Below are 72,089 nucleotides of genomic sequence, written 5' to 3' on the forward strand. Positions count from 1 at the left end.
GACATCTTGGACTCTGTGTGAGAAGGCGAGGGTGGGATGATTTGGGAGAATGGCATTGAAACATGTATAATATCATATAAGAAATGAATCGCCAGTCCAGGTTCGATGCAGGATACAGGATGCTTGGGGCTGGTGCACTGGGATGACCCAGAGCGATGGTATGGGGAGGGAGGTGGGAGGGGGGTTCAGGATGGGGAACACGTGTACACCCGTGGCGGATTCATGTTGATGTATGGCAAAACCAATACGATATTGTAAAGTAAGTAGCCTCCAATTAAAATAAATTTAAAAAAAGAAAACTCCAGGAGACAGTGGAGGACAGAGGAGCCCGGCATGCTGCAGTCCATGGGGTTGCAAAGAGTTAGACACGACTTAGTGACTGAACAACAACAACCAGCTGTAGAGGTTGACCCCATCTACCTCATACTTTCACAGCAACACTTCGATGGTATTTGATTAAATCCCTGGGTGCTCTGTCTCAACTAGACTGACCCATAAGACACCATCCAAGCCCCTTATGCAGGAGGCAGACTGGTCCTGTCTCCTCTGCTCTCACCCCCCAGTGACGGCCTGTCGCCCCCCAAGAGAAGCACCGCCCGGACCCTAGCGTCTCTCCCTGCCGCCCCCTTTCTGCTGTGGTGTCGCCCTCAATGTGCCCGTTCTCAAGATGGCACCATGAGCAGTATTGGCTGTACATCCGCTGCACCCTGAAGCCCCACAGCCTTCTGCCCCCAGGGCCTTTGCACATGCCCTCCTGCTGTCTAGAAGCCCCCCAGACATGGGTATGATTCCTCCGCTTCCTTAGGGCATCTCTCCAGCATGTTAGGAGGCAGGGCTCCCCTCACCAGCTATGAAATGGCCTCCTCCTCACCACCCTACACACCCTCTCCTTCCCCGGCTTTACTTTCACTCATAGCAGTAAGTGCCATCTGACATAGTCACCAATTTGCTGGTTGGTTTGTCTGCCCCCTCCACAATGCAAGCTCCAGGACCCCAGGGACCTGGCACGTGGTGTCTACAGCTGTGTCTCCACCACTGAGGACAACGCTCAGCAAGCAATATGTCTTCAACAAACGTGAGTAATGCCTGAGTCAGCAATAATAACTCCAGTGATGGGCTAGTTACGAAGAGGTGGAATGGGTGTCCTTGTCTATGGCTGACGAGAGTTTAATTTGTTACAACCACAGCACAGTTTCACAATCTGGACATTTTGACAAATCTAGAAGAAAATTAATGCATGCACCATTTTCCACAGAAACCTACTTACACAGAAACTGACTTTGAATAGTTTCAGAAATTACAGTCTCCAATAAAGTTTGTTCATTGAAGTTGCAAATGTCCATTTCATTGAAAAGAAAAATTTGAGAACAAGCTAAATAGTCAATAATCCACAAGGAAATAGTTATATTAATTAAGATATAGCCACACCATAGAATATGATGTAGCTATTCAAAAATAAAGCAGATTGCCATTTTCTTACTTAAAATGATGATTCTAATATAACGTCAAATAATGACAAGTCTCAAAGCTATTATAAGTTGATCTAATTTAGTTAAACTATATGCTGCTGCGGCTGCTAAGTTGCTTCAGTCGTGTCCAACTCTGTGTGACCCTATAGACGGCAGCCCACCAGGCTCCCCAGTCCCTGGGATTCTCCAGGCAAGAACACTGGAGTGAGGTGCCATTTCCTTCTCCAAGTTAAACTATATAGGCACCTATTAACTTATAATTTATCGTTATTAGTAATACAAGAGCACAAACGTTGTTGTTGTTTACTCGCTAGGTCATGGCCCACACTTGGCAACCCCAGGGGCTGCAGCCCTCCCTCCAGGCTTCTCTGTCCGTGGGATTTCCCAGGTAAGAATACTGGAGTGGGCAGCCGTTTCCTTCTCCAAGGGATCTTCCTGACCCAGGGATCCAACCTGGGTCTCCTGCATCGGCAAGTGGATTCTCTATCACAGAGCCACCAGGGAGGCCTGTACCCAAGCTTGCTATATGGATGGATGTGTGCATCAAATACAAGATACACAGAAAGAGCTCCAGAAGGCCATCCCTTGAGTCAGCATCATGAGTATCTTTGGGAGATAGATTTTCTTGGGGATGATACCACGTTCCGTATAAATATTTATAGTCAAGACAAAGGTTTAAAACTACACAGACAAAACCAAGATTCTGGTCACTTCCAACAGGCAAGGTAGACCCATGCGCAGACAGTGGTCTAGAACATTGCCTTTCATGACAGTATAGTGAATATGCTCTGCCTACAAGGTTTTACCACTTCGCGTGGTGAAACCACGGAAGCCACCCAGCGTGGACGCGTCTGCTGCACAGGGTTTGAAGTGTTGTGGAGATGTGCCTCCCAGCTGCCCCTGGCCACGCAAGCACACATTCCTGAGGACCGCGGCAGGCGGGCTGCGGAGGATGGGAGAGCTCGGGAGGCACGCGCCTGGCAAAGCGCCTGCCAGGAGGGAACCCACTCAGGGACACGTGTGAGATGCCGTCTCCTGCTCCCAGGAACAGGTGGGGCATATGACAGGCTGAGATGCTGTTTCTATAGCAACGCACAGGAACTTGCAGCTTAAATGTCGGGTGATCTGTAGGCGAAAGGGGCCCGGGGACCATGGTTTACGTGCATCAAAAGCAGAGTGCGACCACTGTCTCTCTTCACAAACACCAGCTTACCTGGCTCACCCTGGCGCGACCCCGCCATCCACTTCTGGACCCCAGTGGCCACTTTCAGGAGACAATTGCTTCACCTGCTCCTCCCTCACCGCAGACTTATGCTGAGTGCATCCTCCGTGTTAGGACTCCAGCTTCTCTCGGAGTCTCATTCTCTTTCAAAGCCCAGCATTCCCGAAGCATCTCTGATGGACCCTCCTGGCGTCACCTGGGCCCTGGAGACCTTGAACTTGGGGCAACCGCTGTGCTTCCTCTAGCCTAACATGTGGGACTTGGACATTGACGCTTTATGTAAACAAATCTATGTCACCCGATGCGTCTAAGTTAAGATTAAAATCTTCGTGTTCATACCTTCACAACAGCCAAGGATCAAAGAAACTGGACTTGCATTAACTCTAAGTGCTCAGACCGTATTACAGGCAAAGCAAGGATAAAAACAAGCCCCACCTCACGCAGTTGTCCTGAAGGTCAAAATCAGGTAAGAGGTGCCGTGTAAAGAACAAGGCCAGTTTTGTAACACTGGTGAAACACTGTATCATTCACAATCAGTAAAGACGATTTAATTAAAAGGAGATTTATTACACAACTATTGCATTTTGTTAAATGTTTATACTTAAACTTGCATTGGCAAGTAAGAAATAAGTTTAATCTATGTTGTAGCAGTACTGAATTTCCTACTCCTATCAAACAATTGAAAGTATTTTTCTTCCTGAAGAAAGTTATTGAATGAAAGCAGAACTTACTTGAGGAGCTACTATTGTTATGAACATGTATACAAAGTAAAATGAATCACATGAATACATATATTTAATTCAATATCTTGAGAAGAATACAAAGACCACATTCACATTATTGGAGATAAAAACTGACAAGGTGAAATGTATCTTCTTTAACGTATACCTTTAAAAACACCCACATTGCGTGTCCATGGTGGTTGTGGATTTTCATAGGCCATTCTTCCAGTCACTTGAGATATCGGTCTCTTTCAATTTTGCAAATTCTTTAATAAATTCCCAGAGGTTCCTTAAAATATAAAACAGATGAGTACAATGCGTTAGAGAAAAAGTACATGAATCATAAAAGAAAACTTCAAAACAAACATCTATTAAAACACATTTACTCAAACACGCATAGTAAGACTTGCAACCCTCCACTTCCATTTTAAAGGGTATTTGTCGTAGATGTTTGGCCTTGGATGTGGCAAAGCTTCTCTGCATATGGGCCTGGGCCTCTGCAACACTTTCCAGGCCAAGTAGTTTATGCCGCAGAGGTGGGTTTACCTTAATGACGCTGCTGCTCTTAGTCGCTCAGTCATGGGATTCTCCAGGCCAGAATACGTGGGTAGCTGTTCCCTTCTCCAGGGGATCCTCCCAACCCAGAGATCAAACCCAGGTCTCTCGCATCACAGGTGGATTCTTTACCATCTGAGCCACCAGGGAAGCCCAAGAATACTGGAGCGGGCAGCCTATCCCTTCTCCAGGGGATCTTCCTGACCCAGGAATGAAACCGGGGTCTCCTTCACTGCAGGCGGCGTCTTTACCAGTTGAGCTACCCGGGAAGCCCTTACCTTAATGATGTTTGTGTGTGTGCTTAGCCACTCAGTGACGTCTGACCCTGTGGACTGTAGCCCTCCAGGTTCCTCTGTCCATGGGGATTCTCCAGGCAAGAATATTGGAGGGGGTTGCCATGCCCTCCTCCATGGGAACTTCCCAACCCAGTGATCGAACCCAGGTCTCCCGCATTGCAGGTGGATTCTTTACCATCTGAGTCATGGTATCAGGTGAGTTCATTCTCACTCACAAAGCTCTGGGGACCCTTCCAAATGTTGTGTTTGCATTTCCGTGTTCTTTTCCATTGAGAACACGTGACGTAATGCAAGGCCTCCCAGGACCTGATCTCCCTGCGTGGTTCACCCAGCACCCAGCCTGACGCCGTTTCTCCTTTCTTTAACATGTAAGCTGGCAAGTCTGATGGCCCATTTTCTGACTCTTTTGCAGCTAAGAGTCACCTTGGTGCCCAGTGAGATACAGTGGAAGTCCCTGGGGTGGGCTTTCCTACCTAAATCCAACGGAACAGACTCACCGTGGGATGCCAGCTGTCCTGTGGTTCCCCGCTTCCTTCCCCCTGGGACAGGGACCCAGTGCCTAACGACAGCCAGGCGGCCACCCTGAGGCCACCACCCAAGGGCAGCAGGGAAGGAAAAGAGCCCCGGCTCCTCGATTCCACTGAACATGTACCACCACCAACTAAATGTCTTTTTACTTGTTGATGCAATAAGCTTTTCCCATATTTAAACTATCAGTGGTTTTTCCAGCCGTCTCAAATCCCAAGGGCTGAACGATGGTATCAACTCAAAGCAAGTTAACTCTGTAAAATCTAAACTTATATAAGAGATAATAATAGCATTTGATTTTTAAATTAAATCTTTCAGACTAATATATGTATAGGTTTTTTCACGTATCACTACCAGCTACATGAAAATTTATCATGTATTTAGTATCACTAAAGGGATGCAATTTGAGAAAAGAAAGCCACCCACAGCCACACACCTCCCCCCTTTCCTGATCCTTCCCCTTGAGGAACCACCTTCAACTCTTCAGCTTTTTCCAAAAAAAACCCTGTATTTCTATATTGCTAAATAATATACATGATGGAAATTTAAACCTTGGATCAAGCATTCTTAAGCAAAGGAGAAGATGTAGCATATATAATGTTTGTGACGTTGACACTCAGGAACCCACAGACTTCAGAAGTATTGCCCAGGTCATCTACTTGTAATGGACAAAAAGTCCTGGACAGACAGCATGGTCTAGGTCATCGACTTGTCAGGGCTCCCGCATCAGGTTATGACGGCTGCTCCATCAGAGCTTCAATACTCACAGCTGCTCCCCCTCTCTCAGCTTGTTCTTCCACATGACCTGCTTCACGTAGTTGACAATAAACTGCCAAGAATCAAAAATCACCTGGTCACATACAACAGCATGGGACTGGTCGTGGGTAATATCAGTAATGTTGCCAATTGCATCCAAATACATTACCGCATCTAGAGTTAGGCATAGCATGCTAATTAATGCCAAATATAATGCAGAGAGGTGCACATAGGTAGTCAAGGTAGCACTGCAACCTATTAAGCTGCAAATTGTTACCATGCCTGTTGGAGGGCTACCGTGAGAAGGCGGAAGGGAGCCATGGCATTCATAAACTCATGATAATTCTTTATTGTGAGCGGTGGGTGAGAGAAATGGTCAATTCTGAAGGACACATTCAACTATCAAAGGGAGAATATTTTCACTAATGTATTTGCTTACACCTGTCCAGTTTTAAGCTAAGGTCAGCATAGTGAGATATTCCTGCCATGACAGAACGTCACCGTTTACAAAGATTATGCATACACTTCCATACTTGATTTATCACATAGCACAAGAAGGCACTAGCAGAAATATTGCTATTGAAAAGCAGACTCTAAAAACTTACTTGAATTTTCTTCACTAAAATTTTATTTGCTGTTTCCAACTTTATAGTTTCAGTCTGAAGGAAAAATGGTTTTAAAAGAAAGACAAGTGGTTAACAATATTTGTTAAGTATTTTTCACCATTAATGGAACAAAAAGTATTCTGTGCATGCTATTATTTTAATTTCAAAAGTATTCAGTAGCACACCACTTAGAAACAATGGATGACTTGAAGGCTGTGCAGTGAGAGAGGAAAATCCTGGCCCCCGTCAGAGAGCAGAGGAGGTGGAGGTTGATGTTACAAACACTGGGGAATTTTAGGGGGTGCCAAAGTAGGCGCATTCCAAATAGTTTTGGAACTAATACTGGAATTTTTTAAGATGGCTGGATACAATATAAAAATACAAATATCAATAAGTCATGTATATATGGACATCACTGATTATAAACTGTAAAGTTAAGAAAAAAAATTTGGGGGGGTTTCCATTCATGATAGCAACAGATACCAAAAAGTCACAAAACAAAAGTCACAAAAAATCTTTAAGACCAATGCATTAAAATAAATATAAAATGATCCTAGATGGAGTGTTAATATTGTAAAGCTGTCATTTCTCCCCAAAGGAATCTATAAATTCATTAGAAGCACAATAGAAAGACTAAGAGTATTTACTACTGAAACTGAAAAATTAGTTAATATTGTAAATGAGAATATTCAAGATAATTGTGAACAAAATGATGATGAAGAAGGGATGAAAAGTTTTGCTCCTCCAGAGATACACCATAATGGAAATCATTTGCGATTATCAGTATAACATGAGGCTTAGGGAGTTGGGCTGACTTTACATCCTAATCCTACCACTTGCTCACTGTAACCTTGATCAAGTTACTGAGCATATGTGTGCCTTGGTTTCCCCATATGAAAAAGGGGGTTAATAAAGGCATCTATCTTTTCGGGTTGTTTGGAATTAAATGAAATAGTATTTTTGTACTATTTACAGCAATATCTGTGCCTCATAAACCTGTGATACATTTAATTATTTTTTCTTCTGGTTAGAAATAACATTTCAAATCCAGACCCAGAAATCAGTTATCTAACAGGATAATAAATGCAGTTCTATTATATCTTCCAGTATTTGAATTAAGGAGCCAAATATAAATAACAAATATTTAGAGTAATATAAATTATTGATATGGAATCATTATATAGAATCTTCTATTTCCCAGGTTTAAAAGAGGTTTCCATTTTGAAAGCAAAGTTTACATGCTTTTGCATTATAGCGTGCTCAGAACACATAAAGTTGTAACTGGTTTTTGCTGTTTAAACATTCAATTATAAAATAGTGTTTCTTTTTAGGACAATATTAAGTTTAAAAAATGGGGGCAGACTCTCAGTGAAAACACAGAAAGAAATCTGACCAGATTATTTTCAAAGAGAGACAAGAGAATCCAAAGCAAGTTTGGACCACCACCACCTTCCTATAATTAGGCTTTAAAAATAAAGTAGGGTTGGGAAAATATATGAAACTCTATAACCAGGAGAAAAAAGGATAATCACATATGACTTACAAACTCTATAAGTAGAAGTTATATTGAGTAAGATTTTGCACAATTAAAAATAGGTTATAACCTAAGAAGTAGGCCATCATAGCATTTCAAAACATTAGATCATAATACACATAATAATTTATGTATATCATAACAAGATCATAATTTTATTGTTATCAAGAAAATGGTTAGCAACAGTTGTTCAAGCCTAATACGGTAGGTCCTCAATGGCAGTGACGAATCCTATCTTCCAGCATAATGTGCAACTAATTGTACATGTAACCATGGGGTCAGTGTGGCTCAATAGAAATTATAAGGACTTTGGACCCCAGAAGATTTAAGCTGAATCCCAGCTTTGCCACCTCTGACTTGTGTCACATTGGGTGGGTCACTTAGCTTCTCTAGGCTTCAGATTAGACTACTTAGCAAACACTGGACACTAAACCATGCCGGTCGTTATCATTATGACAAGCATTTTCCATATAAAATTGCTAATTTCTAAGAGATGTCAATTGGGCTGAAAGAGATCCAGTCTGACCCTTAATAGGGTCACCTTCACTTTTGTTGTTTCAGTTATGCACACATACAGGCTAAGTCACTCAGTCGTGTCTGACTCTTTGTGACCCCATGGACTGTAGCCCTCCAGGCTCCTCTGTCCATGGGATTCTCCAGGCAAGAATCCTGGAGGGGGTTGCCATGCCCTCTTCCAGGGGATCTTGTCGACCCAGGGATCGAACCTATGTCTCCTGTACTGGCAGACAGGTTCTCTACAGCCTGCGCCACCTGGGAAGACCTAGTTTAGCTACATCTCTTAATTATTCTAATCATTTGCTACAAAGTGGTTGAAATGAAAATATGTTTAGACCAAATGTTATATTTTGCCTCCATTGAAAGTCAAATCACTTCATATTTTTGCCAAGGTCTTCCAGCAAAATAACAATGTAGACACTGAAAAAAACAAGTTGCATACCTCTAAGCTCTTGATCTTGCTTTCAGTTATTTGCAATATTCCAGTATGAACAAAGCCTGTTTTAATTAGTCTTTCAAGAGCTTGAATCTCATCCCATTTATGAAGTATTTCACACCTCTTTTTTTCAACCTTCTCAATAAGAGTAAGGTTCTCCTCCTTCATGACCTTTTTCTCAGGTGATTCTGGAATATTTTTTTAAAAAACAACATATTCTGTGTTTAATGCCTTAATTCTTATTAGTAACATTATGTATTAACAATATGAAGCATGTTGTATATAGTTATAAAATATAATGTAATTCAAACTTCAAGCATGTCAATAAAGATTATGAGAGCCAAATTAAGTATATATGTTTCACTGCCTTAGTGTACATATATATTTTTCTATCTTTTCCTATTAAAAACATAAACAGTAAAAGCAAGGATAGCAACTGAAATAAAAGGGAAATAAATGATCAGACCCAAGAATGGGGTGTCCCTCTTTTAACTCATTTATATACTTCATGAGTCTTTATCGAGTACCTAGCCAGAATGGGCAAGGCACAAGGATGACTTTGCTGCAGGCGTGGGACTAAGGCGAGAGCAGGGCGCACAGGAGTCAGGTGAGCGGGAGGTCGTGGGGCAGGCAGAGGGGCAGAGCTGACGCCTTCCGGAAGAGGGAATTTACACGGTACAGTAGGGGCACTGAGGGCCAGGGGGGCAGCAGGAAATCAGAACACTAGCGAGAAGCAGGCGGCAGATCAGAAAAGGTTTCCTAGCTCACGGGAAGAAACCAGTCAAAGCTGGTTGAACAGGTCTGAAGCCAGCCTGGCCACTTAGGACAAGCCGTGTTGTGGCTGAGGGGCAGAGAGTGAAGACGCTGCCGCTGGTACCCCGACTTAAGCCTCCATGTGTCTGGAGATGCCATTCATTGAAACTTCCAAGGACAGGTAGATTCAGGGAGGAAAGCGTCACCTTGGACTTGCTCAGTTGACACTCAGGTGCCATGAGCAGTAGGCAGTGGCATATACAGACCATAAGCCTGAAAAAGCTGTTTTAGCAGGAAAGCGATCTAGAATCAAAGATGTGTGCACTGAGCCAAAAACACGCTGAGCTCCAACAAAGATCGGCATTTAAGGAGCCGAGAGATGGAGACAGAATATAACTCAGGGGTAAGAATGCTCTGTTCTCAGCCAGCACAGGTAGGCTCTGAAGAATCGGAACACTTAATTCTTTGAGAGAGAACAGCTGCTTTTTTTTTTTTTAATGGAAAAATGCCATTAGCAAGAGTGATCTTACCTGCTGATACATACCAAGTCACTACTGTCATTCAAACTTGCCAAATTTGGAAGCAGGGAAAAGTGTGAAGGTGTGTTTTGAAACTTGGGTGAATTAGTCCAGCAGATGCAGGAGAAGCAAGCTTGCTGGAGCAGAGGCAGCCGTGCTTAAGCTTCTGCACGAGCTCTGAGAGAGCCAGCGAAAATGTCTCTGATTCCCATCTCGAGCCAAGCCGAAGTTCTCACCCGAAATAAGTATCTGGCAGCAAGGAACACAAAAGGCGCAGAAAGCCGCTCACCATGGCCCGACTGTGCCTCATCTGTCTACCTAAAGAGGAAGACTGTGGCATCAAAACAGGGGGGGTCCACAGAAAACGTGTTTGGCTGGAGAAGGCTCAGAAATGAGAAATCTTCCGAAAGAGAATCCAGGAGGATGCAGGCAGGATACCGAGTTTCTTTAACAGTGTTTGAACGCGTGTCAGAAACAGCTAGGACCAAATATTAAGAAAAGATTACTACAGGCTTAGAAAGTTGGTAACTTCTTTCTGCTGATTATTTTTATGAGCCTTTGCCATGTTATTCTGCTACCGTTTAGCAATAAAGTGTTACATTTTTTAAAATGGTGGCCAGTTTTAAGAAATAGCAGGAGACAGAAGACCAGGGAGTTCCAGTCTCATCTTGCAACTCGTCTGGAGAGGAGCCAACACACGTCCCTTGCAGCACTGTTCACAACAGAAGGCACGCAGCACCCCCAGTGTGCATCAGCAGAGATAGAGGAGATGCATACGATATCGCATGGGCGTGTGCAAGTCAGTTCAGTCGTGTCCCGCTCTTTGCGACCCCATGGACTGTAGCCCGCCAGGCTCCTCTGTCCACGGGACTCTCCAGGCAAGAATGCTGGCGTGGGTTGCCATGCCCTCCTCCAGGGGGTCTCCCCAACCCAGGGATCAAAGCTGCATCTCCTGCACTGCAGGTGGATTCTTATTTTCAATACATTTTTTAAAAACATTAAACAAGAGTGAGCAGGCCTGCAGATAGAGAAGGAATCCACCAACCTCTGAGCTGTGGAAGAATCACAAGACCAGGCCGCCCGGAGACTCAGGCCACAAGAAACCCTTGAAAGATACCCATCAGGCAAACCACACAGGCCTGGCTCATGGGAGGGCAGAAAGAACCAGAGGAAGGAAAACGAAATCCTCTGGGGTCAGAACATTTGAGGCCAAGTTTGCCCAAGAACCCAAGACCGTTAGACTTGTGAGAACATCCTGAAGATGCTGAGATGAAAGCGCGATTCCACGTGAGTTAAGTCGTAACAAGCCTGGAGCGGAGCGGCGCCCGCCTGAGCCACAGGGTGAACAGCAGAGGTCAGTGAGAGGGACAGGCACCCGAGCCTGGGTGGGCCATTGAAGCCAGCTGTGAATGGTGTGCCCAGTTCTGAGATCATTTCTATTATTTCACTGATGCATAAATATTCACAAAATGTCATCAATTTCCCACAAACCGTGTGTCCCGCTTCATGAGTAATGATGGCATGAGGAGGAAGCCACGGGCAGAGTGACCCCGCTGCACCAGGCCCTGTGTTCCTGCGTCGTATCGGATCTTCTTAATGACGAGGGAAGTGCTGTCCATGAAAGCGGTTCACGTAACAGCCGTGTGAGTGGGGTGCTGAGATGCACAGGTTGAAGCCCATTTGCAACAGAGGGTGCCCCCTACCTGGACAGAACCTCGTTGTCCAGAAAAGCTGACTCCTCTGATCCAAGAATCCACAGAGTGTCTGAAAACCAGACTGGACCATCCGCTTTGCTGTTACCCTGGAAACCACAGGTCACGGCAACACTTCCTCTATTTCCATCCCCCAGGGATGCCCTGGAGTATTCACAGCTCCCCCCTAAAATCCACTATGTATTTCAAGACACTTTCTCTAAAATAAACACATTTAGTTCTTCAACACTGCCTCAGCAGAGTTGATTCTCATATTTACACCATTGGGTCAAGGTTGTTAAAATCTATTTCAAGTATCTTGGTCATTCTCTAGACATAAGGTCCTGAAATCATTCAAAGTTTCACTAAAACCCACGAAGATCTTACAGGAAAACAACACGCACATGAGCTGTCTCTGATTACAGCAACTCAACAAGCAAACATGCCCGAAGCAACAGAACCTGCGATGAACACCTTCACCCAGACAAGTCTCTCCAAGAGATCAACTACTTCCTTGAGTCTTTAAAGTACTTGAAACCATTTCAGATAAAAATGGAAACTCACTGAATTTCTAAAGAACTTGATGGGGGCAGGGGGCAGATAATGACCACTCTGAAAAGCCTTATGAACGGGGAACCAGTCTTGAAGGTTCCTCACGCAGAGGTCACAGCAAACCTCACTTCGGAAGACCGATCACAGGGTTACTTGCCTGCCCAGCTCCTCGCGGCCTCCAGCAGTACACGCTCCTGCTCCAGCTCACTTCTGAGCCTACAGTTTGGTAAAAATATATCATGATCTGTTAGCACCCTGTTCATACCTTCCTCATTTTATCTCTCTTATATCACAGACTTAAAAACTGAGAAATAAGAACTGATCCTCTTAGTTTCTAACAATAAAAAGATGACTTGAAGATGTACATAGAATGAGGCTGAATTAGTCAAGTTCAATAAACTAAAGTATACTTCCTTATCAAGAGCGCCTAAGCCACGAGTTAAAGGAGCTGGTCTTTTAGTGTCTATGGATGTTCCTTTGTGACTTGAATTTTTAAGAAGTAAGGACGAAAAGAAACTAGCCATTTTACACTCTTCAGTTCAGTTCAGTTCAGTTCAGTCGCTCAGTGTGTCCAACTCTTTGAGACCCCATGGACTGCAGCACACCAGGCCTCCCTGTCCGTCACCAACTCCCGGAGTTTACTCAAACTCATGCCCATTGAGTTGGTGATGCCTTCCAACCATCTCATCCTCTGTCATCCCCTTCTCCTCCCCACTTCAATCTTTCCCAGCATCAGGGACTTTTCAAAAGTGTCAGTTCTTCACGTCAGGTGGCCAAAGTATAGGAGTTTGAGCTTCAGCATCAGTCCTTCCAGTGAATATCCAGGACTGATCTCCTTTAGGATGGACAGATTGGATCTCCTTGCAGTCCAAGGGACTCTCAAGAGTCGTCTCCAACACCACAGTTCAAAAGCATCAATTCTTTGGTGATCAGCTTTCGTTATAGTCCAACTCTCACATCCATACCCAACTACTGGAAAAACCATAGCTTTGATTAGATGGACCTTTGCTGGCAAAGTACTATCTCTGCTTTTGAATATGCTGTCTATGTTGGTCATAACTTTTCTTCCAAGGAGCACTTTGCACTCTGAGACCAGTAATGAAATAATGCAGCCAATAATAGTAGTAATGTAACCGCAGCACAGACCAGCCCCGGCCGCCCTCCCCACCTGTCGCTGTGGTCCAGGGCCGCTCTGACAGCAGTCACGAGTGCTCTCAGCTCCTCCCTGGCCCGCTCGACATCCGCCGTCTTCACCTTCCCCTTCTGCAGGCTCTGGACCTGAGTCAGCAAAGACTGGGCAGGACACGGCCAGAATGGGTGAGAAAAACACAGAACAAGGGTGAGAATTTTCTCTGTTAATATGGTGTGTTCAAGATGCCCGGGGTCAGATGCTAAGTAAAACAGGTAAACGGTGAGGATGGACGTGATGGAGGAATATTGGAGAAGGGATAAGTTGTCAGGTAAAGGTCTGGATAAGGTGTTATATATATACATAATTTTGAGTCTTTATTTTCCTAAGAAATTAAAAAGTGCTGGGGGATTTCATTGCTGCTTTGTGTGGGGAAAGAAAACGCTGAATAAGACCCTTCCTGAGTATATTATCAGCTCCATGATTATTTCTCTAAATGTATTGAAAACAAGATTAGCTCAATGGCTATTTATGGCTGCAAAGTAATGATTCTCAAATGTGGTGAAACAAAACTCTCTGGCTCATTGGGTGACAGGCTGCCAAGTTTCCAGGAAGAAGGATCTAGAGCCCCACCGGCCTGCAGATGTTTTCATTCTGGTGCTTGATGGGGATGCGGGTAGATGTGGTCCTTAGTGACTCAGCCTGAGAAAGCAAAGAGCAAGGTAGACCCCCAACTGGAGCCTTTGCTTACACTTGCCAGACAGAAGCTTTTTCTGAAGCATGAATAGCTCAAGGCAAGGAAAACAATGAAAGCATGTGATTCCCGACTGAGTCAGAACTGCCCTCCTTGTCAGGCCGTGATCTTTGTTTCATAGACGAAGTGAGACACTCTCCTTCCCAAGAGACAGGATTTTTAAACTCTATTGAAACTGTCAGCAGTCACCTTAGCGACAGCGCCGTAGTCTCTGAGCTGTGTGTGTGACAATGTTATTGCTGTAGCCCGTTTTCCTTCCCGAGCATCCACACGTGTGACCTGAGCCCGGAGAGAAGCCCTGGAAGGTGTCACAGAGAACCCAAGGTCACCCCCCCCCTTTTAAGCAGTAACCTTCCTGCTCAGACACCGAAGTGTCAGCCTCCAGAGGGACGCTGGCTGGATACGCTGTAATCTGGAACTCGCTAGAAAGACCTGGGTGCTACCTACAAAGTGGGGCACCATCAGTGGTGGGGGGACCTCAACCAGCAGAGAGGCAGAGCCACGTGTGAGCAAAGCAAGCACACGAGAGCGGGCCACAGAGGACAAGCCTGCGCAGGCCACCAAGAACCGGCGGCCAGAGGTGGCCGCCAAATCAAGAGACGTGCGCGCCTCCCCGGCGGCCCCTCGCTGCTGCCAGGGCAGAGGGCCAGTCCATTACGATGTCCTCATGGACATAAGGCCCACGCCTGTTAAAAGTACCTGCTGATCTAAATCATGGGGGCACAAACGGGGCTTCCGAGATTCAGGCTGTTTTCCCGAGCTCAGGAAAGATGAAGAAACAGGCTCTATTTAAGACATGCACAATTGATTGTTACCTTATACTGATCTGTGGGATGGTTCTTCAGAAGTAATAGCATGTAGAGTTCATATTCTTCCTATAGAAAAAAAAAAGAAAGAAGAAAAAAGAAAGAAAGGAAGGAAATGAGAAGAAAGGAAGGTGGGAGGGAGGGAGAAAGAAAAAAAAGATCCATTGGAAATGTGTTGTGAGATTACTGTACAATGTAACTTTCTCTGTAACTGACACTCGGCTAAGGAGTGTCAGTTCAAAATATAACAACGCTCCTGCAATATATTAAATAACATACACACGGAAATGTGCAAAATCTCACCATTTTTAAAGCACAATTGAGTATTGACTATTGCTGCTAACTGCTGCTAAATCACTTCAGTCGTGTCCGACTCTATGCGACTCCATAGACGGCAGCCCACCAGGCTCCCCCGTCCCTGGGATTCTCCAGGCAAGAACACTGGAGTGGGTTGCCATTTCCTTCTGCAAGGCAGGAAAGTGAAAAGTGAAAGTGAAGTCGCTCAGTCGTGTCCAGGCTACTCCATCCATGGGATTTTCCGGGCAGGAGTACTGGAGTGCGTTGCCATTGCCTTCTCCGGTATTGACTATTAGGACTCACAAAACACCTGGACACAAGTGTAACACGTGACTTTCTGCCACTAGCGGGAGACGTGGATTTGGGCTTCCCTGATAGCTCAGTTGGTAAAGAAACCGCCTGCAGTGCAGGAGATTCTGGTTCGATTCCTGGGTTGGGACGATCCCCTGGAGAAGGGAAAGGCTACCCACTCCAGTATTCTGGCCTGGAGATTTCCATGGACAGTATAGTCCATGGGGTCGCAAAGAGTCAGACGTGACTAAGCCACTTTCACTTCACTTCAACCTGCAGAAAGCTTGAGCGCCAAAGAACAGATGCTTTTGAACTGTGGTGTTGGAGAAGACTCTTGAGAGTCCCTGGGACTGCAAGGAGATCCAACCTGTCCATCCTAAAGGAAATCAGTCCTGAATGTTCATTGGAAGGACTGATGCTGAAGCTGAAACTCCAATCCTTTGACCACTTGATGCGAAAAACCCACTCATTGGAAAAGACCCTGATGTTGAGAAAGATTGAAGGCAGGAGGAGAAGGGGACGACAGAGGATGAGATGGTTGGATGGCATCACTGACTCAATTAACATGAGTTTGAGCAAGCTCCAGGAGATGGTGAAGGATGGGAAGCCTAGCGTGCTGCAGTTCATGGGGTCGCAAAGAGTCGGACATGACTGAGTGACTAAACTGAACTGAACTGAACCTGCGAGCAGCAGAAGATATTAAGAAGATGGCAAGAATACACAGAAGAACTGTACAAAAAAGATCTTCATGACCCGGATAACCACGATGGTGTGATCACCCACCTAGAGCCAGACATCTTGGAATGTGAAGTCAAGTGGACCTTAGGAAGCATTACTAAGAACAAAGCTAGTGGAGGTGATGAAATTCCAGCTGAGCTATTTCAAATCCTAAAAGATGATGCTGTGAAAGTGCTGCACTCAACAGGCCAGCAAATTTGGAAAACTCAGCAGTGGCCACAGGACTGGAAAAGGTCAATTTTCATTCCAATCCCAAAGAAAGGCAATGCCAAATAATGCTCAAACTACCACACAATTACACTCTTCCCACATGCTAGCAAAGTAATGCTCAAAATTCTCCAAGCCAAGCTTCAACAGTATGTGAACAGAGAACTTTCAGATGTTCAAGCTGGACTTAGAAAAGGCAGAGGAACCAGAGATCAACTTGCTAACATTTGTTGGATCACAGAAAAAGTAAAGGAATTCCAGAAAAACATCTACTTCTGCTTTATCGAATATGCTAAAGCCTTTGACTGTGTGGATCACAACAAACTGTAGAAAATTCTTAAAGAAATGGGCACGCCAGACCACCTTACCTGCCTTCTGAGAAACCTGTATGCAGGTCAAGAAGCAACAGTTAGAACCATACATGGAATAATGGACTTTTTCCAAGTTGGAAAAGGAGTACATCAAGGCTGTATATTGTCACCCTGCTTGTTTAACTTATATGCAGGGTACATCATGTGAAACGCCACAATGGATGAAGCACAAACTGAAATCAGGTTTGCTGCAAGAAATATCAATAACCTCAGATATGCAGATGACACTACCCTTACGGCAGAAAACGAAGAGGAACTAAAGAGCGTCTTGATGAAGGTGAAAGAGGAGAGCAAAAAAGCTGGCTTAGAACTGAACATTCAGAGAAACAAAGATCAGGGCATCTGGTCCCATCACTTCATGGCAAATAGATGGGGAAACAATGGAAACAGTGACAGACTTTATTTTCTTGGGCTCCCAGATCACTGCAAATGGTGACTGCAGCCATGAAGTTTAAAGACACTTGCTCCTTGGAAGAAAAGCTTCAACAAACCAAGACAGTGTATTAAAAAGCAGAGACATTACTTTGCTGACAAAGATCCATATAATCAAAGCTATGGTTTTACCAGTAACCATGTATGCATGTGAGAGTTGGTCCATAAAGAAAGCTGAGCACCAAAGAACTGATGCTTTTAAACTGTGATGCTGGTGAAGATTCTTGAGCTACCCTTGGACAACAAGGAGATTAAACCAGTCCATCCTAAAGGAGATCAGTCCTGAGTATTCATTGGAAGGGCTGATGCTGGAACTGAAGCTTCAATACTTTGGCCACCTGATGGGAAGAGCTGACTCATTGGAAAAGCCCCTGATGATGGGAAAGATTGAAAGCAGGAGGAGAAGGGGACGACAGAGGATGAGATGGTTGGATGGAATCACCAACTCAGTGGACATAAGTTTGAGCAAGCTCCAGGAGCTGGTGAAGGACGGGAAGCCTGGCATGGGGTCCATGGGGTCACAAAGAGTTGGACACGACTGAGCAACGGAACAAGACCAACAAACTTCCTAGAGACGCACGCTCCAGGGATGGACTCGTCACCATATCCTGCCTTTAAGCCTTCAAGCAACCTGATTCCAACTCAGCTCTGATATGATGGTCACTTTCAGCAGGAAATGACACCAAACTTAAAACTCCATCAAGATGCATTTAAAATTACATATGGATAGCTTTAGAAGTTTCTGTGTACATTTATGTGCAGTTGATAAGAGTTTATATTATAATTAAGAAGCTTTAGTAGAAAAATATGGGCTTCAGAAGTGAGCTAGCTGGGTGTTTTTCTCACGTGGTCCACTTAAGACTCATGTGGCTGTATGCATGTTCCTTTGACTCTCCATGAATGATTCTCCTCCTTTGTAGAGTGGACACCATGAAACTCAGCAGAATTTCTGCATGGCCCTGAGCTCATGTGTACAAAACTCATGCACAGCTCTCAACTGTTACCTGTGAGATGCGTGTTTCTATTACCTTAATTTCTTTCAGGATATCACCAAATATCAAAGAACTTTTGCAAATATCTTCAAAGACTTCTCCAAAGACCTGGAGTCTGTTGAACTCTTCAGGGTCACAGACACATATTTTCTGGAGCTCCTGGAGGAAAAGAGAACCACCGTGCTTCAGGATGACTTCATTTTCCTTTCTGATTAGTTTCTCAGGCGGGGCATTCTGTCAGCTGGGTAGCCAGCCACTTGGTGCTGAGGCTCTACGATCGCCTGACTTCATTTATTCCCTTGCATCCTGTGAGTCAAGGGAACAAACAGTGCCTCTCTGCCTCCACAGTGTTTCCAAGGTCCTTCTCTTTCCACCAGTCCTCTCACCCAAAGCTCTCATCAAGGTTTGGTTATTTCATATGTTGACTCTTTGCTGCATCTTCACCCTTCCAACACCAAGTCCCCCACTAAGTACCACTCTCAGCTCTCCGTAGCGCATCCCATGGTGCCTAACCTCCTTCTACAGATGGAGAGACTGCTATGCAGACTTTGCCTGCATCCTCAGCTCTCTGCTCGCCCTCCCTTTGCATTCTTTCGTGGTGACTCAGGCAAACCTTGTCTCAGCTGCTTCTGCTGCGCCAGGGGCATTTCCCTCAGCATAGCAGCCACTGCTTTCCATTATGAAAGCACCTCCAAGGCACCAGTGTCCAGACTTCTGCTCTTGCCCCCTAAGCGTTACCATCTGGGTTCCCAGGTGGCTCAGCATTTCCACCTGCAATTCAGGAGACTGAGGTTCGATCCCTGAGCTGGGAAGACCCCCGTGGAGAAAGAAATGGCAACCCACTCCAGTCTTCCGGCCTGGAGAATCCCATGGACAGAGGAGCCGGGTGGGCCATCCCTAGGCTCGCAAGAGTCAGGCGGGACTCAGTGACTAAACAACTGTCTCATCTACAGCAGGTGGGATATTCTCAGCCACTGGCAGCCCTGTGCTGCTCCACCTGCAAGCGTCAGCACGGCCTCGGAGGCTGAGTCTCTGCCCACAGTCTTGGGACTCCTGCACCTGGCGGGGGTCCCCAAAGCATCACAGAACTGCCCTCCTTACCTGCTCCAGCTTCTTCTCATGGCACCTCGCTGCCTGGCTCCCAGTGAAGTCCCTCATCAAGAGGTCCTGCTTGGCCAGCACTTGCTTCTGGAAGCTCAAGAACTTCCTGTAGCTGTCTGCTTTCGTTACGGCGGCCAAGTGCGAGCTGACGTACTGGAACTCGTCCCTGCCCGGCAGGGACGTCGCACACTCACGGCTGGACCTCACCTCCTTGTACTTCAGAACCTTCATGTCCAGCAATCTCAGCTCCTCTCGCTTTGGCCGTTCAGGAGAACCCGCCTCTCTCAACCCTGCCTTAGGACTCACGTCCTCCTGGGAAGCGTGGGAGGCCTGTGTGGGAGGGTTCAGATACCTGAAGAGTGGTGTGTTCTCAGCATCACTCGGGCTCACCGCTGTGTTGATGGTAAAATGAGCCAAAGCGTCTTTCATCTTCTTGACCTTATCAGATAGCCTTTCCGCTCCAAAGACTTTTGCCTCCCGGGGCCTGTTGGCATTGGGCCAGTGATACAGGATGGTCTCCGGGGGCCTGTAGAGCTTGCTGGGGTTCAGGTGTCCGGACGTGTACATGTAGACGTCATCTCTGTGGTCTTTCTGCAGTTGGTTCAGAAGTGTCCGCAAATTGCACAGGGTCTTAACATCTGGCGTCTCACAGTGCTTCCACCGCAGGTAAACTGGTCAGAAAAGACAAGAAGACCAGTAGGTACCACTCTAGTTCCCCACTGAGGCCATAACAAGGCCTGTGCACCTGCTGAGCTGGAGACTACCATTCCCAGAGCAGGAGCCCACGGAGAGGAAAGAGGGCAGGCCAGCCCGGCTGCAGAGGAGGGCTAGGGTAAGGGCACGTGACGGCCAGTTCCCATCAGCAAGCCGGGACGCGCAGAGCCGAGAAGGAGGAAGCAGGGACTTGGCTCCAACAGGGAGTCTATTTTTAATTTTAATTTATTTATTTTTAAATTGAAGGATAATGGCATGGCAGAATTCTGTGGTTTTCTGTCAAGATCCTGGATAAGGAAGGCATTCCCGCAGCCAGCAGACGCTCATCATTGCCGGCAAGCTGCCGGAAGACGGCCGCACTCTTCTGATTACAGCATCCAGGGGGAGTCGACCGGCAGCTCGTCCTCCGTCTGAGGGGCGGCTGTTCATTCTTCAGTCTTCATTCACAACGCCCAATGACGGCATCGTTATGCACTCTGGTCGTTTACCCCAACTGAAGTTTAGAAATTACCATTTTCAGTAACAGCTGAACCTGTCCAAAATGTTGATAAAGGTTTTGTTACATGGTTTAAAAAAAAAAAAAAAATGAGTCGGTCACTTGGCTCCCTCCCTTTCCCACTCAGACGAAGACGATGACCCACAGAGTGAAATCTGGGGGCGTGTTGATGGGGACCCCAGCTCCCTCCACAAAGGGTCCCAGAAGTAAGGGTCCATTTGGACATTTGGCCCAGGACAGAAGATGATAGGAAAAGTGAGCTTTTTGAGTCAGTTTCCTACTACGTGAGTTCAGAGATCTTACATCATCTCTCTGAAGCCGTTTCTTCAGCAAAATTAGGAGACTTGTCCTACTCAGTAAGGCTAATTGACAACCAGATAGAATCGCTTTTGGCAGAGAGGCACCTGGCAAGGAGGGGACATTCCCTAAATGCTGCCTGCGTCATCAAAGGACTGCAGGGCAGGGAACACCGCCTAAGGGCTCCCGGGAGGACGTGAGTGCCCAGACGCCACAGAGGAGCCGGAGGGGCTTCCTCCCGGCCGGTGCTGACCCGAGGCACAGCCTGGCAGACGTCCCCCAAGCTGGAGGGGCCCCACCACAGAGTATCGGACCAGGCCCATCTGGACCCTCGAGGGTCCATCGTGAGCTCCCGGAGGCCGAGGCTTTGCCCATGTCCACCCCCGCTGCCGTCCTCGGTCCGCACGGCCGACCCGTCTGGAAGGAGGTCCCTTCTGTTCCATGGAGGCCGAGGGCAGTGGGGTGACCGTAGCGGGTCCCCCCACCCGACGCGTGCCAGTATGACTTCTGAATTCGGCTTTTCCACCCCACCTGTTGCTCTTCCCTTGTCCCGAGCCAAGGGGACCAGGCAGGGACCCCTGGGACCCACGGCCCCTGCTCTGGCCGAGACCGAGTTCAGGACGCGTCCCCGACTCCCGCATTGTCACCTTAGAGGAAAGAGCTGAGAGCACAAGGGGGTGAGGGGTGACCGCGACTCTTGCTGAGAAGCCCTGCGTCCAGAGGCCTCACACCCGCGTGGGCCCCCTGCCCCGTGGTGGCACCGCAGGCTGCGGGCCGGCTCTCCACACTGGGATCACAACTGGCACGTCAGGGTCGGGCCTGGCTGGCTCCTGGACTCCTTGGGGAAATCTGTCCTGGGCCCTGTCCTGTGGGACAGGATCCACCTCCTTGCAGCTGTAGGATAGAGGTCCCCAGCCCCCCTTGGTGGCTGCTGGTGGGGATCCTTCCTGGCTCCTGCGGCTGCCTACCTTCCCGGTCACACGGCCTCCATCCCTGAGCCAGTCAGCAAGGGCACTCCACAGATTTCCCGTGCACTTGACCTCTGACCCTGCCCAGTCCCTGCCTTCGGGTGATTAGGTCAGGCCCACCTGACACGCTCCCTGCCATGAGGTCACCAGTGCCAGGGGACACGTTCAAACAGGGAGCGCTCTCTTCGAGTTCAGTCCCGGGGTCCGTGCTGGGCAGGGGGCAGCAGGGGCAGCAGGGGGCAGCAGGGGGCAGCAGGCGGCAGGGCCCGGGGTGGAAAGGAATCAGCCTGTCCCTCCTGTGTAGTTGGATCTTGGAGCAATGGGATCGTTGAGAATTTCCCTATTAAATAAATTAGTACTTCAAAGAAAGCAGTTAAGAAATTTTAAAATATTAATTAAACAGATTTTCAAAACAAGTTTTCAATTAAGAGATATCTTAATTGATAATCATTCTACTTCATCAAAGGCACCAACACATAAAGAAAGCACTAAGAAAACATCACATTAGTTGGGTTTCTCCAGGGAAACACCCAGAAGAATGAATATGTTGCCGCTCAGTCACTTGGTTGTGCCCAACTCATTGCAATCTCATGGACTGCAGGCTTCCACAGCCTTCAGTGTCTCTCACAGTCTGCTCAAACTGTTGTCCAATGAGTCGGTGATGCCATCCAACCATCTCATCCTCTGCTGTCCCCTTCTCCTATCTTCAATCTCCCCCAGCATCAGGGCCTTTTCCAATGAGTCAGTTCTTCTCATCAGGTGGCCAAAGTCTTGGGGCTCCAACTTCAGCATCAGTCCTTCCAGTGAATATTCAGGGTTGACTTAATTTAGGATTGACTGGTTGGATCTCCTTGCAGTCCAAGGGGCTCTCAAGAGTCTGCTCCAACATCACAGTTCAAAGCATCAATTTTTCTTTATGGTCCAACTCTCACATCCATACATGACTATGGAAAAACCATCACTTTGATTGTACAGACCTTTTTCAGCAAAATGATGTCTCTGCTTTTTAATATGCAGTCTAGGTTTGTAATAGGTTTCCTTCCAAGGAGCAAGCATCTTTTAATTTCATGGATGCAGTCACCATCTGCAGTGATTCTGGAGCCTAAGAAATAAAGTCTATCCCGGTTTCCACTTTTTTCCCCATCTATTTTCCATGAAGTGATTGGACCACATGCCATGATCTTTGTTCTTTGAATGTTTCAAGCCAGCTTTTCACTCTCTTCTTTCACCTTTATCAAGAGACTCTAGTTCCTCTTCACTTTCTCTCATTAGAGTGGTATCATCTGTATATCTGAGGTTGTTGATATTTTTCCCAGCAGTCTTGATTCCAGCCTGTCATTCATCCAGCCCGGCAATTCACATGATGTACTTTGCGTATAACTTAAACAAACAAGGTGACAATATGCAGCCTTAATATACTCCTTTCCTAGTTTGGAACCAGTCAGTTGTCCCATGTCCAGTTCTAACTGTTGCTTCTGGACCTGAATGCAGATTTCTAAGAAGGCAGGTAAGGTAGTCTAGGATAGAGGTTTATTATAAGGAATTGACTCACACAATTACGCAAAAAAAAAAAAAAAAAAAAAGGAGAGTCCAAAATCTGCAGGATGGACAGCAGGCTGAAGACAGAGCTTACCCAAATGCCTTCTACTGGAGGGTTTTCTCTTGCTAGTGGGAAGTCAGTCTTTTTCCTTTAAGATCTTCAATTATTAGATGTGACCCACCCACACTATGGAGGGGAATCTATCTTACTCAAGGCTTCTTATTTAAATGTTCATCTCATCCAAAAACACCTCAACAGGAACATCCAGAAAGCTTGGCCAAATATACAACACAGTACCCACATAAATTGACACATAAAATTCACCATCACATGTATTAGACCAACTCTCTTTGGAAAATGAGAGGAGGTGACTTAATTATTGTGTTTTTCTTTGTTGATTCTATTCCAAAAAAGGATTTGGAGTCACCAGCAAATTAGTTAGCAAGTCATTCCAGACTTACAATTTGTTTTCCTTAGTTTGCAGAAAGACTTGCTTCACTAGACCTGAAGAATCCAGATTCCATTTCTCTCTGCCAAGATCCTATGATAAGGACCAGGGCTCCCAAGTCAGCTATGAAAAACTTTGAAGAATTTTAAACTGTAAACACTGTGATTTTCATATCCTGCCATGTCAACCTGACAAGCATGAAAAAAAAAATCTGAAAGGATTCATGGAATATTTGCTTCTTTACAAAATGATCAGAGAATAAATTTGCTTTAAGTAAAACCAAATCAACTTCTGAATAGATGCTGATAAGACACAGCAATAGGTTTTTTTGGACTAGATTTAAACTAACAAATATTTCAGCCAGAGTTTTCTCTCTGCCCCAGTTCATCTGACTCACCAATGCTTTCAGGCACTCTGTGTGGTGAGAAAGCAAGAGCTTCAGAGTTCAAAGACCCAGGTGAGACCCTCCTGCCCCATTTGCAAAATCACAATAACCCAGCCTCCAAAGATATGAAACTAAATCAGAGACAGGGAAGCACTTTGTACTCAGTGGTGAACACGCTCTGTGGTGTGTGGTTGTTTACTGAGGACTATAGAAGGACCATGTGCCAAAGAAAATGTCTCTAAATGTGTCATCTTTAAAAAAAAAAAAAAACACAGAAACAGTGTCTAGAAATTTCCTCCTATTTCTCCTCCTCCCAGAGGACACACACACACACACATCCGACCTCGTTTCCTGCCTTTTATTACTGGATTTTGTGAAAAGGCTCTGATTCCTAAATCCAGTCCTAAATCCCAGTGACCCCAGGAGCTGAGTTGCACCGCCAGAAAGGTTTTCAATTTCCACACTGGGTTAGAGAAGTTGGTTCCTAGGCAAACATCCAACAAACATCAAACACCAAACACAAAACGGTCAGCATCTACTTACATTCAGGCTCCAGGTCCTCAGCCATCGCCACCTTCCACCTGCAGCTGCTGAGGCTAGGAGTTGCTCTGGAAACAGACAAACATTCCAAGCCCCTCCTCCAGGGCTCCTCTGTTGCCAGGCAACCGGGGCACAGTCCCACTAAGGGATCTCTTCTCTGAACCTCTCTTATGCCTCTGGCCTTCTTGAACAGGGAGTACTAGATTTGCTTGCCTGTTCTCCCTTTTAAAAGAAAACCCTTTATGTGATTTGAAAAAATTCGAAATACCTTTGCATGCTCTAATTCCTTTCCAAAGCCAAGTGAGCCAAAGCTTAGTGGCCTTGGGTTGGGCATCTTCGACGGAGTGCACGACCCTCTCGACTGTGCTTGGAGTTCTAGTGCAGAGTAGGTGCCTGTCTCTAAATGAGCATTTAGTCATTTTACTGTTTTATCCATGAAATTCCTCTTGGGGAATTGAGATCAGGGGAGGTAAAGTGAACTTCCTGAGAACAGTATCATGGAGGAGAATGCTGTAAATTCAAGTTTTGCACAGAGTCTGTGCTTTTTCCTTGGGCTATCGCAAAGGCAAGGGAGGAAAAGCTAAAATCCACTAAGATTTGTATCTTTGAAAACTGTGTTGTATTTTAATGTCTTGCACCAGAGAGAATTCAGTACCATGGAATACTAGCTCCCCGGCTCAGGGGAGGTGACTGAGCAGAACTAACTACTCTCAGGCTCCAGGCGAGAAAGGCGACAATACCGACCTCACAGGATGAAGTGAGGATGACGTCAGTGCTTGTGAAAGACTCAGGGTGTTACCGAATCCAAACTCTCTGCTCCCGGCAAGACAGGTGAGTAAATCCAAGACGAGGTGTGAAGACAAGGAAGGGACTTTTTTCAGGAGCCGGTTGACTAACTAAGAAGATTGCAATCTGGAGCCTCAAAACAACCATCTTGCTGGGGCCTGGACGCCAGGTTCTTTTACGGATTAGAAATGGGAGGAGGTGAGGAAACAAAGTAAAAAGACTGTTCAACCCTTGCAAGACTTTGCTGTGGCTCAGACAGTAAAGCATCTGCCTGCAACGTGGGAGACCCTGCTTCGATCCCTGGGTCAGGAAGATCTCCTGGAGAAGGAAATGGCCACCCACTCCAGTATTCTTGCCTGGAGAATCCCATGAACAGAGGAGCCTGGTGGGCTACAGTCCATGGGGTCGCAAAGAGTTGGACACAACTGAGTGACTTCACTTCACTTCACTTCAACCCTTGCAAACGTGCTCTAGAATGGCAAGCCTCAGGCAAGGGGATGTGTTAGCATCAAGAAAAGGCAGAGGAACCAGAGATCAAATTGCCAACATCCACTGGATCATCGAAAAAGCAAGAGTTGCAGAAAAACATCTATTTCTGCTTTATTGACTATGCCAAAGCCTTTGACTGTATGGATCACAATAAACTGTGGAAAATTCTGAAAGAGATGGGAATACCAGACCACCTGACCTGCCTCTTGAGAAACCTGTATGCAAGTCAGGAAGTAACAGTTAGAACTGGACATGGAACAACAGACTGGTTCCAAATAGGAAAAGGAGTACGTCAAGGCTGTATATTGTCACTCTAATTATTTAACTTATATGCAGAGTACATCATGAGAAATGCTTGACTGAATGAAGCACAAGCTGGAATCAAGATTGCCGGGAGAAATATCAATAAGCTCAGATATGCAGATGACACCACCCTTATGGCAGAAAGTGAAGAAGAACTAAAGAGCCTCTTGATGAAGGTGAAAGAGGAGAGTGAAAAAGTTGGCTTAAAGCTCAACATTCAGAAAAGTAAGATCACGGCATCTGGTTCCATCACTTCATGGGAAATTGATGGGGAAACAGTGGAAACAGTGCTTGACTCTATTTTTCTGGGCTCCAAAATCATTGCAGATGGTGATTGCAGCCATGAAATTAAAAGACGCTTACTCCTTGGAAGGAAAGCTATGACTAACCTAGACAGCATATTGAAAAGCAGAGACATTACTTTATCAACAAAGTTCCATCTAGTCAAGGCTATGGTTTTTCTAGTTGTCATGTATGGATGTGAGAGTTGGACTATAAAGAAAGCTGAGTGCCAAAGAATTGATGCTTTTGAACTGTGGTGTTGAAGAAGACTCTTGAGAATCCCTTGGACTGCAAGGAGATCCAACCAGTCCATCCTAAAGGAAATCAGTCCTGGCTGTTCATTAGAAGGACTGACGCTGAGGCTGAAACTCCAATACTTTGGCCACCTGATGCAAAGTGTTGACTCGTTTGAAAAGACCCTGATACTGGGAAAGATTGAGGGCAGGAGAAGAAGGGGACAACAGAGGATGAGATGGCTGGATGGCATCACCGACTCAATGGACATGGGTTTTGGTGAACTCCGGGAGTTGGTGATGGACAGGGAGGCCTGGCGTGCTGCAGTCCATGGGGTCACAAAAAGACACAACTGAGCGACTGAACTGAACTGAACTGAACTGTGAAAGGGAATATCTCCTGTCATGCCAACACACAGATGCCACATCTGTCTGTGACTCTGGCCTCCCCAAATGTGTATTTCTGGGCCATGCAGGTAAGTAGCAGACACAAGGTGGGCGCTGAGCCATTTGCCACACAAAGAATTTAAGAAATGCCACAGTCCTCCACAGGTTGGCGGGTCAGCTTATCTCCCTGAGGCAAGCCATTATGTAATGATAGGAAAAAAATGAAAGCGGCAAGATAAAGGTTAAATCACAGTGCTGATCCCATGTGAATTCAAAATTAACCCTTCCTGGTTAGGAGGACACACCCTATTTTCCTTTTCTTTCCACAGGTGCTGACCAGACAGTTTAAATGTGAGCCTTTCAGAAACCATGGAAGGTCACGATCCAAGCAGGCTCAGAGCACTCCCACGTCAGGTGTGTTTGAATTTTAACCTGGAGACAGATAACCAGAATTGTTTACTGATCTTCTCTCTCCAGTGTTCACAGCATTTAGGAGTCTGACCGTAATGAGAAGTGCTGGCAGGAAATGCCCACATCACAGACAGACAGCTAAGCATTGACCCGGGAGAGGAAGGCCCCCACCACCAGTTAATTATAGATTACAAGCTAACGTATGGTGATCCAGGATGCTTTATTACCAACTACTGGAGACGAAACAGTGATCCCTTCTGCTCAGAACTGCTTACTGGTTTAGTAAAACGGCTGATTACTTTTATAGACAGAATATCCCATCGTTTCTACCGTTGCAGGCAGGCAGACGGGTGACAGAGGATCCCCTGTCCCCCACAGGCAGGTTGAAGGGACAGGGATCAGAAGCCACCCATAGCCTGGAGGGTTCAGCGGGGGGTGGGGGAGGTTCTGTGGCCTCCAGGGTTCAGTTAGGGCCGCCTTCACACAAGGGTGGTCTGGGCTCATTCTTCCTGGAAATGCAGTCTTGCTGTAGATCCGAAAGAAAGAACGCATTTGTTCCCAAGACCTCAGCTGCTCCCAGGTTAGTTCTGTGGACCCTTACACAATGAATTAACCCACCCCTCACACAGTAAGGGCTTTCCTTGTGGCTGAGTTGGTAAAGAATCTGCCTGCAATGTAGGAGACCAGGGTTCGATTCCTGGGTTGGAAAGATCCCCTGGAGAAGGGAAAGGCTGCCCACTCCAGTATTCTGGCCTGGAGAATGCCATGGACAGAGGAGCCTCGTGGGCTACAGTCCATGGGATCACAAAGTGTCAGACATGCCTGAGCAACTTGGGATTCCCTAGTAACTCAGATATAAAGAGTCTGCCTGCAATGCAGGACACCCGGGTTCCTCCCTGGGTCAGGAAGATCCCCTGGAGAAGCAAATGCCACCCCACTCCAGTCCTCTTGCCGGAAAATCCCATGGATGGAGGAGCCTGGTGTGCTACAGTCCATGGGGTCGCAGAGAGTGGGACTCGACTAAGCGACTTCACTTCACTTACACAGTAAAGAACAGGAAGTCATTGATCAAATCAATTTCAAGCCTTAAAAGCCCACTTGCGGTTCTCTGATTGCTAAATGTTTCAACAAAGCGTCTGAGGCAGAAACGTATTTAAGTATTACATTATGAAGGCAGTCAGTGAATCCTCTGAAACCACAGAGGAAATCGTCTGGTTTCTCCAGGGGCCAGCCCTCTGTAATCATCCTGTGCTAACCGTGACAGCATATTAAAAGCAGAGACATTACTTTGCCAACAAAGCTCCGCATAGTAAAGCTATGGTTTCTCCAGTAGTCATGTATGGATATGAGAGTTGGACTATAAAGAAAGCTGAGCACCGAAGAATCGATGCTTTTGAGCTATGGTGTTGGAGAAGACTCTTGAGAGTCCCTTGAACTGCACGGAGATCCAACCAGACCATCCTAAAGGAAATCAACCCTTCATATTCATTTGAAGGACTGACGGTGAAGCTCCAACACTTTGGCCACTTGATGTGGAGAACCTATTCATCGGAAAAGACCCTGATGCTGGGAAAGATTGAAGGCGGGAGTGGGAAAGATTGAAGGCGGGAGGAGAAGGGGACGACAGAGGACGAGATGGTTGGATGGCATCACCGACTGGATGGACATGAGTGTGAGCAAGCTCCGGGAGTTGGTGACGGACAGGGAGGCCTGGCGTGCTGCAGTCCATGGGGTCACAAAGAGTCGGACACGGCTGAGTTCCTGGCCTGAAACCGCGCCCGCAGCTGTTCCTGGCGGGGTGCTGTTCTGCGTTTCGGCTCTAGGTGGGGCCGGAGCACACCCTACTGCCTCCGACCGACCTGGGACTCCAGTTAATCCAGCTCCGTCCGCGCTTCCTCCAGCGACCCTTCTTCCAGAAAGCGCACCGTCCGCTCCTGTCACTTTGCCAGGACTGCAGAGACACACGACGTCCCTCCGCGAAGGTGCTGCGTGCAGAGGAGTCAGACAACGGAGGGCTCAGGCGCAGAGATGGGAGGAGAAGCGGAGAGGAGGGAGGGGCCGGAGGACCCCGGGCCGAAATGCGTGCAGCGGCGGGGTGCAGGGTTGGGTGGGGTGGGGTAGAGCCTCGGGCGGTCAGGACGGACGGGCTGGGAAAGGTAAACTGCGCGGAAAGAAACATTTTCCGTTACCGCGTTTCCAGCTATTAGAATTTATGGCACAAAGATGAACAAAGTTGAGCCGACTTTTTAAACATCTCTGGGGCCTTGCCACCCTGCAGGCGAGAAACAGAGATGCGTTTGGGGGGTAAATGGAGACTACCCGCCAGCCCGAGGGGGAGATGCCTCCACGTAGGGGTGCCGGGAGCTCGGGGAGCGCGGGGCGGAGTGGCGCCGGCGTTTGGTTCGGCCCTCAGCCCGCAGAGGGCTGTTGGAAGAGTTCAGAGGCGATCGCGGGGTTCCGTTGGAGGAGGACAGCTCTGCTGCCGTGTTGGAGACAGTGACCCGATAGAGTAAGAGTCAGGACGGGCTTGTCCAACCCACACACCAAAAGGGGGCCGGGCTCTCACCCCAGTGCTGCCCGCTCCTGACTCGGGATAGGAAGGCTTCCTCCACTGAATGCTCAGAGCGCCTGGGTGTGCGCACCCGGCAGCTTTGAATAAGAGATTAGTTCAGTCAGTTCAGTCGCTCAGTGGAGTCCGACTCTGCGACCCCATGGACTGCAGCACGCCAGGCCTCCCTGTCCATCGCCCACTCCCGGAGTCTACTCAGACTCATGTCCATTGAGTCGGTGATGCCATCCAGCCATCTCATCCTCTGTCGTCCCCTTCTCCTACCCTCAGTCTTTCCCAGCATCAGAGTCTTTTCAAATGAGTCAGCTCTTCTCATCAGGTGGCCAAAGGATTGGAGTTTCAGCTTCAGCATCAGTCCTTCCAATGAATATTCGGGGCTGATCTCCTTTAGGATGGACTAGTTGGGATCTCCTTGCTGTCCAAGGGACTCTCAAGAGTCGTCTCCAACACCACAGTTCAAAAGCATCTATTCTTGGGTGCTCAGCTTTCTTTATACCAGCTGAGCCACAAGGGAATCCCAAATAAGAGATTGCACACTCTTAAGTAACATTCTGGCTAAATACTAACACAAAATGGCTTTTAAAAATAGACTTATTTTATAATATTTTTAGCTATGCAATTCATGCATCACACTATAAGGATTTCTCTCTCTGTGTTGAATCTAATATTGACATATTCCAGTGAACTGAATTCCATAAGCATATTTCATATGCGTTTTTGAATGTGTTCTTTTAAACGTTCATGAATTCAATCAAGACCCCGTGCCTTTCTGGGGTGTCCACCCCACCCCTCTCGTGGGTCTTCCCCTCCAGCCTCACCCGTCTCTTCTTCCCCCTCTTCCCCTCCCCCACCAATGGAATACACACAAACACATACTCTTGTTTTTCCAATCTTAAAAGTACATTAAAGCAAAGTTTTGCTGCGACTCCTCACCTCTCTGAGCCAAAGACACCTCTGCATCTATTAAGGGAACAGATTGTGGCCAGGGTGCATCGCTGGGTGTGGGACAGTGGACCCCCCTGCCCAGGGCAGGCTAACACAGCCAGCTTCCAGCCGAGGTCTCCTGTAACCAGGGACTGAGGCCCAGTACTGTCTCCATGTCCCACACACCTCACACCTTCTCACATGCAGCCCCGTCTCTGCCCTAAGGGTGCTTTTCTGCAGTATCACTCTATTTTTAAGTGATACTTGAGGACAAAATAACCACAAGACCCCAAAAGTTTGGAAGATGGGTGTGCTGTGCACCTTCAGTTCAGTTCAGTCGCTCAGTCATGTCTGACTCTTTGTGACCCCATGGACTGCAGCACGCCAGGCCTCCCTGTCCATCTCCAACTGCCAGAGTTTACCCAAACTCATGTCCATTGAGTCGCTGATGCCATCCAACCATCTCATCCTCTGTCATCCCCTTCTCCTCCTGCCTTCAATCTTTCCCAGCATCAGGGTCTTTTCAAACGAGTCAGCTCTGCACATCAGGATAGCATATTAAAAAGCAGAGACATTACTTTGCCAAAAAAGGTCCTTCTCATCAAGGCTATGGTTTTTCCAGTAGTCATGTATGGATGTGAGAGTTGGACTATAAAGAAAGCTGAGCGCCAAAGAATTGATGCTTTTGAACTGTGGTGTTGAAGAAGACTCTTGAGAATCCCTTGGACTGCAAGGAGATCCAACCAGTTCATCCTAAAGGAAATCAGTCCTGGCTGTTCATTGGAAGGACTGATGCTGAAGCTGAAACTCCAATACTTGGACCACCTTAAACCTACACGGTGCTAAATGTCCATCATATCGTAGTATAACAGAAAGAAATTTATATTTTTAGAAGCGAGTGATGGATAAAGGCTGGTGCAGTCCTCCTCACCTCACATCACAGATCCCTGCCTCTCTCTCCCACTTAGAAGGACCCCCTCCACCCACCCTCCCCATTCTGGGTCCCCAGCCAGCACAGATCACGCTGTCCTGCTAAGGTCAGCGGCCCAGCAGCTTCCTTCTGCCTGCAGCCTCACTTCCTGGGAATCTGTCCCAGAGGGAGGTAACGCTTGGCCTGAGACCCCATGTGTGGCCCCCAGATCCAGAGGAAGAAGCTTCTGGCTTCAGGAGCAGAGCGGGGTAGGGGTGGGATGAGCCTCCCTCCAGGCAGACGTGGAGCCTGGCTCCCAAATCCAACAGTAAGGCAGGAGTCAGAGCAGGGGCTGGAGAGGGTTGCTGCTCTGGGGGTGTGACGTCTTTGTTTGATTTTGTAGGATTGGAGAGATGGGAGCATGGTTAAGGAACAGCCCAAGCAGAAGGGAAGATTGAAAACCTACTGATTAGGGTTCATTTGATTCCATGATACTGTACACGTCTGAAAGGTCCACGGACCCTCCAAAGGGACTCAGGCTAGGGAAAGACACCTTGTCGCTGCAGGAAGCAAGCCATTGGACGTTTCCCTACACAGCCTGTTTCTTACTCACCCTTTGCAATGCTGGTGTTTCACTGGGGTAAAGAGTTGCCCACCTTGAAAAACAGTCATGGCCAGCCTGAGGGTCCCCAAACACAAACCCAGAGCGGGTGATAGTTGCCCCTCTGGGAACTGGCAGCTCTTTCCTGTTTGATGAGCCTGTGAACCTGCAGGTTGGTCTTTGTGTTTCAGAGTGGGAAGGCCTCCTGCTCAGCAAGGCGATCGGGCATCAGTGTGCAGAAGGGAGAGCTCTGCCTTCTGTCTCTCCAGTGGGCATTTTCCCAGCAAGGGAGCAGAGGAAGGTGGGGGGACACTGTTAACCTCATAAGAAATCAAGCCAGAGTTTATGGCAATAGAGGGAAAATTATGTCTAAGTGATACTTTAAAGATGAGATAGAGTCTGGGCGCACAGGAGGTGCGCCCGTGCATCCAGGGACCCAGGTTGTCACCTGCCTACCTGTAGGACGCAGAGCCCTGGGCTCCCAGCCACAATGGGCCCTGGACCACCCCGCCCCTGTTCGCCGCCTTCTCCACCCTGCGCAAGAGGCACAGACAGTCTGAGACAATTCTGAGGAGAACTGAGGCTCACGCCTGGAGGAGCGGGGTGTCTCCACCCATTCTTTCCTTCCAGCAGCCCCTAGAGTTAGTTCATCACAGACTTTGTTTTCCTTGGAGAAGGCAATGGCAACCCACTCCAGTATTCTTGCCTGGGAAGTCCCATGGACGGAGGAGCCTGGTGGGCTGCAGTCCATGGGATCGCAAAGAGTGAGGAGCAGGGTGTCTCCACCCATTCTTTGCTTCCAGCAGCTGCTAGAGTTAGTCCATCACAGACTTTCTTTTCATTAAGGCACCACTCTGACTATGCAGCGTACTTTGAGAAATGCCAAATGAACTTCTTTTGCAAAGCGTCTTTGTCATTAAGTGGCCTGGCACCCACAGCTGCTTCTCTGCTTTCGGTGCCGGGGGTAGGGATTATTGCAGGGTATTTACAGTCTAGAATCTGTGCTGTGCGTTCTCCAGTTCTGGGGGAGGTTCGTGATGCTGGCAGAGAGCTGACCTTGTTTGGAGTGACTCTCCTTTCTTGTTTGTTTTGGAAATTCATTTCACTGGAGGAAGTGTGCTCAGGGGAGAAGAAAAGCAAAGAGCTTTTTGGGGATGTGGAGAGTAGAACAGGAAGAAAAAGAGGGTCCAAAGCTTGAAGACGTGGGTGGGGTTTCTCCAGGGGCACCTTGGCCCTCATAGCGTCCAGAGATCAGTCATCAGGGAGGACCCCCAGATGTCCAGGGTGGACCCCATCTCAGGACGTGGCACCAATCCTGTGCTCACTCAAGCTGCCCCGGACAAGGTCATAGCATCAGGACCCAGGGTGGGGCCTGCAGAGAGGCCGCCCTGCACCCAGACCCGGGGCTCTCACGTGACCTTGAGGAGGTCACACTGATAAATGGGGCGAAGTGCCCACCAGCTGGCAGGAAGAGTGATAAGTCCAACCTGAGCTTTGAAAACTGTCATTTTTCTACACCTGTACTGTTGGGTCAACTCATGCCCACTAATATACCAAGTAGTATTTCTTTTTAAAAAAAGTAATCAACAGTAGAATGAACAACTACGCAGATTCAAGTATTAACATTTTGGCTCATTCATTTTGTCTCTGCATCCTTTTCCCTGAAACTTTTGAGAATCAGTATTAGACATCCAGATGTGCAAGCTGGTTTTAGAAAAGGCAGAAGAACCAGAGATCAAATTGCCAACATCCGCTGGCTCATGGCGGAGAAGGCAATGGCAGCCCACTCCAGTACTCTTGCCTGGGAAATCCCATGGGCAGAGGAGCCTGGTGGGCTGCAGTCCAGAGGGTCGTGAAGACTTGGACACGACTGAGCGACTTCACTTTCGCTTTTCACTTTCATACATTGGAGAAGGAAATGGCAACCCACTCCAGTGTTCTTGCCTGGAGAATCCCAGGGACGGGGGAGCCTGGTAGGCTGCCATCTATGGGGTCGCACAGAGTTGGACACGACTGAAGTGACTTAGCAGCAGCAGCAGCAGCTGGATCTTGGAAAAAGGAAGAGAGTTCCAGAAAAAAACATCTGTTTCTGCTTTATTGACTATGCCAAAGCCTTTGACTGTGTGGATCACAATAAACTGTGGAAAATTCTGAAAGAGATGGGAATACCAGACCACCTGACCTGCCTCTTGAGAAATCTGTATGCAGGTCAGGAAGCAACAGTTAGACCTGGACATGGAACAACAGACTGGTTCCAAATAGGAAAAGGAGTACGTCAAGGCTGTATATTGTCACCCTGCTTATTTAGCTTATATGCAGAGTACATGAGAAACGCTGGGCTGGAAGAAGCACAAGCTGGAATCAAGATTGCTGGGAGAAATATCAATAACCTCAGATATGCAGATGACACCACCCTTATGGCAGAAAGTGAAGAGGAACTAAAAAGCCTCTTGATGAAAGTGAAAGAAGAGAGTGAAAAAATTGGCTTAAAGCTCAACATTCAGAAAACGAAGATCATGGCATCTGGTCCCATCACTTCATGGGAAATAGATGGGGAAACAGTGTGAGACTTTATTTTTCTAGGCTCCAAAATCACTGCAGATGGTGATTGCAGCCATGAAATTAAAAGCCGCTTACTCCTTGGAAGGAAAGTTATGACCAACCTAGACAGCGTATTGAAAAGCAGAGACATTACTTTGCCAACAAAGGTCCGTCTAGTCAAGTCATGCATGGATGGATGTGAGAGTTGGACTGTGAAGAAAGCTGAGCACCGAAGAATTGATGCTTTTGAACTGTGGTGTTGGAGAAGACTCTTGAGAGTCCCTTGGACTGCAAGGAGATCCAAACAGTCCATTCTAAAGGAGATCAGTCCTGGGTGTTCTTTGGAAGGACTGATGCTAAAGCTGAAACTCCAGTACTTTGACCACCTCATGCGAGAGATGACTCATTGGAAAAGACTCGGATGCTGGGAGGGATTGGGGACAGGAGGAGAAGGGGACAACAGAGGATGAGATGGCTGGATGGCATCACCGACTCAATGGACGAGAGTTTGAGTGAACTCCAGGAGTTGGTGATGGACAGGGAGGCCTGGCGTGCTGCAATTCATGGGGTCGCAAAGAGTCGGACACGCCTGAGTGACTGAACTGAACTGAACTGATTAGGCATCAGGAGTCTTTAGCCCTGAATACCTGGGCTTCGTCTCCTGATATAAAGGAGAGTCGTTCGTAACCCAGACTACTCTTTTACACCAAAGAAAAGTCAGTCCTTCTTACTACCTGCTGATACCTAGCCCGATGTTCAGGTTTTCCTAATCATCCAAGAAACTTCATTCATAGGAGTATTTTCAAACAAGAATCCACACATTCATCTGCTACCCTTTTCTTTAAAAAGCTTTGATGTATCATTTTCGTAGTGTGCTAGTCACCCCTTTGACATGTACAATTTGATGATTTCTAGTTTAGACACAGAGTTGTGCTTTTTCCCATTTTTTCAGTGATGGTGACACTTTGAGAGGACCGGGCCAGCTGTCTGGTGCACCGTCACTTTGGGGTCTTGCCCTGTTCTGTCTCTTCGCTGCGGTGGTACCGGCCTGTCTGTCTCAGATCACCTATAAAGTGGAGGGGACCAAAGGCCTGCGTGTAGTGAAGACAGACAGCTTGCCAAGAGTCCTTCACGGGTGCTGACCACTGCTTCCCACAGTTAGTAAGGTAGGATTTGATCTCTGCAGGGAGGGGGCAACCACAATATCTTGTCACTATGGTGGTAGCTCTTCCTTTTGTGGTCAGGAAGGATGCTTCGAGGTGGCACTTGGAGGTCGTGAGGCTGCCCAGTTTCCAAGAACCCTTCTGCTCCAGGGATACACCTGCCTGAATCAATCAGCTTGGGGATGGGGGTGGTTATTTCCACCATCGTGCCGTCCACAGTGATGTGATATTGTTCTGGAAATCGGGGCTTTCCCTCATCAAACTGGGATGTGTGCCGTGTGTTTAGTTGCTCAGGCATGTCTGACTCTTTGCGACCCCCTGGACTGCAGCCCACGAGGCTCCTCTGTCCATGGGATTCTCCAGGCAAGGATACTGGGGTGGATTGCCATTTCCTCCTCCAGGGGATCCTCCCAACCCAGGGATCAAACCCACATCTCTTGTGTCTCCTACATTGGCAGGAGGATTCTTTACCACTAGCACCACCTGGGAAGCCCTAAGCTGGAATCCGACCTCCTAAAGAGGTAAATACTTCATTCCTTACCTCTAATGGCCTCTTCTGAAGAAAGGACTTGAGGCAGTAGTCACCTCCAAAGCTGCCTAGTGGAGTTATTCCTTCTTTTTGTTTTGAGGATCACTATGGACTCAAGGATTTTTCTTTATCCAGTGAAACATAATCAATATTCATTCTCTTTCATAAGTCTTACTGAAATATAATGAACACACCCTAAGCTTTGCTCCCTTGAAGTGTCTATATATATTCAGTCTGGTGGTTTAGGTTCACGGAATGGTGTAAACATCACCATTGTCTGCTCTAACGACAGTTTTCCATCATCACTGGGAGGAACCCCCTACTTTCTAGCATCACTCTCCATCTTCTCCCCCAGCCCCTGGCAACCACTGATCTTTTTTGCCGTCTCTATGAATTCGCCCCCCGAACACTTTATATGAATGGAATCCTATTGTATGTGGCCTCTTATGACTGGCTCCTCTCACTTAGCATTGTTTTCAGGGTTTCATCCATGTTGCACAGGTATCAGCACTCCGTTCCCTTTCTTGACTGAATGACATTCCGTCATGGATGAAGCACCGCTGAGTATCCACTCACCAGTCAACAGACACTGGGTTTGTTTCCACTTCTTGAATAATGCTGCTGTGAACAGTTGTGAACTAGGTATTGTATGAACATGTGTTTATTCTTCCCGAATATGTAGCTAGGGGAGGAATAGCTGAGTTACATAGAAACTCTAACAACTTGAGGAATGACCAAACTGTTCTCCAAAGTGCTGGCACTGTTTTACATCCCAGAAGCAGCGTGTGAGGGCTGCAGTCTCCCCCTGTCTTTGCCGAAAACGACTTTTCATTGTCTGTCTCTTTTGTTTCAGCCATGGTGGGGCGGGGTAGGGGGTGACGCGCTGTGCTGTTGAGGTTTGTATTTCCCTGATAACAAATGATGTGGAACACCTCCACACGTGCTTATCGGCCATTGGGATATCTTCTTTGGAGAAGGGGCCATTCGTATCCTTTGTCCGTTTTAAAATCGGATTGTCATTTTGTTGTTGAAAGAGTTCTTTCTATATTTTGGACACAAGTCCCCTTATCACATCTATGATTTGCGATCGTCGTCTATTTTGGGCTATTGTTCTTTTTTTTCACTTTCTTAACGACGTCCTTTGAAGCACAGGTATTTGTGGTGTTAATGAAGTTTATCTGTTTTTGTCACCAATAGCTTTTGTGTCATATCCGTCATTTGATCAGTGTGTTAGTCACTCACTCGTGTCCGAGACTTTGTGTCCCCCCATGGACCATAACCCACCAGGCTCCTCCGTCCATGGAATTGTCCAGGCAAGAACACTGGAGTGGGTTGCCATTTCCTTCTCCAGGGCATCTTCCCAACCCAGGGATTGAACCCGGGTCTCCCACACTGCAGGCAGGCTCTTTACCGTCTGAGCCACCAGGGATCAGAGATGTGCTGAAAGGCCGTCTCATTAGAGATTACACCCCTCTCCTCAACCCCCCGCCCTGCTCGTCTCTATCCTGTGCCCAGCTGACAGGTCAGGTCCTGACTGGCTTGCTTTCCACTCTTGGGTGTACAGCATGCTCCTGGAAAGCAGTGTTTCTCTCACTTCCACTCATGGCTGGACGCCCAGTGCCTGGAGCAGAGCCAGACTCGTGGTCGGAATTCACCGCCGCTGAGAAAGTGACAGTGAAGCTGGCCTGGGGCCCCAGCAGCAGCACCGCTGACCAGAGCCTCTGGAGCAGGGGTGCTGACTGGCTGGATCCTGCAGAGCCTGCTGGAGGCATGCAAAAGAGCCAGAATGAAAGACAGCACACACATAAGGAGCAGAGACCCCCGGAGGACTCAGTTAGCTGGAGAACAGGAAGCACTCTGATAGAAGAAAGTCTGTCTTGCTGTGACGGTCTGTGTTACTGTCAGTGACTGAGCTGTGGGGACCCGATATCTGGCTCAGCTGTAGTCTTGGCTCTCATCTGGTTGGCCGTCGCTTGGTCAGATGAGCCTTTGAAACAGTGCAAGCAGATCACCCTCCCGGTGGAGGTGGCCCCGGGCAAGCTGCTGCAGGTGCCCTAGACAGAAGGCAGGAGAGGAGGCAGCTTGCTCTCTCTGCCTGATGGTGGGCTGGGATGCTTGTTTTCTCCTGGCCCTGGGCTGAAACCGACACAGTCGCTGCTCCTGGTTCTGATATCATAGGACTCAGACTAGAATTTAGAAGTGAAACCACCAGCTTTCCTGGCTCCCCCTGTGGATGGTGAAACTTAGCCTCCTGAATTGCACGAGCCAATTCCTTATAACAAATGGTTGTGTGTGTGTGTGTGTGTTAAGGTTCTACGCAGAAACAGAGCCAGCGGGTTATATTCATAACACACACATACATGCATGCGTGTATATGTGCTGTGTACGTGTGTGCCCCATGGGTTCTGTCTCTCTGGGGAACCCTGACTAAGGGGCCCGGGTTGACTCAGATGGACCACGAATGTTAAAAGATATTGAAGAAAGTAGCACTTTCATTCTGAAAGGAAAGCAGCTCAGTGCTCCTCTGGCTGGTTTCATGGAGGCCGTGTCCCCCCTCCGTCCACCCTCCACCACACAGTGCAGGCTGCTGTCACAGCAGGAGCCCCGCGGGGCTGTGAACCCCCCCCCAGCGGTGGCGGGGGCTGTGTGCACCCCAGCGCCCCACCTGCCCTCCCCACAGCCTGATCCGAGGCTTCCGCTGTATCCGGCACCACACTCTCTGGGCTCGAGGAGAACAGTGGGCTCCAGGACCCTGTTGATTAGGTTGCACAGAACTGGTGTGGGGTGACTCCCATCCGCAGGGTCCTCACCTGGCGGAGGGCAGGCAGGGACCTGCTTGGAGACAGCAGGCTGACACCTGGGTTGCTTTCTTCTCCACAGTCCTTCCTGCCCTGCCCAGGCGACCCTCAGGACTGGGGCAGAACAACCTGTAAGCCTCTCGTTGCAGCCAGATTGTCAGGTTGTAAGCACTGGTAAAAGCCTTTCCCTTGAAGAGGTCATCAGAATTTCCAAACGCGCTTGTAAAACTGAACAGTTATGTGCTCTTTCCTCCCTTGAGTCTTGGTTCCCAGCCCTCGCCAGGAAAAGGTATGAAGGGAGGTCACTTAAGCACCACGTGCTCAGGGGCTGGATGGTTCCTGACATCTCGAAGGTTCCACGTGTCTGTATTAGTCAAGAGGCGCCCTTCACCCACAGGCAGTGAAGCCAGGCGCACCCAGCGCATCAGGTGCTTCTGGGCGGCGGGAGCCGGGTGGGGGTTGGGTGGGGGGGTTGGTCTCTGTACCTTGACTAAACCAGCTGCTTTCTCTCTGACAAGCTGTTTCAAATTCTTTGGGTTTCATTTTCCCCATCTTTAAATAGGGCTCAATAATATGAACAATGTATAGAATTGTCAAGCGTTGAGTTAATACAAGTAGTACCCGGAGGGCCAGGCAGATAGCAAGCACCCCACATACATCAACCTCTGTTACTTCCGTCTTGGCGCTGTGTGATTTCCTGTCCCAAAGGAGCACAGTCAGGAGGGAGCCGGTCACCAGGCGGGAGGAGGACCGGGAGGAGGACCGGGAGGGGGCGGGTCCCCGGGCGGGCGGGGACACCGGGAGGCGGGTCCCCGGGCGGGAGGATCGGGAGGGGCGGGTCCCCGGGCGGACGCGGGGATCGGGAGGGGCGGGTCCCCGGGCGGGGGGATCGGGACGGGGCGGGTCCCTGGGCGGGAGGAATAGAGATTCTTGAACAGAGAAGGGAACCTCGGAGCCTCTAAGGACGCGCTAAGCAGGAGACAGAAGGAGGTTGTTCCGGTAGAGAGAAAGGACGTGGGGGAGGGTCTCCTAGAACAGGTGTGCGTCCCACGTGACTGAGTCACGGAGACAGGAGGTCTAGGAGGTGCGCCCAGAGAGCCAACTCATGAACCGGACAGTTTATTCTATGGAAAATAAGGGCCCAGCAGGAGGCCGCTGGCAAACTTCTACTGGGATGTTGAGAACTGCATGGACTCCTAAGTCAAGCTATATTTTTCAAAAACGTCAGACAAGGTTAAGCACAGGGAAGCAAGATGTGTGCACGCTAAATCCCTACACTTCTGTCCAACTCTTTGCAGCCGTATGGACTGTAGCCTGCCAGGGTCTCTGTCCATGGGATTCTCCAGGCAAGAATACTGGTGTGGGTTGACGTGCCTTCCTCTAGGGAATCTTGCCGACCCAGGTCAAGCCGGCTTCTCTTACATCTCTTGCATTGGCAGACGAGTTCTTTAGCACTACCACCACCGGAGAAGCCCAAAGAAGCCGGATAGCTTTCTTAAAATAAATGATAGGTGGTCCAGTAAAAGAGGAAGTGGGTTTATCCCTGTGGCTGCAACTACAGAAGTAATTTCTTGAAATAGAAACTATTAATAAAAAGTTACAGGTTCCAGGACAACTTTAGATAAAACTCTCTGGCCATCAGAGCAGTCAATCAATGGTCTGGTTTGTGTCAAGGGAACATGCCCTCCTTCCTGAAGCGATGTGAACTTGGAGGACCATCTTTCAGACATGGCAAATCAGTGCTGTTGACTTGCTATGGAAGGTTCGAACCAATGACCCTTAAGGCCAAACTTCAACAGTTGAGGTGCCACACAGACAAAACTCAGTTAGTTACCAGGAAGACTTGGGAAACAGGTGTTTTGAGGCTTGGCCTCTAGTTAATGCAAGGTTAATCAGGTAAATGTTATTTTCTTAATATATGCATGTGTCTCGGTCATTCTGCGTGTTATGTTTGACTTGTTTTTGATGACTGAACATTTACTATGTTCTATAAATATTCTGAGCAAGAATTCTACTTATTTAATGTCAATTCTACCTATTTAATAACACAGATGTCAACAAGGAGGGCTTCCCTTGTGGCTCAGTTGGTAAAGTATCTGCATGCAATGTGGGCAACCCAGGTTCGATCCCTGGGTCGGGAAGATCCTCTGGAGAAATAAATGGTAATCCACTACAGTATTCTTGCGTGGAGAATCCCATGGACAGAGGAGCCTGGTGGGCTACAGTCCATGGGGTTGCAAAGAGTCAGACATGACTGAAATGACATGCCAACAAGGACTCATCTGAATGTGTACAATTACCAAATAAGCATTTGGAAGTTGATGTTTCAAATCAATGCCTGCTTTTATTTCCTAGTCATTTTCCCTTTCCCCCTCAAAATCAAGGAAAAATCTCAACTCATGGTGCAGTGGGTTGGGGGCTCCCAATTTTGTGATGGTGGGAGAGGGGCATGGTGGGGGGGCGATGGATGCAGGAACAGGCTTCTGTCAGCTTCTGGTTCATCAGGCTCAGCTTCCTTGTGGGAGAACCACCTCATCTGTATATTATTTGGAAGATTTTTTAAAAAACTGTCTTGTTATTACTCAGCCATAACCAGAAATGTGACCGAGTCATTTGCAGAGACGTGGATGAATCTAGAGACCGTCACACAGAGTGAAGAAAGTCAGAGTGAGAAATACAAGTATCGTGTGTTAACTTAAGTGTGTGGAATCTAGAAACACGGTATAGATGATCTCATTTGCAAAACAGAAATAGAGACACAGATGTAGAGAGCGAATGTGCGGACACCAAGGAGGAGGTGGGACGGCTGGGGAGACTGTGACTGACATACAAACATTATTGATCTTATATACAAAATAGATGACTAATGAGAACACCACACAGGGAGCTCTGTTCAGTGCTCTGTAATGACCTATACGGGAAAAGAATCTAAAAAAGAGAGGCTATGCATACATGTACAACTGATTCACTTCGCTGTGCAACAGAAACCAATGCAACGTTGTAAAGCAACTAAACTCCAATAAGAAGTTAAAAAGAAAGGTAAATGTCCTGTTAATACGTGAGATTCTCACGTCAACAAATACACAATTTCCCTTTTGTCTCTCCCAGAACTGGGCCTGAGGACAGTCCCCACAGGAAGGAACAAGGGCGGAGAGAGTTGTGCAAGGTGACAGAAGCCTTAGGGTGGGAAGACGTGTGTGCAGCCAACTCCCAGCTGCCTCCCCTGCACTGGCCCCGATGCTGCACCCCACACCCCACCGCATATCAGGTGCGCAATCCCCCTTGTTGAATAAGTGTTTAATAGCGTTGCTTTTTTAGGGTTTCCTTTGGTGTTAGAAAATAGCTCTTGGTTAGGGTAAGGCTGATGAAGTCAAATCTGCGTAAGGAAGACACGGACTCACGTTCAGATCAGTTTTACAGAGAACGAATCAGCAAGCTCAGTCACTAGATGAGTTGATGGATGTATTAGCACACGAGATTTATTTTTAACACAGCAAACATTTGATACAATTTCACAGGAAACGGATATTGAACAAAAACCCTGTCTACAACACGCATCGTGCCGTGCACGCAGACAAGCACCGTATCCGTTGGGGTCTGGTGTGCGGAAGGGCTCGCTCCATTTTGAGGTTTTTCTCTGTTCATCTAATTAACAAGGCTGTGGACACACACGTCAACAATGCAACAGGCTTTATTCCACGAAACATTTATTTCATTTGCTCCCAAAGGTATATCTTTAGTTAGCATATTAGTATAATTTTAGTTAAAGAGGATCTCGGGATACAATTCAACTTTAACTTTCTGGTCTTAAATATTTATCATTTGTCTGCTCACCTGAGGGCAAGCAGAAAGAGCCAAATAAACACAATTTCTTTAAGCAGAGTTTAAAGATGAAGCCAGGAGGACACTCATCAGTGTCTAAAGATTATGTGAATTTAGCCAAGAACATTTTCTTTACCAGCAGAAAGAACCCCATCACTTACTCGTAAACATGCCCGCCCCGTGGAGTCCTTCCTGCTCTTAGCCAGGCGAACTTGGACTGGTTCTGGAAACTCCACCGGCAGGGGTCTGATTCAGGAGCCAGCCTCGGCCTTGGGCACTCAGGATCAGGAGTTCTGTAACCTGAAACTGTCTTTCTGAAAGACCGGAACAGTCTTCCAACATTTAAGATTATACAATGGGGTTAATAAATCATCTTGTAAAAATGTAACCTTTTATGTTGCCTCATCCTTTCTGCTAGAAAATGCTTGAAGCAAATGCACCAGGTTGCTCCAATGTGAACTTGATGTCTCCTCTGCAGACAAGGCCTGGGGTGTTTGCACGTGAACTTTAGGAAGCCCCGCACCTCCTCCTCAATGCACAAAATGTCTCTGACCTTCCCCATACATGAGAACAAACAATAAACGTGAAAGGTGATATTTTAAAAATTCTGTATTCAATTATTCACAACGAAGGAGAGCCATTAAAATTATGAACATCTCTACATATATTTCATGTATCATACATATATATATACTTTAAATGTATAGTTACATATCAACAAAAGTTTCTAGCTGCTCTAAGCTTGTAGGTAAAACAAAGATTTTGTAATGTAACGCCTGTATATGCATATACACTGGCTGTTTGAATTATGAATTTATTTACAACTTGCCTCATTTATCATAAATGATTATTGTTATATTATACAAACATAACAGAGAAGATTTCTTTTAAATACAAAGACTGCAAATGAATACATGAAAAAATTACACACATGTACAATATTTATAATTTATAAATGCAAAGTTAAGATCTCTTTAAGTTATTGCACTTGTGCATTTTACAAAGTTTTTATATGTCAGATGTATAAAATATTTGCAAATGTATAACTCATTAACTATAATGAAATTGGATATTGTTAACTCAAATTTCTTTCTCCTTCCAAAAGAGAGCCCACTGAAACTGTGGACACAGATCCACTGAGTCTAAAAATCAGCACTACTATGAGCATTCATTGTATTTTTGATAGCATGTAACCCATGTCACTCCAGCAGCTTCCCGTCAGCAAGATCACAAATGCCTTGGCTAAGTAGGGACAGAGCATCTTTTGTTCATAAGGACTCGTTAAAATAAAAAGCCACCTTTTCAGGAAGAGTCAGGACACTGCATTTCTATACATTTTGGTCACTGTTTCACAGTGCTTTGGGCACGCATATTTTTTCCAGTGGGTCACTGGGGTGGGCTTGGTAAAATGTGAGGGCATTGTGTGGAAACTATTTCTGTGATGAAGTCTATGTTCAATGTTCACGCTAAGTGAATATATAGAATATACAGCATACAACGGATCATATGGAAGAGAACATCCCCATACGTCATCTGCCTAGGGTACTTGAGACACGACACAGGACTGGGCGCCAACGAGAAAACAAGAGCTGCAATGCCCAAGAGAGGATGACATGTTTCGGTGGGCTAGGGTGTGAGATAACACACTTTTAGAACTTAACTTGCAACAGGAATGAAACCTTTCCACTTAAGCATCAGAAAATGGACAGTTCCTTGGTAATATTAGCCGAAACTTGACGTGTGTAGACCAACTTCTCTGCTTGGCGGCTTGGACTGGCTGGAAGTTTCTGCCTGGGTCCTGGGGTAACACTGACCTTGCCCGGCAGACGCATGAGGGTCTGCGTGCTCTCAGTGGTCAGAGAAGAAAACGCTGAGAGCTTAGGCAAAGGCAGTGATGCTTCTTTGGATTTCAAACATGTTCCTTAGAAAACACGGACGTCTTTCACTTTGTCCCACCTTTTAAATTTAGAACAAGAGCAGCATAGAAACTGTTTTCTTCCTCTTTTTTTTTTTTGCTATTTTTATCATCGTATAAATGTATCTAATGCTTCAATCAAAATACTCAGTAAAAAAAGAGAAAACAGAGTAAGCAGTGCACTGAGTATCACAGTTTAAACTTAAGTGTTTAAAGAAATTGGCAAAGTGTGTATCAGCATAAATACTTATGCAAAGGTAAAAAGACACCAGCCATGCGCTATAGACAAGCGTGGGGAAAGCACCACTGATGCCATACTTGGTTAGTTTACATTTAACAGTGATTTTAAATCATATTAACACTTGCAATCGAAGGGATACTTTAAAGCGAAATAAATGAATACGTTTTTAAAGAATGAAACCCTGAATAAAACCAGTGAAGTGTAGAAGGCAAACACATTTGAAATACATAAAGATAGAAGTGAGTTTCAAAGTCTGAATCATGCATACGTACCCGAAAACCCCACAAAATCACGTCACAATCAGTGTCACAGTTCTTGGAAATTCTTGTTAAAAAAAAAAACAACAACTGAGTCTGAACAGTTCATTGGTTATGGTCGGGGTAACTGAATAAAATGAAATAAAGTATAGAAGTCTCATAAGGAGAGAATGATCTTAATTAATTTAACTTGATAAAATTAACCATGGATCTATCCCTTGAAATGCTTTTAAGTATAGTCAAGCAAGAAAGCAAAACGACGAATATATGAAAGAAGAAGTCAAATTTGCAGTGTTAAAAATAAAGGCACAGACCAAGGCATGGTGAATCATTTAGTCTTACTAAGACTCAACCCTTTCTTTGGATTAAAAGACCAGCAACATAATACTAGAAACTAAACCTATTAAATAATCCAAGAAGCTAAGGATTTATGCATCTATATGTATTGTGCACAAGCATAGCTAGTGTGCTTGAATATACCAAGAAAGCAAAATTTACTGAGGTTGATTCTATAAAATAAACATAATATCTGAAAAGCATGCTAAGGAGAGGAAACCTACACTGAACAAGCGTAGTTCTGAAGTAGCTCTGTTTTTGTCACTGTGGTAACAAGTCAGCAGCTCTGGGGTCGTCTGTACAGATGCTTTTCCATGGAGAGAAGAGTTGGGACGAAGGACAACTGTGTGTGAATAATTTAAAACTTGGTCTCTCCTCCAAGGCTGGCTTCTCACGTGCTTCTTGAAAATAACTAAAGCTGGGAAATGGATCACACAATTCCTGCCCTAGTAAAAGGGCTATATTTGAGGATTCCTTTCCACATTAATTGCAATGAAGACTCTCCATTTAATTAAATCACAGCCAACTATTAATTCACCAGATACTTGCATTTTTTTAGAATTTTATTCCACTGTCCAAGTTCAGTACTTCATGTCGTTAGAATGCATTTCCAAGAAAATTTCTAGGTAAAAAATATATTCACTATCTCTGGAAAGATAATGGCATAATTGCATTTGATGATAAAACTGTTCTCTACTATAAATGAAAACCAATAAAAATTTTTGAAAATTAAATATTTAACATATGCTCACAACTGGTTACCAAATTTATACTGAACAGGGAACTTGGGCCCCATATAAATTACCACCTCAATGAGAAACTCATCAAAACCCTTGGCAATGACAACCATCTGTCCTTTAAAGAAAAGATCTGGCGGAAAGACAAGACGGAACTCTAAAAGCATGTCTGCAAAATAAATCTGCGGAGATACAAAATACTCCCAACCGCGTGTTTTCCAAACAGATTGTTAACTAAACATCCCTGCATCCGAGGCAACTTTCATCTCAGGTGAATCTATGATTCCCAAGTCGATCTTATACATGATGGAAGCAGTATTAACAGTTTACCTTAGAATACAGTCCTTTGTTCAAACTTTGCTTCTATTATGACGATTCACAAGAAATTAACCAGCCGATAAATCCACATACACTTCTTTGGGAAACTATTGTTCAAAGCACAGGTCACACCATGTAACACACTAGGCTATGTCAAAATAAGACACTTTTCTCTGATAATCGGGTCACAACAGCAAGCTTAAATGCAAAAGTAGCCAGAGGCTTCCCTCCCCAGGACTGCTTTCTCTTTCCAGAAGCAGAATTCACACATTCTTTTAAAATTTTTTTAATAACAGCAGCCTTAAATAATATTTCCTTCCCCCTTGCAATTCAGTCTCCAGGTTCAGTAAGATGACCTAAGGCACTCTCCTGATTAACATTGAATCTCGTGGGTCCAGGTTCAAACATTTGGATGTAGAAAGTTTGGATGTATGCAACATTTCAGAATTCCATTCTATGAATACACTAACATGAAAGAGGGCTTTTTCTAGTCAGCTTTATATTAAACAATATACATTTTTCCACATGAGAAATCACTGTTTTTGAAGAATGGGGCTGATTTTTAGTTTTTAAAGATGTGTTTGCATCTCTCTCCCTTCCTCTCACATGTGAATGCATATCTACACACGTGTATGTCTACACGCATGTACACGTGCACAGCTGCATGTGTCCGTGTGTGTGTGTGAAACCAGCCACAGCGGCATTCTCTCTGTTATTTCATTTTATCTCATATTGGAAAATTATAATGGCAAATGGAGCTCCGAGTAAGGAAGATGGCCACTTTTAGAAGCCCATAAGGAAACTGAACACAGTATTAATTTTAAAATAAGAATGATGTTTATGTATAGCTAACTCTGCTATAAACCAACCATATCTTAGAAACATCTGATTTAATAATTTTTGCAAAAACCAAGCTCATATGAACAACAATGTATACAGTATTGGATATGTGAAATAATCTTTGAAAAAATTTATTTCATTAAGAGTAATGTTCCAGTTTCCTGCTACAAGGATGGTGGATAAGCCACTTGTTAGGGACAACTCAGTACTTCTGAGACTCTAATTCCTTCAGGTCAGTACTAGCAGCTTCGGAGGTTAAGCGTTAACAGGCACCAGGAGTGACTGGCTTCGAATCCTTGCAGGAAGGGGCTGCCTGTAAATTTTGTATACTTCTTTTAAAACATTTACACTGTAGAGTAATATGAGCTTACCAAACTGATACAGAAGCAACTTTGCAGACACAGGTTTTTCTGTGGATGTCCCACCTTGAGTGGAGCAGAAAGCGCAGAGATGGGCCCAGATACAGCTGTGTCCTCTGGCTTCCCGGCTGCGGGCAGAGAGCTTCTGAAAGACCATCGGGCGGACGAGGGCAGGATGTGGGAGAGGAACGCAGCAGGCCAGAGTGAAGATTCCAGAAGGCTTAGATTTTATGGTTTAATTGATTTTAAGAGAAATGTATGGTCTCTTAATTAAATAATCTGTAGAATAAATCTTTCATTTTTGAATGTGAGTTTAAGATTTTGCAATGACATCAAGTGAAAACATAAAGCATCATTATTAAAAATTCACACTTTGCATCCATAAGACTTGTCCATTGGAAACATTTGTATGCCTTGCTTTTATTTTGTTCTTTGTGTAAAGGGTTTAGGAAATTTGCCGAGACTACAATAAAGGAAAAATAATTAAAAAAAAAATTCTCTTAACATCTTTCGAATAGATATTGGAGTTCTTAGATTTATTATGATGTATATCTGCGTCTCTTCTCGAGAGGATAGAAAATCTACTTCCTTTAGGGTTAAATTTATGCATCTAAGCCCTTTATATAAATTTAAAGAGTACACTTTAGTCCACCTAACTTTTTTTGATTCACGAGGCTCTGAACCCAAGTCTGACTATTTTCCATCAGTGATTGCAGAAAGACACTTTTTGCTCGGTCAGCTCGATGCCACGGGCTAAGGCTGTCTACCACGATCCACGCTTACGACAACCAGGTCACACATGAACATCCACAAACGCAACGTGTCAAAGCTCCTATTTATAGCCAACAACATCAGAGCCACAGTGGTGTGGAAGCCCAAGTGCAGTGCCTTCTTAGTACCGTTTCAACCCTCACCAGAAATATACAGCGGAAAAGTACCCCCTTCTAAGTGTCCGTCTCCATTAAGGCCTCTGCCTAGCAGCCCATCACAAGAGGCCGGGTCACAAGTCAAGAGGCGACTCTGGGCGGCGCGACTCTGGGCCTGGCCGATCACCGTCGAGGATGCGGCGGGGGGCCGGCTGGGAGCCATCTGCTGGACGTGCTCACGTGATGGTCCTTCTTGAAGAGGTCTGCATCCCAGTTTAACAGGTGTAGGTTCCCCCCGAAAACAAAAGGAAGAAAAGTCAAAGAAGCAGGATGAGTATTTTCAGGTGGGAAGGCCCGCTGGGGGCCATCAGTCATCGGTCTTCACCGGCGGCCTCTCCGGGGACCCCTCGGCCTCTGGCAGGTCCGGGATCCCCAAGGCGCTCTCCTCGCCCCGGATCACCTTCTCCCACTGGCTCAGGTTATTCCTGGAACGAGGAAGGCAGAGACAGGGGCCGTTTCAGAAAGGACTTCTGGACTCTGTCCCCACACCAGGCACAGTGTAACTTGGGCCTAACTCAGCCTGCTGGCTTTTGGGTGTCACCCTGATCATATATAATATTCATTTAAAACACTGTAATATACTTTAGATGGCATATTAAAAAGCAGACGTTACTTTGCCAACAAAGGTCCGTCTAATAAAGGCTATGGTTTTTCCAATAGTCATCTATGGATGTGAGAGTTGGACTATAAAGAAAGCTGAGCACCGAAGAATGGATGCTTTTGAACTGTGGTGTTGGAGAAGACTCTTGAGAGTCCCTTGGACTGCAAGGAGATCCAACCAGTCCATCCTAAAGGAAATCAGTCCTGAACGTCACTGGAAGAACTGATGCTGAAGCTGAAACTCCAATACTGTGGCCACCTGATGAGAAGAGCTGACTCACTGGAAAAGACCCTGATCCTGGGAAAAATCGAACGTGGGAAGGGACGGGGACGACAGAGGATGAGATGGTTGGATAGCATCACCGCCTCAATGGACATGAGTAAAATCTGGGAGTTGGTGATGGACAGGAGGCCTGGTGTGCTGCAGTCCATGGGGTTGCAGAGTCGGACACGCCTGAGCAACTGAACCAACTGACTGACTGATAACAACTGTCCCCTTGGGCCTGCGCTGCAGTTTGGGGTCCTCAGAGGAGCCACACTGCTGGAGCGGAGGCCCCCATCCCACCAGCTTCAGGCTGCGGAGGCGAACAGGCAGCCCACGCTCAGAGCTTCTGACTCAGTCAGGGTTCACTGGGAGAGCGGACTGGGCCATCAGGTCACACACGGATGGAGAGAAAGGAAGGGGGGCATCCATGACGACCCCCAGCCAGGCCTTTGCACCCCGCGGGGCGGAAGTGTGTGCCCTGTGCAGGCCAGTCCCGCCCGTCACACACCATATGCTGAACACCATGTCAGGCATTAAAAAAGTCCCCGCGAGTCACACCAGCTGAGGACCTCTGAGGTTTCCTTGTTAGGTGGTTGATTTGCACTCCCCTGGCCTCTGGTCTCGAATGCACTCTCGGCTGCCCTGCCCCCCAGTCTCTCTCAGGATCTGCAGCTCAAACGTGACGGCATCTTGGTCTCCTTCATCGGTGGGGCACTCCCGCTGCCTGACTGCCCCTCGCCCGCCCCGTCCAACCTGGCAGAGACCCCATCCACACCGCCGCCTTGACGGGAAGTCAAAATCAGAAGGGAACCTTAGTGTCGGCAAGCACAGGATGCTAAGATACTTTTGTACAAAGAAACCCCTAAAATACAACCTGAAAAATGTAACGCTTTAGCTTCTGTACCATATCATCAGGTGTCATTTCCCCCAAATCTAAAGAGACTTCTTGATATATTGGAAAAAAGACCCACACTAACTTTGCTGTGTTTCCTTAGCTCAACAAAACATGCTGGGATGTCCTGTTCATTGCCACAGGAGCAGAGAAGAAAGAGGACCACTTAAACAGGAGAAAGCAGTATCTTTTTTAAATCTTCTTGCATGTTAGTTTTGTTTGTTTTCCTTAAAAAAAAAAAAAAAAAAAAACAGTTTCTGCGCTGCAACAGCAAAGGACAGGAGAGCCCTAAAGCCTCTGATTATGTCTGCAACCTTCCAGCCACAGGTCTGTTCGCCTCTCAGTGGTGCACCCACTCCAGCTCCCAGCGTGGTTCCTGCCGAGCAGTTAAAAAAACAGTCCCCACACCCATTCTCCTGCAGAAAACCAACACACGGCTGTTTGCTCATTGCCTGTCACCCCCCCAGGGGAATTTCCTTTCCAAGTAAAATGAAATCTTAGAAAATTTCCAACATTCTGAGCTGAGTTTAGCCCTTAAAAAGGATAATGAGAGCACACAGAGAAATGTGAACTAGAACAGGTCAGCTGGAGGCCTGCCTTTCTTTCAGGAAGAAAATGAAACTTAAAGATTGCATTCAAGATTTCGTCTCTACCCTTCAAAGAGTAAACTGTGTGATTTAAACTGAGTCCCCTTCCAAACCAGCAGCTCAGAAAAGACATTATTGTCTTTTTAAAAACAGCGTCAGCCAGGGGTCTGTGAGTCATAAGAAAGAACACTTCCCGTTCCTTTTTGGTGAATGAACAACTTTGTGAATAAATATTTTTGACTTATACTTGTTACACAGGCAAACACACAGCCCACTTACTGTAAACTGCAGTGAAGACATCTATGTCTAGATGGGGCAAAAAACGCTGCACAGATTCTTATTTTTGGCGGAAAAGCATTGAGGTGAAGCTGGTGTACGTACCTGCAGGCCTTCAGGAGCGGCTCCGTGGCGGGGAAGATCTGGGTGAGGGTGGTGTAGCAGGGAATGGCCACGGCATTGTAGAACCCCAGCTGGCCCAGCACGGAAATGCAGACAAGAAACACGACCGCACGTTAGTGATTCCAGCAGCACTGGGGAAACTCATCAAGTGAATTTTCTACTTCTCGAGCCTACCTGAAAATCTAAGCACTCTGGTTTTGCTAAGTAACATTTGCCTCAGTGAACAGTCCTACAGATGACGGTTTAAAATTCATTAAAATACATTCACGATATAAAACATTAAAAAAATTAAATAATAAAAAGAAGTCACTCTAAAACCCAAGTACAATATTCAATGGGATTCTTATTATAGATCAGTTGTAACTCATGACCTATTCTTAGGAGTCTTTTACTAAATGGCAAAGAATAATTTCACAATAATCACAAGTCAGAAGCAATATATTTGGTAAAATACTAGCTGATTGCAGAAATATGTTATTTAAAATTCACTAATACTATAAACGGATCTGGAATTTTGGCAAAAAAAAATGCACTGCTCTTAATGGAATCACACAAGAACAAAGTCCACTTTCTGATGGCATTTTCAGTTCTCTTATCAAGAATCCCATGGGGTCACTGCTCAACTGCCCACAAGGAAAAGCTAATACTGTCAGCTTCCTCTCTTAAGTACGTTACAAGAGGAATTCCCAAAATTGAACAAATCAAATATAAAATGATGAAATAAAAAAGAAGCTGAAGAAAATAAAGGTAAAGATCTTCTCTCAGCATGGGGCAGGACTCTTACAATGTGACTCGAAAAGCAAAACACTATGATTACAAATATGGGGAGGATCCACAAACAATGTCAAAACAGGACTAGACTGCAAATTACACACGCAACAGGCATGGCACGCGTGTCAGTGCAAGTCAGACAGGGATGGAAAGTGAGTCTCCTGTGGAGGATTCGAGAAAACCGCCCCTTGGCGACAAGGGTGAGCACATCACATCTGCCCCTGCTGGGCTGGTGCCCGCCAAGAGACGTCATTAACATCCTTATTGTGATGTTAGAAGATTGATAGTTTTAAAAGACCGTCATAAAGGAATATATCCCACCACACATGCATACATGCAAAGCTAACAAGGCACTAGAGCTCTCAAAGCATCAAAAATTAATGCAAAATATGTTGTAAGACCTGAAAAGAGGATAATGAGTGCCAGTTTACAGTAAGATGAAGCTCAAAATGTACTGAAACATTATGCATTATTTCTTAGGAAACGCAAACCCAGCCAAAATCTGTAATGTTATTCTCCAAAAAAATATCTTTGTACATTCGATGACAAAATATTTTTTGTTTGCTAAAACATATCAGCATTTCAACTTCATCCATCCCCTCTATTTCAAGTAAGAAAAAAAAGCCTGTAATTTACTGCAATTTTATCTGTAGAAAGAGGCGATGACAAGGCTAGTTATGAAGTCTTTAAATCTAGCTAGGATTTCCCAATCAAGGGGCATCTAAATGGAGAAGACTTCAGCGGGTTCCAGCTCCCGTCAGATGGCACGTGCTTCTCACTCCCATCCGCTGTCAGGACCACTGAACACCGCTTGACCACACAGCCCATACCTGGCCTTGCGGGACCTCGTCCTTCTTGTCTCTGTCCATCATGGGAATGGGCTGTATCCCCAGCTTCTTCATCTCATCGCCCTGGGAGAAACGGGGGGAAACCAGGCTCTCTCAGTTTCATGCAGTGTTATAAAACGTCAGCATGAATGTGTTCCCTCTATCCATTAATGTTTTTCAAGATGAATAATGTTTCTGGCTAATGGCCCACACAAATGTCAGAACAATAAAAATGTAAATGTACTACTGTAGGTTTTTATCCTCATGTTCCTCTCCTGTCCTGAATTACCAGAAACCTAGCCATCACTTCCATTCTATTTGGAGAAGTTAGTGAAAGTTATAACAAAAGGACACGTGTGTGTGTGAGGAGGAACACAAGAACAAGGATGACATAACCTCAAGGCCTTCATCTCACTTTTTCAGATGATTTTTTTCACACGCACAGAGAGAGATGAAGCCAGAGGTTAAAGAGGAATATTGACCCATCAAGAATAAAGAGCAGTCTGCTAAAACATGTCAGTAAAGATACAGCATAAAGGTTAAAATTATAGATGTTTACTAAAGATGTATAACATCAGGGCCACTGTAAATATTATGTCACTTGATCTTCATGAAATACTATGAGTTAGATATTATTATCCCCATTTTACAGAGTTAAAAATTACCTTACTCTTTTTATTTCTTTTTTAAGGTTAAAGATTATTAAGTCCTTCACGTTTCTTAATTATTATTATTTTTGATTATTTTGTTGTGTTTGTTTTCAGAAGCATAAAGCATCCTGAGTTTGCTAAGACAGGCTCCTGGGACAAATGACCACAACCCTCGACAAGAATATGTGAGCACAGGACCAAAACACTGTCTTAACCACGTAAGGGCACCGGGAGCGGTCTGCTCTGAAGCTACCGGTCTAAACATGAACTGTGCTAGTTCTCATACTTTCTTCTTTTCTGCCCTAAGGGAATGAAAATAAAGGCCCCCTCAAGGATTTCCCAAGCCCCAAGACATAAAAAGATTTTAAGTAAGCAGTGATTCGTACAGGCACCTAGAAACAAACACTGATGCTGACAAGGAGAACGCCTGAGTGGGACAGATGGCCCGTGTGTGCAAGTGGTCTGTGGTGTCGGGCTGGTGGGGCGGGCTGCAGGGGTGTGGGGAGGGGGGCTCCAGGCGGATGGAGCTGCACAGCACAGTCAGGGACCCAGGCCGCAGAGGGGCCGTGGGCTTGAGCATCAAGCTCGCCACTTCTGTCTTCACCGCAGTGAGGGGAGACAGGCCGTTGCCGGGAAACAGAACTCAACTTGTCTCGAAGCAGAAAGTGTGGCAGCTGAGGCTGAGACGGGTCAGAAAGCAGGCCCGAGGTGTCAGTCTCAGTACTAAGGCGGGATGTTCATCTCGGACAGCGTCACACCAAAGACCCCACGCTCTTAGCTACTGTTACACTGATTCTAGAAGACAGGCAAGGAGTCCAGCTGCATGCTGCAGGAATCCAGGCGAGAGCCTGTGACGGCCTGACGGAGGGCAGAGGGTGGGGCAGGGAGGAGGCAGCGTGGACTTCATGAACATCTAGGAAACCACCACAAGGCTTGGGGACTACAGCTCTGTTTCTGCTCTGGGACGCTGAGGTCCTTGCAGATGGCATCTGTGAGCCTACTGGGAGCTCAGTCAATCTCTGTGCACTGCTTAACCAATGCTGTGCTTAACCACTGCACGGCTTAACCAATGCCGCGCCTAACCCCTGCCCCGCTTAACCAACGAGGAATTGAAAGAGAAAAGAAATCAACATGTTTGTCCCCTTTTGCTTCATGTTTTAGAATACAAATATAGTTGTTTAGGTATGAAGTATATCACTGCTAAATAAATCAAAGTGTCTGCAAAACAGTAAGCAAGCTTCACATAAGCTTTCTTATGTGGTACATATAGCATTAACTATGAAGCTGATTGTGATAATAAAGTCAAATATTACAGCTCAGACATGTACATTTAAAAACAATCTTGAGTCTGAGAGTAACTAGATTTTGACACACACACACACACACACACACACACACAGAGAGAGACATTCAAGAGGATGCATATACAATGTGTACAGCTGAGCTACCAGGGAAGCTGGTATAGAAACAATACCTTCAGTATAATCAACCCAAGGCCTGTGGTCTTCACTCAATAAAAACTTCTTTGGTATTACTATTGTGAGACAAAACCAACATCATAGACCATTTCTATTCATCATTACCTGAGTGGTTTACTTTTTTTTTTTTTCTTTTTATATCTGTTCTTCTACTGGATGAGATTTAAGGTGTGAGATTTATGGTTTTAGCAAACTCTTTATCCTCAAAATTTACTTTGACTTCTACCCAAATGAGGTGCACAAACATTTTATAGTTTTTTTTCCATAAACTTATTTTTAATATGCAGGGATCTAAGTATCTGTGGATTCACTTGAACAAGAGAATTATATCCTACTTATTCATGACCAATTCAGAGAGCAAATTGAGGAGCAAAGACACATTTCTGATCATTTAGGTAATTCAGTCACGAAAAGGTTTTCGTGAAAGCAATTTACACAGTTGTTTCATATGTCAGGAATTCATGAGCTCATGAATTAATTGCTGTGGAACTCATAATTTGCAGCCTAACTGACTGTTTGGCATATTCACAATTTAATCTCGGGTTTCTATGGTACATCATTAGTCTCTCAAATTTTCTGCTGCAGGCAAATACAGCCTGTGATGCTGTGGATCCCTCTTAATACTTTCTCTAGTGGCCATAAAAGGGATGGCCACTGATAATTATTGAATGGATGACAGGACTGGCTATTAAATAAAGAAAACTGCTGCACTGCTGTTCAGGGAATCACTTCCTGAACCGTTTCAGTGGAGATCAGGGAATTTACACACATATCCAAGTCAGATGCTCTGACTTGGTACCTGTATGAATGCTAAACAATAGGGTTTTTTAAGGCACTACTAGCAACATGAGCAGCTAAGATACTGTTACTACATTATCCCTGTATTTAATATCCCCTCAATTTCTCCTCATTTCTTGACATCATCTGCGTTCACATGAAACCCCAGGACGTACCTCGGCCCAGAATTCTGCATATATGTCGTTGGCTGTCAGCCTTGTCACTGGCCACAGCTTTGTCACAGAACAAAGATCACAGGCGGTCATCATCAAACCGATGACACGGTCTCTAGAACACAATGAGACAAGACTGGTCAGCGCAGCGTTTGCACAGGTATGAGAACAGCTAGAAAGACTTCCGCAGTTTCAGGACCAAGCGCGGCTTCAGGCTGGCGCTGCTGCACGCAGCGGGGAGGAAAGATAGCATTTCAGAGCAGGTGCAACTGAAAGGAGAGGAAGGACGCCGCTTTAATCGTGCGAACACAGTCACTGCTCTCCCTAGTTCCATGAAGAGTGCACACTCTGCTCCTGCTTCTGGCTGCTTCCTGCTGAAATGCGACGTCATGCTAGCCTGGCCCTGACACCTTCTAAATCCCTGCTATACCTGACTGCCACAAACCAGATTTTGAATCTCCTGGAACTGTGAAACTTCAGAGTGGAAAGAAACCTTGGGGGCGGGGGGAAACCTATTCAACCCTTCCACTTTATAGAAGGAGAATGTGAGCTACAATGAGTGCAACCATGTCTTCGAGGGGTAAATAGCCCAGGGCCGGCCAGAGGACTCAGGTTTCCAGACAGCTCTCCCACCGCCTCACCTGCAGAGAAGGGCAGGGTCGCCAACCGCTGCACAAACTCTAACATCCCCACGGAAAGGAGTTTTTCTTCCTCAATTGCTTTGCACTCACCATCATGTGTTCTAGGTCTTTTTTTCCCCCTAAATATGGTTTATTCAGTCTTTTCTCTAGAAGACAGATAAAAATTGCCTAAAAAGTATTCAAACATACACACCCCCTATATAATTTTAATGGATTTGGTCTAATGACATGGGGTCACCTGAAATGAAGTCTACACTTAAGTGTGGCACTACGCGCTAGCTATTAAGAGCTTTTAATATACTGACTTAAACTTTTACAAAGCAAATGGCATAATGATAGAAGGCAAATTACCGAGAAAGACACAAAACCTCATAACAAGCGAGATGTCGCCACGGCCCCTCCCACCTAAACTCCAGAGTCTGAGGACTCTGCTGCTGCTCAAGGACGCCCAGCTTCCTGGAGGGCTGCAGACAGACCCCATCTGTGGGCAAGGGCTGCCCTGGGGCCTGAGCCTGTCGACCAGGGCTCGCAGCAGAGCAAGAGGCTTGGCTGGAGCTTCTGATTCAGGGGTGCTCCCTCAAGCAAAGAGTCCTGGATCTCCAGGAGACCCTGCTTTGCCTATTATCCATGTCTTTGGTGCCAAGCACTTGTGAGGTCTTGTATTAATTCCTGGGTCTCCGGGAGACCCTGCTTTGTCTATTATCCATGTCTTTGGGGCCAAGCACTTGTGAGGTCTTGTATTAATACTTTCCATCAGCCTATTTCTTTCAGCCCATTAGCCAGGTGGCTCAGTGGTAATGAATCCACCTGCCAATGCGGGAGATACGGGAGACCCAGGTTCGATCCCTGGGTGGGGAAGATCTCTGGAGAAGGAAATGGCAGCCCACTCGAGTACTCTTGCCTGAGAAATCCCATGGACAGCAGAGCCTGTCGGGCTACAGTCCAAAGGGTTGCAAAGAGTCGGACATGACTGAGCAACTGAGCACAGTGTTAGTAATCTCTTCTACAACCTTACTTTTCATAAGGACAAGTGGGTATCGTCTATCTAACAGGCAGTCTAGATGACTTTAAAAATGTCACTGAGACTTAAAACGTGTACTAGCCCTGTGACCCCAAAACAGATGTCATGTGAAGATATAAATCCCTTAAAATGATCAGAAAGCCCACGTTTTCTTGCTGAGGTAGTTTCCTAAGCACTTTGTGGTTTACAGGAATAATATTTATTTCTGGATTTGGGCTTCTAAAGCAATGACAGTATTTTCTGTTTGCTTAGCAGGCCAGTTCATTTAAACAGGAACAGAACATGAAAAATACTATTATTTTGTTAACAAATAATTATTTCATGAGACTTAAGTAATTCAGTCTCATTCAATCTACATTCACACAAAAGGATCAGCATTCATTTCTTTTGGATAAATATTGCAATAAGCAATCATCTCAAGAAAGATTTCTTATCTCATAAATCTAAGGAAAAAAATGTTAACATAAATGGGCAGTAGAAAGCACGTGAACCAATTCTCTCCCTGGATATGACCCCATAGGCAGCATCCTTACCATTAGGGTTGAAAGGATAATAACCTACTTATCATTCAGACTTCACTGTCAAAATTACTTAGAAAAAAAAAATTACCAGTATTTTACTGTTAACCAAACAAATAAAAATAAGACAGATAAGATCTGTATTAAATTCCTTTAAAAATTACTTTTTTTTTTTTACTGTTAATGACAAATTAGTTGGATGGTCATGGTTTCCTGGAAATATTAACCTGAATTGGAACTGTGTCATTTCTGTCTATGAATGGGATATAGGCTTAACTGGTGACTCACTCACTTCAGTCACTCAGTCATGTCTGACTCTTTGTGACCCCATGGACTGCAGCATGGAGACCTAATTCATACTGCATTCCAATAGCCAACTCTGAAAGGAATGGAGTTTATGCCAACTGTGTTTTGGGCATGACCTTGCCTGTCCTCCTCACTAAGAACACTGCAGTGAGAGCCCAGTACATGCTGCCTCTACTACTGATGGTTCTCAGGAGGGTAACTTCGGCGGGGGGTGGGGTGGGCGGCAGCAATGGCGTGGTTCACTACATTCATTTATTCCAAAAAGTTCTGAAGGCCTGTGTGTGTCAGACATGGTTCTAGACATGAGTAAAATAAGCCCTGCTCAGAAGAATTGATGCTTTTGAACTGTGGTGTTGGAGAAGACTCTCGAGAGTCCCTTGGACTGCAAGGAGATCCAACCAGTCCCTCCTAAAGGAGATCAGTCCTGGGTGTTCATTGGACGGACTGATGCTGAAGCTGAAACTCCAATATTTTGGCCACCTGATGTGAAAAGCTGACTCATTTGAAAAGACCCTGATGTTGGGAGAGACTGAAGGCAGGAGGAGAAGGGGACGACAGAGGATGAGATGGTTAGATGCCACCACCGACTCAAGGGACATGAGTTTGGATAAACTCCGGGAGTTGGTGATGGACAGGGAGGCCTGGCGTGCTGCGGTTCTTGGGGTCGCAAAGAGTCAGACACGACTGAGCAACTGAACTGAACTGAACTTGTAGGAGTAATGTGCTAGTGGGGAAAAGCAGAAGGTGAGGAGAAAATCTGCATTCAATGAGTCTAAAGAAAAATACTTCAAAAGAGGCAAACACATGAAAATGAGTGAGAGTCCAGTGGCGACGACAGTGTCCAAGTCCTAACTCAGGAATAAGTGCCGAGTGTCTGCAGAACAGCAGGAAAGCCACTCTGGCAGAAACGCAGCAGGGAGGTGGGGCGTGGGCTGCTTGTTGCTGAGTCTGGAGACAGACAGGAACAGTCTGATGGCAAGCACCTGGAGGCTGCAGGTGCAAGAGCGACCCGCCACGTTTTTAGAGAGGCCCCTCAGGTGTGCTCAGCGGAGGATGGGCTGGAGACCTGTGTGGGGGAGGCTGCTGAGAAGGTCTGCAGGAGAACGCCGGCGTCCAGAGGTGCGAGCACAGCAGTATGAATCGAGGCGAAGGCAGAGGCCCCTGGACTGCAGAGATCCAACCAGTGCATCTTAAAGGAGATCAACCCCGAATATCCACGGGAAGGACTGATGCTGAAGCTCAAGCTCCAATACTTTGGCTACCTGATGCAGCTGACTTACTGGAAAAGACCCTGATGCTGGGGAACACTGAAGGCAGGAGGAGAAGGGGACGACAGGGGATGAGATGGTTGGATGGCAACACTGACTCAACGAACAAGAGTTTGAGCAAGCTCAGGGAGAAGGCAAAGGACGAGGAAGCCTGGCGAGCTACAGTCCATGGGGTTGGACACGACTTAGTGACTGACTACAAGTGGAGACAAAGCAAGTAGGAGGAATGTTAGAGGCAATGCGTGAGTATTCACTCATGTCCCACTCTCTGTAGCCGCCAGACCCCTGTATCCATGGAATTTTCCAGGCAAGAATACTGCAGTGGGTTGCCATTTCCTACTCTAATTTTAAGGGAACTCTATACTGTTGTCTATCATGGTTGTAGTGGTTTACATTTCCACCAACAGTACTGCAGAAACTAACACATTTTAAACCAACTACATGCCAATACAAATTAAAAAAAAAAATTTGTTTTTAAAAGCCAAGGAACTGAGAGTCCTAAAAAGGAAGCAGAGATTGAAAGTTTCAACTACTGCTGATGACAAGACATACTTTAAACATAAGGATGCAGACAGCATGGCAGTAAAGGGCTGGAAAAAATATTGCCAATAAGTGGCCACAATCACAGGAAACTAACCCATCTGACCACACGGGCCACAGCCTTGTCACTCAGTGAAGCTACGAGCCATGCCCTGCAGGACCACCCGAGATGGGCGGGTCACGGCGGAGAGTTCTGACAAAACGGGGATCCCTGGAGAAGGGAATGGCAAACCACGTCAGTAATCCTGCCTTGAGAACCCCGTGAAACCACGGGGTCGCAAAGAGTAGGACACGACTTAGAGACTGAACTGAACTGAAGCAAGCGCGGGAAGGCTGGTGTGGCTATGAGACACAGAAAACTTTAAGGCGAGAGGTACCACCAGGATAGAAAGAGATTCTCATAGTGACACGAGGCTCAGTCGTGGAGAAGACAAGAGAGATACACAGACGCCTAGGCACCTGATGAAGTTTTTAAACACATGAAGCAAAACTGAGAAATATATAAAATTAATAACTGTTTAAATACTGGAAACTGTGTTTCCATTAAAAATGGGAAAAATACATTCACAAGTGGTAAAATCTATGATACGACCAGTATGATTTTACTAACAAAAAGTGATAGGATCTGTGTAAACAAACCACATGAAATATTATTCAAGACTAAAAAGTCACAGCAATGCTCTTGGATAAGAAGCCAATACACTCTCATTTACAAGTGAAGAGATAAATGCAATATAGCTGCAATTAAAATCCCAAGGTGGATATTTTAATTGAAAACAAACCTGATAGAATGTTCTTTTTGTTTATAAGTATTCACTATGAAGAGGATAAAGGATCATTACGTGTGTAATTTATACTAAAGTGGCACAGTGAAAAATAGGCAAAAAATATTTTAAAATGTTAATTCTTGAATGTAGGTATTAATGTATATTTTAGCATAATTTCTACATTTCTTAAGTTTGAAGTTTTTCTTATAATAATATAAAAATACATTTATTAAGTACCAATTTCCATGAAACTTTTGGAAAGCAAATGAAAGATGAAAATTATCTTGCCAGGTACGTATGATAAATTTTAACATAGTTACAATAGTCAAAATAGTATGACCATAGTTGAGTTAGATAATTAACATTTAAATGGCTTAAGGAGTCAAGAGAAGTATTCTAGTCTATATGAAAACTTCAATTCAATGGAAAAGAACAGATTGTTAATTGAATGGTATTGATTCAACCCATCAGGAAGAAATAAAGTTTTGTTCATAAAAATGTAATTCCAGAAGCATTAAGATCTAATTACAAAAATATGCAAAGAAAAATTTAAGTATAATTTACACTCCTTTGAGGACAGGGGAGCGTCTTCCCTGGTGGCTCAGATGATAAAGCGTCTGCCTGCAATGCTGGAGACCTGGGTTCGATCCCTGGGTTGGGAAGATCTCCTGGAGAAGGAAATGGCAACCCACTCCAGTACTCTTGCCTGGAGAATCCCACGGACGGAGGAGCCTGGTAGGCTACAGTCCATGGGGTCACAAAGAGTCGGACACGAATGAGTGACTTCACTTTTCACTTTGAGGATAGGGGAGGCCTTCGTAAGCAAGACAGGAAACCAGATTTGAAAAAAAAAAAAGACAGATTTGGACTCAAGAAATTTAATTTCTTTGCAGTTAAAATATGAATAAAATTTTTGAAAGACACTTAAAAGAAAATGTAACATGACAGAGAAAATCTTAATATCCTTAACAAAATTTAGAATGTGAACTGATTTGTGAAAAAATGTAAAGAATCCAACAAAGAAAATACACAAATTGTGAACAAACAGAAGCAGGAACAACAGTCAACAAACATGAAAAGGTCTTGAATGCAGGCATCTATCAGAGAACGGCATATTTAAAGAGAAACGGTTTTTACCCTATGCTAGAAGAAGTGTAAATTTCTACAGTTCTTTTAGAAAATTTAACGCGTGTCTAATTTCTAACACCATATGTGATATGACATATATATTTATAAAGGACAGTAGACAAGAGAGTTGGTTACAGAATTAATAATAGTGCAAAATTCTAGAAACATTTGATTAATAGAAAGAAGGTTTAATGAGTCAACCCCAGATACTGAGGAAGCTCTATGATCATGTTTTTGTTTAAAAATATAGGTTCATGCACAAACACACAGCTGTGAATATACACAGGGAAAGGCATGGGATGGTACCACACCAAGCATGCTATTAGCTGTGGACCACAGACAGAAGCAGGGCACCCTCGGGCTTCTCATCCACGCTGTGCGGATAGGGCAGTAATGGTATCAATTCTACGGGGCCATTCTATATGAGGGGCTGGAGCAGCAGTGTTCTGGTGTCTGCAGGGGTCAGGGAACGAATGCCTCCCCACTGACACACTGACGGAAGGCTCTATTATTGCTTTTCTTGTATATGGCTGCACTCTCTAAACTGTTAAAACAAATATGCATTATCTTTAAAATTACTAATCACCCCAAAATTATTCAATCTTCATAACTATATAGTATACACCACTAACACATATACCTGCATGACGCACCAAACATAATCTTATTTGCAATTAGAGTTTTAAAATTTTCTATTTTATAATAATGCTATTATCATCATAATCATTTTGCTAAAAGTATATGCAAGAAACATGATCCTACTTAAACAGCTCTTCTTTGTAACCTAAAGACAATGGAGACACAGAGTTTTCAGCAACCCAAAGGATGCCGTAATGTCGGGCATATTTCTCCAGTCTTATAATTGCCATAAGAGAGAACTGTGAATAAACACCTGTTCCTACAGGTTTTGGCGCAAGAACTACAAGTGGAATCTGCCAGAGGCAGAGACACATGAAGACTGCAAATCGCTCTGCATCCCTCGGGCGGAGGAACAGGTGTCTGCATGACACAGATGCTCCCACCATCCTGGGAGGCTCCCAGCAATGTGTCCAGACGACTCTGTGAAGTTAAGATGCATTTCTTTTCCTCAAAGTGACTCCCTGTAAAACGTTTGATGATCATATTCTTGAGGAGATAAAGTTTACTATGCATCTGTCTGTAGTTATTTATAAATGTAAAGTTTCATGTTTGGGACCCCTGAGCAAATTGCTTCTAAAAACTGAAAGTAGATTCCTGTGAAAAGAAACGTTAGGACCAGTACCTTAATGGATTAGAGTAGGGCACACAAAGGACCTGAATAAAGAGTGGATTCAAGTTCAGCAAGACTGGAATGAACCAATAAGCAAGTGTTCCCAGGTCTAAAGATGTATCACCTAAGATGGACTTGGTCAGGTATGGACCCTGCAACAGCAAAGTCCTAGAAAGAGAAGCTGGTGGTAACCACCTACACGCTGGCCAGGGCAAGAGGCGTTTCAGCCAATGGACTGAGATCTAATGGACAGATGGGTGGACAGGCTCACAAAGAAAACACCGGATGCATTCCTGAATCTAGCAGGCAAGTCACACCTTCTCAGAAAAAAAGGGATCAGGCCACCTCAGCCTGATGCCGCTGGAACACTTAAGGACGCGCATTCTTTCTGTTTTGACTCCATGTTCAAATAGACACTGGGTGGCCACTCAGCTTCCAAAGATTGTGACCACACTGAGTGACAATATTCTGACGTGTGCAGCTAGAATACACGTTTGTGGATCAATAACATGGAATGCAAGTCTTACACAGCAGTCACACTGGCTTGGCGAATAAGATTTGGATTCTGATGAATCCATTTCTGTTTGCTTCTGAGTCTGAGAGGTCAATGACCAAATGCGGGACCGTGATAAATTTGAGGAGAGGTGTCTTGCAAAATGACTTCCCTTTGACAGTATAATTCCAATTCGTAGTTTAGTTATCTTGGCAATAGACTGTCAGAAATCTTGTCAAGTAATGAAATATCCAAAGTAAATATAAAATGAATATAAAACAAAAAAACCACATAAATTATCTTTACATTTCATTTTTCAAATATAAATTTGAAATTACGCTTTTGTTTTTAGATATACATTTATTCCAAATAATACTGCCTGGGCTACTGAACTTTCAGAAATGCTTTTTACCTATGTGATTGGTTATTAAGGTTCAGTGACCCGGTCTGGTACATCTCTTCCAGCTGCTTCCGGTTCCCAAAGTACAGAGCGAGGTCCGTGGCGATGATGGCTTTGCGGATGATCTCAAGCACCTGCTCGTATTCGCTGGAGCTCAGGGTGGAGAAGATGTTGTGCCCTTCCAGCTAGGGGGAGACAGAAGCAGACACACATGAGCACAAATGCCCACACACACGCCGACAGCAAGCGCCGGCCCCCACCTCGCGGCACAGGCGGTGCCGGGGAACACAGGCGGTGCCGGGGAACACGGGCGGTGCCGGGGAACAGCAGGTGGTTGCTGTTTAGGACAGGTACAGGGTCTGCCTGCAGTGCAGGAGACCCGGGCGTGGTCCTCTGGAGAAGGAAATGGCAACTCACCCCAGTAAACTTGCCTGCGAGAATTCCACGGACAGAGGAGCCTGACGGGCTACAGTCCATGGGCTCACAAAGAGTCAGATACGACTCAACGACTAATGCCTTCAGGACATATTTGGGGGGAATAAAAGGATAGTTTGAAATGGCTAATGAAATCAGTGTTTTGGTTTCTCCTTATGATACAACAATGAAGCTACCACTTAAATGAACTATAATATGAAAATTACCAAAATTTTTAATTAGGAAAGGAAAATTCTTTCACTTAAATATTTTACATATTCCAATCCGTTGATTACTTACTGGAAATATCCCCAAACTAGGTATATATTTAAATTGCTGGAATTCTGTGGTGGTAATTTTCATATTATAGTAGAAATTACTGGCCTTAAAAAATCATCTACACCCTTGTCCATTTCTGCAAACTTACTGAATATTAACCTGATCACTCTGTACCATAGAAGAAAATGTCCCACTACTGGAAAATTCATAGGCATATTAAAAACTCTCCCTACAGGCAGGAGTGCTTCTACATAAAACACACATCCCTGAAGCACAAAAACTGGAAGGCCATCCGCTTTTTGTCCTCATGGTACGCAGACACGGCAGATCATTACCCTGAACAAGACCAAATGCCTGTCATTCGGATTCTATTTCCTCAGAATTATTCTTCTATATGTGAATCTCTTAAACCTTTTTCCAATAATTTCCCTCAGAATTTTAAGTTTTGATTTGTAATTGGGATTAAAATGTGGCATTCTGTTCAAACAAAAAAAGTTGAGATTCAACTTGTGTGTTCATCAATGATTTCTTAATGATTTATTAGTCAACATAATTATACTGAGCTACTACTGAGTTGGTAAAGAATCTGCCTGCAGTGTGGGAGACCTGGGTTTGATCTCTTGGTTGGGAAGATCCCCTGGAGAAGGGAACAGCTACCCCATCCAGTATTCTAGCCTGGAGAAGTCCACTAGAATTCTCTGTATAGTCTATTCCACAAAATAGTCCATGGGGTCTCAGAGAGTTGGACACAACTGAGCAACTAATGCTTTCATAATTGTGCTAGAAATTGACTTTTGTTTCCAGTTGTCTTAAACTATATTTACTGACTAGTAAAATATATTACAAACTTGAAATGATTAAAGTACATTTCTTTACAAAATCAGATACCTCAGTAAGACATCATCTACTTCCTATTACTCGGAAATAAGGCTGTGTGTTCTCCATTTATTTTCAATTATCAGAATCTTTCTGAATTATTTACTGTTAAGGTATTATATTTATATTTAAATAATCCTATGATAAACGCAACAATGGAGTTACTTATAATCAGTTCTTGTTCTGACGATATCTATAGAATAGTCCAAGATTATAAATCCCTTTCAAACTCATGATTTCACTTTCAAATGATAAAATTTCAATAAATTGTTGATATATAGCTAAAACGAAGTGTTTGCTGAAACATTAATGCCATTTTTACTTGACTAAAGAAAGCCAGCCCAGACCTCACTCTCCAGCAGTCCTGCCTCCTTCTCCCCATATTATGAATCACTACCGTGGGAACAGTAGGCAGAGGCTGACACATTCTGGGACTTTGGACGGAAAAAAGTCGATGATGCAACTAATTGCATCCAGCATTCAAAACAATGATGCTTTGAAAAATATACAATATTCATTTTGATGTTTAATTGCCAACTGCATCAAACCATATACTAGGAAACAGAAGAGCACTGTAATTAAGAACACAGATTTTGGAGTCAAACAGCTCTGCTTGCTAATATCCTTCTGCTCCTCGCAAGCTGTGGGACAATGAACGAGCACCCTAACCTCTTTGATGTACATTACTCTTATTTGGAAAACGGACATGAATAATAATGCCTGTCTCTCCAGATTCCACAAAAAGCAAATGTATTGAGAAGTGCAAAATTCTTGTTTATTGGAAGTACCTAAAAATGATGAGGGCTTCCCTGGTGGCTCAGACAGTAAAGAATCTGCCTGCAATGTGGGAGAGACCGGGGTTCAATTCCTGGGTTGGGAAGATCTCCTGGAGGAGGGCATGGCAACCCACTCCAGTATTCTTGCCTGGAGAATCCCATGGACAGAGGAGCCTGGTGGGCTACAGTCCAGGGCGTCACAAAGAGTTGGACATGACTGAGCGACCAAGCACAGCACAAAAATGATGAGACAACGACTCTGATGGCGGTGATGATGATAAAACCTAGCAGTATAACTTCTGCAGGCAGACTTCAGGGAGAGAGAAGGAGAAACAAGCAAACATACGTATGTGTCCAGAAGTGAATGGGTGGCCAGAGGCCTCCTGTCTGTTTAGGGTTCATCTGTAGAAAAGGATGGATTCCAGCTAACCTCTGTATTAACTAACACACTGCAGCTTGTAAGTCGGGACAGTGTGGCTCTAAGTGGCTAGAAGCACACCAATTTCGCTGCAGTTGCAACAGACAACAGTAAATCCCACATCCTGCAGATGGACCATGTCACAGAAATGCTACCGGTAGAAAAACTCATGGAAATGCCACAGGATCCCAAAATGCCGGGATAAAGATGATGTCTTAGAAACCTAAACACATTTCCAAAGCACTAGGCAGCTTAAGATTAATGGAATAGTGAGACAGTTTTCTGAGTAATAATAATCATCCCTAGTTGGTCTGGTTTCTAAAATGCCGGCTTTTGGGTACCCACCACGAGGTATTCACAGAAGGCGAAAGACACAAAAAGGCAGCTTCAGTCTTCAAAACAATCATTAACATCTTCTTATGAAATACATTTTCAATATTAAAGTGAACATTATTATGAGTATTATATAAAGGAATGGTGAATGAACATTAAAATGGATTTAGTATTCTAACACTAAAAGCACATGGGTATGTTTTAGATAAGAAAACAGAGCTTATTCAGTCACTGCACACAGACCAGTCCCCGTACCTGAAGTCATTCCACTTGACTCCACGACTGAGCCACCTACACGCTCTGTCCTGAGGACGCGTGTCTACTCGCTTCCTCCTAAATAAAAGCTGGCAGCTTCCAGTCTGCTGTGCCCACACTGCTCTGCCCTCTCCGACTCTGAGTCCACAGGCGTCACGTTGCCCACAGCGCCCATGTCAGCAGGCGCGGCCGAGGCCTGCAGCGGTGGCGATGGACAGGGCTTACCATGCAGAGGAGCGGAGCGCTAAGCTCACAGACAGAAGATCCCGGGGCCATGTGAGAAGTCTGCAGGCGTCGGAGGGGCTCAGGGCCGAGTGAAGGGGCACACACCTGCACCCCAGCTGTGTGGAGACGTTGTACAATAATGTCACTGGAGGAGGAAATGCCTGAGCTGAGCCTTGAAGACGGGAACTGGACAGGGCAGAGTCAGGAAGAGTCTGGGGCCACAGAAGCGTGGTAGATACAACGGTTCTGGAACCGGCAGGGGCCGTTCATCAAGGACTGCCTATCAGTTAAGAAAGGAACTTTATTCTTGATGTCCTGGCACCCACTGGTCATTTTTAAAACAGGAGAATAACATGTTCAGACATATACATGGAAGGCAGACCTGAGACCCACAAGCCTGGGGAAACGGCGGTCACCAGGGGAAAAAGGCAGTCAGACAGACAGCTTCCAATGAAGGCAGACTCTGGGACATCCCCGGGAATGGTCCCTGCCGGCCATGCAGGAGGCTGCAGTGCCCAGAGGGGCCAGTGCGGCGTCCACCGCGGACGCCAGCAGGCACTTCTGTCCAGCCAGCTGCGGCCTGCACACAGCCCGGCTCCATCACTGCAGGGCAGACCTGGGCTGCTGAGACAGTGCGGCTCAGCCCCGCTGAGAACAGGAGCCTGTCTCCTCTCTGGGTGCGCTGGAGACTTCCTCCTTCATTCCTGACTTGATCTCCTCCCGTTGCCCAGCAGGGAGGGAACTTCCCTGCATCCTCCTCAAGGATGAACTTGCAGGCCAGGGTGATGGACAAACACCCGCCCGGCCCCTGTACCAGGACAGAGCTCCCAGAGCGGTCCGTGTCTCCTATCGACGCACCGTCTGATAGTTCAGTGACCGGACGGCGGCATTTTTACCATTACCCGAGGATGTCACCTTAACTGTTTAGCCTGGAAAGCGTCCTGACCACACTCACACTCGGCGGGACTCGGTGACTGGAGGCGGGGAGGGGAGGGCGACCCTGACAGGGTCACTGACCCGCGATGGGTGAGCAAGGCGCCGTCGCGGGAGCCGCAGAAGCAGCACACGGGCCGGCCGCTAGGACGCCGAGTCCAGCGTCTGGAGGCAGAACCTCAGCGCGTCCCGGGGGGCACGCGGGGGCGAGAGGCAAGCTTGGGAGGGCAGTGGGGCCACAGGAGGTGGGCAGAGGCCGGGGGTCCCGCCTCCCCCGCGTGCTGCTGGGACGGGGCTGGTGCCCTTCTCACGGTACCCCGGGCCTAAATCCTGTGCTAGGAGGCACGTCTGCTGTTGGCAGGAATTCTCAGAGGCAGTTGGATGGATCAGAGAAGGAAAACTCAGGAGCATGTAAAATCCGCAGGGTAGACATCTCCAGAACACGAAGGAAAACCCTCCGAAATACTCCTGCCCATGGGGGTGGGGCCATGAGTCTATTCCCCGCCCGTTTCCCCAGGCCCAGCTGCACAGGAGGCGCCGGTCAGTCCAGGATACCCTGAGCCTGTGGCCATGCCTGGTTCCTCTAGCCAGAGACCCCAGTCCTCTACTGAGGACCACACCTTCTCTAAAAACACAAGAGCAAACGCACAAATGTATCTCACCAGTGACTGGAATCCCTTCTCTAATACTTGGAACCTGATGTCCCCCAACAACTCTGGATGTCAACAGCTTGACTGAACTTAATTCACTGCCTTGAGTTTCAGTGACCACGTTCTGACCATCCTGGGAACACTGCGTTATGTAATATGCAGTCTCCACATCACGGGGATTTGCTGAAAATGAGACAAACCGTTGACACCGCCTTCACCGTCAGCAGCGAAAAACAGAGGCAGTCTTCCTTGCCTGGGTCAGACCCTCCCCACCCCGCCCGCTGCTATCACTGCTATTATCTCCCAGGTCAGGTTTCGGTCCATCTGGCAGCAATGGCTTTTGCAACCCTGGCCTTTTTAAACGCTAATCCTATTATGTCTAGAAAAAGTTTTCCCAAGAAACTTTATGAAGGCTATCAAAACTCACTGGCAGATTAAATAGCAGAGATGTCATCACAGCCGAATGCAGGAACTCACTTAGGACACAGGAAGCACACGGCGTTGAGGGAGGCCTAAATATCTCTAAGCAAAAGCATGCTGACGTCATCTCTGGCATTTGCCTTTCTTCCTGTACAAGTAAATAGTCTCACAGGATGAGTAAGGGCAAAGTAGGTATAAACTGTCATAAAGTTTTATAATATCTGCCTATAGAAAGCTCATTTTAGTATGTGTGTGTTTTAATATATATATGTGCATAGGTATAACACACATTTATTATACACACACACACATATAGGCACACACATATCTATATTATATGCACATATGCAAACATATACACACCCACACATATCCACACACATCTTTCATCTTGCTTAAATTTCCAGGTATATATGTATCTTCTACCTATCCATCCAAACCATCCATCATCCATACGTACATCACTTAACACAATGAAGGACAGGGACCATCAGGACTGGTAACTCCCTGTTGCTTTCGGGGACAGAACCAGCGACAGGTGGGATGTTAGGGCCCCTGCCGGACGTGGCTCTGGCTGGGCAGACCTCTTCCCCTCCCCGGCAGGGAGTCAGAGGATCTGCACTCCAGCGAGCTCACGTTTACCCTCACAGCCCAGAGGAAAAGGGGCGTGAACAGGCACAGCCTGCTGGGCTTGGAAAGATCTGGTGTGCGGTACCACCAGGCATGGGGACAGTGGGGACAGTGAGGAGCTCCCTAGAGAAGCTGGCGGGAGGAACCAGCCCTGGGTGGGCGGGGGCCTGGGCTACTCCAGGAAGGAAGGCTGCCCTGAGTGGTAAACACCCTCTGCTTCACAGGTGACCACAGCGGTCGCTGCTGAGGTCCTGCCGGGGGTTGCCTCACATTCTTGCAAATTCAGAGTCCTTCTGGTAACCAGACCCGTAATCAGGGGACCTAATGAGATGTCTCTTCCTCCTTTGAGGTGCTAACACTGAGAGGAAGAAACGGGGTCCACTATTTTGAGTCAGAAACAGAGCATATTTTAAAAATTGTGACGGAAATCAAACCACTGTTTAAGATGAGTTTGAGGAAAAGCTTTAAGTGAAGAAGCAAATGCGTCTCACTGCGATGTGAGAACTATCAGCATCCAGAGCAGTCACTAAGAACATCTTAAAAGCGATAGAATTACAAACACACAAAAGGAAAAAAAAAGAACTTCAATGCACTTAAAATCTTACCTGCCTAACTTCAGAGATTTGTTGGTCAACACATTCTGGTTCTAGAATATGACAATCTACATAGATTAAATGAACTATGTGAAATAGTTCATTTGCCTCAGGGTATAAGGTACTTAAAAATCGAATGTGGTTAGAAAAAATATATATATATAAATCTTCAAAAAAGAGCCTTTCTTAAAAAAAACCGAA

At 45.9% G+C, this 72,089-nt stretch overlaps 2 protein-coding genes across 4 annotated transcripts in view; both read right to left on the minus strand.

Annotated features, from left to right (window-relative positions):
* Positions 1-1,151: 1,151 nt before the first annotated feature.
* CUNH6orf118 (chromosome unknown C6orf118 homolog) lies at positions 1,152-24,742 on the minus strand. Of its 3 annotated transcripts, none has more exons than XR_005720898.1 (10): positions 24,663-24,742; positions 19,272-19,942; positions 18,207-18,329; positions 14,852-14,911; positions 13,322-13,446; positions 12,311-12,369; positions 8,229-8,827; positions 6,154-6,207; positions 5,560-5,621; positions 1,152-3,702 (listed from the first exon to the last, which is right to left on the minus strand). XR_005720898.1 is itself a non-coding variant. In XM_040239162.1 (10 exons), the coding sequence occupies exons 1-10, from the start codon at positions 24,685-24,687 to the stop codon at positions 3,624-3,626; spliced, it is 1,440 nt and encodes a 479-aa protein (XP_040095096.1). In that variant the 5' UTR covers positions 24,688-24,742; the 3' UTR covers positions 1,152-3,623. The 3 variants fall into 3 exon arrangements, 2 of the variants coding, with proteins under 2 accessions (XP_040095096.1, XP_040095097.1); XM_040239162.1 differs by having other exon boundaries at positions 8,646-8,827; XM_040239163.1 differs by lacking the exon at positions 14,852-14,911 and having other exon boundaries at positions 8,646-8,827.
* An 18,296-nt stretch (positions 24,743-43,038) lies between these two features.
* The window catches only part of PDE10A (phosphodiesterase 10A), a gene marked incomplete at its 5' end in the record, with an annotated part of 146,927 nt that continues 117,876 nt past the window's right edge, over positions 43,039-72,089 (minus strand). The window contains 5 exons of the mRNA XM_040238759.1: positions 43,039-49,761; positions 52,062-52,150; positions 53,681-53,761; positions 56,759-56,870; positions 65,099-65,271. Of these exons, the coding sequence (XP_040094693.1) occupies positions 49,644-49,761; positions 52,062-52,150; positions 53,681-53,761; positions 56,759-56,870; positions 65,099-65,271 (573 nt within the window). The remainder of the gene's footprint in view (positions 49,762-52,061; positions 52,151-53,680; positions 53,762-56,758; positions 56,871-65,098; positions 65,272-72,089) is intronic.

This window comes from Oryx dammah, unplaced genomic scaffold (assembly GCF_014754425.2).
Source record: "Oryx dammah isolate SB20612 unplaced genomic scaffold, SCBI_Odam_1.1 HiC_scaffold_4, whole genome shotgun sequence".
Lineage (NCBI taxonomy): Eukaryota > Metazoa > Chordata > Mammalia > Artiodactyla > Bovidae > Oryx > Oryx dammah.

Coding starts and splice junctions, on each gene's coding strand:
- CUNH6orf118 (XM_040239162.1), bottom strand. CDS start 24,687: ATGGCTGAGGACCTGGAGCCTGAAT. Junction 18,330..19,271: donor ATGAGAAGAAGCTGGAGCAG/GTAAGGAGGGCA, acceptor CTTTTCCTCCAG/GAGCTCCAGAAAATATGTGT. Junction 13,447..14,851: donor ATCCCACAGATCAGTATAAG/GTAACAATCAAT, acceptor TGTCCTGCCCAG/TCTTTGCTGACTCAGGTCCA.